This window comes from Carcharodon carcharias, chromosome 7, assembly GCF_017639515.1.
Source record: "Carcharodon carcharias isolate sCarCar2 chromosome 7, sCarCar2.pri, whole genome shotgun sequence".
NCBI classification, from domain to species: domain Eukaryota; kingdom Metazoa; phylum Chordata; class Chondrichthyes; order Lamniformes; family Lamnidae; genus Carcharodon; species Carcharodon carcharias.
In genome coordinates, this window is record NC_054473.1 from 41945390 (window position 1) to 42017478 (window position 72089).

Below are 72089 nucleotides of genomic sequence, written 5' to 3' on the forward strand. Positions count from 1 at the left end.
ACTCCAGTTGAGGCTGAACCAGTGTTTTATGCAGGGTTAACATAACTTCCTTGCTTTTGTACTCTATGCCCCTATTGACAAAACCCAGGATGCTGTATGCTTTATTAACCATGCTCTCTACCTGTCCTGCCATGTTCAATAATTCATGCACACATACAACCAGCTCCCTCTGCTTCTGCACCCCTTTAGAATTGTACCCTTTATTCTATATTGTCTTTCTCTGTTTTCCCTACCAAAATAAGTCACTTCACACTTCCCCTGCCTGGAAACACATCTGCCACTTGTCTGCCCATTCTGCCAATCCATCTACATCCTTTTCAAGTTCCACGCTATCCTTCTCATGGTTCACAATACCAAGTTTTGTAGCATCTTCAAATTTTGAAATTGTGCCCTGTAAATCAAGATCAAGGTGGTACAGCACCCACCAAATACCCTTGAAAATCCATGTACACTCCACCAATAGCACCATCCTATCAACCTTTCTCCCAACTCATCAAAAAAACCTAAGCAAGTCAGTTAAACATAACCTGCCCATTCAAATCCATGTCACCGTCCCCATCAACCTGCACTCACCCAAGTGACAACCAACCTTGTCCTGAACCATGGCCTCCAAAAGCCTCCCCACCACTGAGGCTAGACTGACTTGTCCATAGCCACTCAGCCCATCCCCATATCCAGTCCTGAATAACGGTGCAACACCTGCAACTCTCCAGTTCTCCGGCACCCCACTGAGTCCAAAGAAGATGGGAAAACAATGACCAGTGCCTCCACAGACTCCATCCTCATTTCCCCCAGCATTCCAGGGGGCATCCCATCTGGAAGTGGACATTAGCCTAATATACCTTGTTATGAAACCTAAAGTTACCTTAATATTGAGCACGGAGGTCAGGAATTCCAAGTCCTGGCAAACCTTGGATTTGCCATGCATGGGCAGACTGGGAGGGGGCTGCACATGCGCAATTCAGCAGGCCTACATCTTTACGTTCTTTGGGCCGAAAACAGGCCCAGTGCGCCTGCACTTAAAGGGAGAGGAATAAAAATCCGCAAAAACTTGGGTCATGTGATTGGGTGCAGAGGGCCATTGCTGGCAAATTGCCAAGGCAGGGGACATGGAGAGGTCCCACAAAGGGGACAATGGACAGGGAGAGATCCCAAAGGGAGAGGGAACAGGGAGAGGTCCCAAAAGGAAGGACCAGGTAGGGGACAGAGACTGGTGACAGAAACAGGTCCCAATTAAGTTTAGGAAAAAGAGAGGAGCAGAGAAACAGACTTTAAGTGGAAAAGGCAGCTGAAGGTTGGTGACTTGGTGCTGCAGGCCATAGGGGCAAATGAGCCCATTTGGAGCAGCAGTGTTCTGCTTGGTGTGGCCAAATATCTGAAATTGTGCTTGTGAGTTGATGCTTGGGTGCATACTCGGGAATCCAGGGTAATGGAATGTTGGGAGATGAGATGGAAACCCTGTGAGGTGGGCCGTTGTTGAAGGTGTCCGAGTTGGAATGATGTTTGGAGAGAATTCCAAAATGAGATCTTCAAAGATGAAGACTGGAATCCCTCATGAGAGAGACAGAGTTTCAGTGAGATTGGTTGACTTTGTGTTACTGATGTCTGGGTGGGGTTGTTGAAAAATCAATGGAATCTGTTTTGGTCGCAACTGTCATTTATTGTGCGTGATGTGTTTGACCACAGTTTGCTTGTTAGTTCAAATGTACCTCACATTAACCTTGAATGTTAGAGTATAAGATAGATTCTGCAAATTGTTTTATCTTTCTGATGTAGTAAAGTTTATTCTCGTTTTCTCAAACCCATGGCATCTTGTGGCTTTCTTCACTGAGCAAGCACCTTAAATCTCAAACTTTGTCTACTTTAAACAAAATGTTATTGGCCCTAAACCGGATCTTACCAACAACATGGGGGTCTGGCTAAGGATTATAACATAAATTGGGGGCTTGTCCAGGATTTTGAATACACAGCCAAATAAGAGTGCTGGTACTTGCTGAGGCTAAGGTTGATAAGATTTCTATGGTGAATTTTACTATACTGATTGAAAAGCAGAAGGGCCTTATCAATTGCTATGACTTTTCTTGAGAGGGAAGTTTCATCCTTGAGTGATTTGCAAAAATTAACCAAGGCTAGGTCAATCGCATTAGCTGAAGAGTTTGGGTTAGAATTAAAAGCAGGGGCTAAGAAAGCAGACATAACTGAGACAATAGCAGAGCATCTGGGATTGGAAGAAGGGGAAGCTAATCCAGGTAGCAATTTGATTGAGTTGGAGAGAGTTCAGTTGAATTGGCTAGAATTCATTTGCAAATGAAACAACTTGAAATAGGAAAATAAATTTAAATGAGAAAGCTCAAATTGGAAAAAGATGAAAAAGAGAAAGAAAGAGCGAAATAAATGGGAATGTGAAAGCTTGAGCTCAAATTTCAAAAAGAGAAAGAAATCAGACCTCATGAGCTGGCCAGGGAACAGCTTAGGTTATAGGGTGATAGAGTGTCTAATAGTTCAGATGAGGAAGCGAGTCCCATTCCAAGTTTTGATATAACAAAAATCTTTGCCTATTGCCTAAATTCATGGAAGACAAAGTTGAAAGATAGTTCATCTAGCTTGAAAAGGTGGCTACAATGCTAAAGTGGTCAAAAGGCACTTGGGCTCTTATTTTGCAGTGTTTTGATCAAGGAGGCTACGGATGTGTATTCTAACCTTTCAGAAAAACAATCTTCAGATTATGAGTATGTTAAAACTGTGGTAAGTAATGGTTTCGAGCTTGTCCCTGAAGCATATCAGTTGAAACTTTGGACTTTAAAGAGAAGACCGAATGAAATGTTTGTGGAATTTGCTAGGGAGAAAGGAATGTTGTGGGATCAGTGGTTTTGATCCCCAAAGTTAGAATAAAATTTTGAGAATGTAAGGGACCTAATGTTACTAGAAGAATTTCAAAATGGCATCCCAATAGCTATTAGGTCACACCTGAAAGACCCAAGATTTCTAAGGTATAGGAAGCAGTAGTTCTGGCTGATAGGTATGATTATATCACAAGCAGTTAGGTGGAAACAGATTTCCATTTGCCAACCCAGAGGGAAGCTGAAGGAACAGGAAAGAGTTTAGCTTTATGGAGAAGTCAGAGCTGCTCCAATCAAGAAAAGTGGTAATGTGGAGGATGAAAATGATGTTGAGAAACCTGTATGCTTTTATTGCCATAAGACAGAGATCTTAAAGCCCATTGTTGGAAGCTGAATGGTAAATTAGTGGCTGTAATAGGAACACTTAAGGAGTCTTTAGGAAGGGCTGTACTAAAAAGGAAATGGTTGTTAAAACCATATAAATAGTACAAGTGAAATGGGTTCCCTCAGAACCTACTAGAAAGGGGAATATGGATTAGGTAAGGCAGGCTACCAGAGGTTTTAGAGATATTGGCTCAAAGGGAGAAGTGTTCCCTTACTCCTCCAACAAAACAAGTAAACAAATTAATATTTTGAGTAACACTGCAGATGCAGATCAATCATTGATGATGGCTAATGTTACAATTTATGTTCCAGATGGTTTGATAAAGGAAAAAGTATTAATGAGATTTATTAACATGTTCCCTTGTGTAAATACAATTTAGGAAGTGACTTAGTAAAAAGTATTGTTATTTTGGCAATTGTTCCTAGTTTACCTATTGACCGGGTGGATTTTACACTGGATAATGATTTGCTCAATGTTGATGGTTACATGACAGTGTTGCATCAGGTCCTTGATCAGGCTGATCTTACCTAATTCCTAAAAATTACTGTGATTAAACACGAGAAGCTTATTGCCGATAACAAACAATTAAAGGAAAATCTGATTAGCATAGTGAACCAACTTTCCCACACAAAAAATGATTTTGTTAATGAAAAACAAGAACTGATGAGAACACTTGAGCGTCACTCACAGGAAAAGGAATTGCTGATGAATCAGAACAGTTGGTTGAATGCAGAATTAAAAATCAAAACTGATGAACTGTTGGCACTTCACCATGAAAAGTGCAATTGGATTCTTGAACTCTGATACAATCTGGAGAGCAAAAAGAATGAAATGGACAGTATGGAAGAGCAGATCCAGACTTTGAAATTAGATAAGAAAAATTTTAAACAGACTGGAGGATCTAACGAGTGAATTGGAGAAGTCTAAGGAGCAGTCAGTTGCCATGGAAGAAAGATTTCAAAATGAACTGAATGCCCACGTGAAATTGTTAATCTTGTATAAAGGTTCCGCAAATAACTTTGAAACAAAGACAACTGAACTCATCAAAGTAGCTGCTGAGCTGAATGAAAAGATTAATAGGCTTGAAAAAGAATTGAAAAATTAGAGAGTAAGCGAATACTTGGACATAATTGTAAACGAATTGGACTTGAAGGTTCCACTTTTCAAGCGTCACCGGGAACAGTATGAACTTGTGCAGGAGACTGTTGAATATCTCTTGGATAAACTAGAAAATCACTTGAGTAAAGAGAAGAGAACTGCTCAGTGCAAGTTTATTCACCTGTGTTGATCAAAACAATAAACTGGGAAAGACTGTTATGGAGGAAGTGATTGAAGAAGATAATTTTAGAGCTAGTTGTCAGTTAAACATACATGGCTTCTACGGCAAACTTAAAGGACCCATTGAAGGCATGTTTCCATTAACAGAAGAGAAGACAGTGAGAAAAACCCATGTTCTTCTGTATTAAAGTTGGGAAACCCATGCAAAAGTTATTTGTAGTATATAGCATGACTAATTGGCATCTGCATGTGAAGGTGGAAGACCGCCAGAATATGGCTTTGCAGTCGCATCAGGAAAGTTGAAAACCCTGGTACAAAATAGAGATACAAGCTGGTTAAGATGTTTCTAAAGAAACCTTCAGGGCGGGCTCAGTGGAGCTGAGAAGCCTACCGCCACCCGTGATCGGGGTCGGACTGCGATTTCATGCTGGTAGACCAATTAAGGCCTACCCAGCGTGAAACGTGAGCGGCAGTGCTCAGCGCTGCCTATGCAGGTGGGGGGAGGCGAGCGGGGCTAGTGCAAACTTCGCACATGCGCATGGGTGCATGCTTCATAATCTCCCTGAGGCACAGAGCTGCCTCAGGGAGATGAAGAGATATAAAACAAAATAATGAAGAAAATAAAAATGTAATGAAATATGTCCCCTCATGCGATTCTGTCACATGAGCAGGGAATGTTTTCAAGTTTAAAATTTTTATTTTATTTTTATTTGCTTCAGGACACCTCATTCCGCCCATGAATGAGGTTTCCTAAAAAGTGCAAAGACCGCTTGATCTTTTTGCCTGCCCGCCAACTGTTAGGCCTTAACAGGCCTTTTAATTGTTGGCAGGTGCGCTGCTGATTCTGGCGCGTGCCCACTGAACAAAATATCTGCACGTTGACATCAGGATGCTTGCCCGATGTCAGCGCGCATCATTTTATGCTCAAGTGGGTTGGGCGCGCGCCTGCCCGCTGAGCTAAAAATTTTACCCTTAATGTATCTTCACTACCTTTGGTTGACCATGCAAAGTCTATGGCCAAAACCCATCTTATTGTTGGTGTTCTATTCAGAATCTAAAAAAAGGGTGTAGGAGAAAAGGCAGGTTCCGGTTTATGATAATTCTATGATGCTTCAATCCTGCTAATGCTTTTTCTTTGGTTAAACCTTTGTAAATTTATAAGTGTAGTTGTGCAACAAAATGAAAAGGGTTATCTGTATTGTATGTAAAAAGCTATTTGTTGGAAGTTTATGAAGTTAAGTGTTTGTGAAGAAAGTGTAAGGCCATTGTAAAGAAACCTTCACAGTCATGAATTTTCCTTCTTACCTTAGTGTTGAGCACAGAGGTCGGGAACTCCAAGTCCCGACAAACCTCAGGTTTCCTGCACTTGTGCTGTCTGGGAGCAGGCTGCACATGCGCAATTCAGCAGATCTGCATCTTTAAGTTCTTCAGGCCCAGGACAGACTCAGTATGCCTCCGCATTAAGAGAGAGGGGGAGAAAAGGTGCGAAAACCTGGGTCAGGTGATGGGCTGCGAAGTGAAGTGCCATTGTCAGCAAGTGTCCTAGGCAGGGGACAGGGAGAGGTCCCAAAGGGAGAAGGGACAGGGAGAAGTCCCAAAAAGGAGAAGGGACAGGGAGAGGTCCCAAAAAGGGGATAGGGGACAGGGAGAGGTCCCGTAAGGCAGTCCCAGTTAGGGGACAGAGACAAGGGACAAAAACAGATCCCAATTAAATTTGGGAAAAAGAAAGGAGCAGAGAAACAGGCTCCAAACAGGAAAAGGCTGCAGGAGGCCGACTTTAAGTGGAAAAGGCAGCCAGATGTTGGTAACTGTATGCTGCAGGCCATTGCAGCATACAGTTTGGAGCACCAGTGTTCTGCTCAGCATGGTCAAAAATCTGAAGTTGTGCTTGTGAGCTGCTGCTTAGGAGCATACTCAGGAATCCAGGGGAATGGAATCTTGGGAGACAAGGTTGAAACCCTGCGAGGTGGGCCTTTGTTGATGCTGTTTGAGTTGGAGCAACTTTTGGTGAGGATTCCAAGGCGAGATCTTCGAAGGTAAAGACTGGAATCCCTCGTGAGAGAGAAAGTTTCAGTGAGATTATTGACTCACAGTGTTACTGACATCTGGGTGAGTTGTTGAAAATCTGTGGAATTTGTTTTGGTTCCATCTGTCATTTATTTAGCAGTGTGGTATGTTCAATTACAATTTACTTGTTAATTCACATGTACCTCATATTAACCCTGAATGTTAGAATATAAGACAGATATTGTAAGTTGTTTTATCTTTCTGACTTGGAAAATAAAGCTTAATTTTGTTTGTTCAAAACCCATGGAATCTTGTGGCTTTCTTCGCTGAGCAAGTGTCTTATAACTTAAACTTTGCCTGTTTTAAACAAAATGTTATTGGTCCCTAATCGGATCTTACCAACAACATGGGGGTCTGACTAAGGATCATAACAACCTAAAGCTTTAACAAATCCTGATGACATAATACTAATGTTGGATTTGTTGTTCAGTTGAAGTGCAGCACATTACCTTGGACAGAAAAGATAATTCTCCGATTAGCATAATAGTGCAGGAGTGTTCATTACTTCCTCATCTTCAGTTCTCTGCCTGACGACAGGTCCAACCCACACCATCACAACCTCCACCACTGGTAGGGAAAGGAGGCAGGTCCCAAATCCACCCCAACCAGAACAAGGATTGAAGCCTCTGCCATTGGCACCAATCTGATCCACACTGGCCAACCAGCCACGAGCACAACATGAGGTGTCATCTGACATCAAACTCTTGTAAGAGGAGGGTAGTTGGTTCATTCAATTGGGCTACTGGCAAATCCCAGAATAGAGAAGTATATGGAGCTCATGTCTTCCAGTTTCTGGGAATGTAGAAATCTAGACAGTCAGATTTGAAACAAAGAACTTTAAGTTATTGTGCTGAGATCCCAATCTTGATACTAAAATGTAGGACGTTAATTTTTGCAGTTAGAAGTTACCTGAAAAGAGAAAATAAAAAGACTTGCATTTCTATAGCACCTTCCACAACCTCAGGATGTCTCAAAATACAGAAAATAAGCTCAACTAGCCAGCCCACAGAGGGGAGGCAGCACACAGCTTATTATTTTTCAAGGAGAGATGTGTGATTAAGTAAAGGAATTGGAATTTGCTGCTATCTTGACCCCGGGTGTTAAAGTCAGTGTCCACAGTGTCACATCGCTCCTGCACTCTGTTCTCTGTGCCATAGAAGTGCTGAGGCACAGCTCCACAAGGGAGTGGCCTTGTATCCATGGTTGATGCTCCTGTTGTTCTCTCTCAAGGTGACAGTATATCTGCTTCCCACCACCTACTCAGGGTCCTTGTCAGTGCCAAATAGACAGCTGGCCCAGACTGCCCCTTTTTATACTGAGAGGTTGCTGTTAAGACCCAGAGCGACTTGATGTTGCCCACCACTGTAAAGGTCTCAAGGGTCCTCAGTTGAAGCTCAGAAATCTTCTACCTTGCAAGCTATAGCCCCTGGGCATACACTAGGGGCATTCAAATAGGCGCCTGAATACATGAGACAGGCAATTAAGCATTTGTGCAAGAGTGATGCATAATCAGACAGTAATATTGGCCAGGATTCTGTCAGGCCAGTGGGGGTCTTGCCCAATGGTCAGAGAAATGGTAGGGAACTGTCAGTTCTATGGCAGAGGCCCAATAGAATCAAGTGCCCATTGTTGGGCCTTCCCTGTGATTGAGCTCACCAATCAGAGGCCAGCAGCAGCTCATTGATGCCAGTGCCAGTGGGATTGGAGGTAGCTTGCGCCAATGCACCCACCAGAGGCCCAGGATCATCATTGGACCCCTGGCTAAAAATGAATAAAGGTGTGATGGGGATCATGGGGTGGAGCTCATGGGATGGGGGAACAGATGGTCAGATACAAGGGCAGAGTGTTGGTTTCAGTGGCCCCCTCCCTTTCCAATGCTCCGTCCTTCGATCAGGCAAAGAGGGATGCGCCCTCCTCTGGGAGACCATTGACAAACCCGACTGTGTTTGCTGGGTGGCCTTTCGAGGGTCTGGGAAAACTGTGCGGCTCCCATTTAATCACTGAGCCAACACTAAACTGAAGTGGGCTCAGGGATAATGGGTATCAGTTGGCTCATTAATGAGCCTGACTGGCACCCCACTGGCAGCAGCTGGGAATCCCCGTCAGCCCCATCTATCCTCTGGCTTAGTGGAGGTTTTGCAACCCCAAGGCTGACGCAGAACCTCAGGGGTGCTGGCTGCCATGTTTCTCACCGTGAAAGGCTGCATTAAGTCCAGCCCATTATATCAACTTGTTGGAGTAAAGGTTTATGGTTTGAGTTTGGTGTTGGTGTTAATATTTGTGGAAGAGCAAAGTCAGGACCTGTGAAGCTGCATTGATGGAAGGCAATCAGAAGGTGCTTGTGAGAACAGTAGCTAATAGAATGATGACACTGGTGGAATAGGAGGATGAATAGAACAGAATATTAAATGGTAATATTTCAAAAGCAGTAGGTCCTTGTTTCTTGAAAAATTATTTATTTCTATACAGGTCTCTTAAGGAACTATTTAATTGGTTGCATTTCACACACTAAGAACTCTAACACTACCTTACTTTAGTAGGATTATGCCTAATTATACAGCTGGTTCCCTATTGGAATATAACATACTTTAAGTAAAATTTTAAAATACTTTTTTTATTGAGTGTACATTACTATAAATGACAAAACTGCTTCTTTAACAAGACACAAATAATAAAAAAATGTCTATGTCAATGTTGTCATTTGTATACCACTGGACTGACACATGACCATCTGGAAATATTGTCTTTCACACCCAGTCACAATATTTCAGACAATTGCTTTATCATCAAATCACATCACTCAATGCCACTTCTATTCCAGGAATGCCTACCTTGAAGATGTTCTGTTATTCTCTCCAATGGGATTTGTGCTTGTCTCTTTTACCTTTCAATTACCCATCAGTTAAACCATCTCCCCATTGAATTTACATGATTTCCTTAGTTCACTTCACAAGTTATTCTCCACCAAAACTCGCTCACTCACCATCGCTATCCTCACTGATGGCCACTGGCTCCTTTCCTCCACTTGTTGAATTCAAAACTCCCACTTCCATTTACAAATTTGTCTCACCCTACAGGCACATCTCCATAAATAATTGAGTATCTTCACTGACATTGATATTTTAGGGAAGCCCCAAGTATCAAACCTGAGAAGGAGAATTAGTAAAAGAAATATAGTTAGGAGAACTTCAAACATACTGAATGCTATAATGTGGGTAAGTTTAGCTTATGCTGTATTTCTAACCTCACTCCACAGTTAAATTTCTCAGTTGAGTGGGAGCCCAAGGTGAAACCCATAAGGATTTAAAAAGTGATTTGACTACCCTTTTTATTTTATTGGTTGCTTTTGCTGAGCATTCAGTATTGATTGGTTGATTCATTATTAGCTGTTTTGAAATGGATGTTTATTTGCCCACTTAAGGTAGTGAGATTCCACATCTGTTTGATTGTGATTTGTTGTTGCTGTTTGAAGAATATGAAGATTGAATTAATCAACTGCAAATATAATGCATAATGAATGGTAATTGCAACAGCCAAATTGATACCTGAAGTGTGATGCATATAGGTCTGTGCTAGAAATGACTCTCCTTCTGATGTGTTGAGCTTCTAGGAATTGCAGCTAATGTTGGGGCTTCCCTAAATATTCCATCAAATGTCAGATGCATATAATTAGATTTAGTAAAGGTTTGAAAATAGACACAGATGTCAAAACACAACTGTGAAAGTTTTAAACCTGCAGTCCCCTGAGGCAAGTTTAGACTAGAATGACAAAATATTTAATATTCATAAACTTCAAATCTGGAAGTCTGGATTTTGATCTTCTCTGAAATGGTTCGAGCCCATTTTCTTAGATTTGAATAATATTGTGTACCTAATGACATACACAACTTGCCATCATGTGCCTATTTTGATGAGAACAGGATAAGTTTTTACTGAAAATTGGCAGAATGCCATTGGAGGAAGCCTACAATTGTACATTTCACCTTATCTCAGAACACAAACCAGAAAAATGTTAGTAAAGCTGAAAATACCAATGTGGTGATGGAGGAGCCTATTATTTCCAGAAGTCCACATCAACCTCTGTCTTAAACGGCTGCTGTGATTGGCTGCCTTGTGCTCATACATCTAATTTCAAAAGTTGGGAGCTATTGCTGATACAAGGGTCCCATATATATGACTTTATATCTTAATGAAATTGAGTGTCAGCTTGTTGAAATGATACCACTCTCATCTCTAAATCATAAGTCTATGGCATCAAGCTTTATTACAGGTCTTGAGCATAGAATCAAAGCTGGCATTTCAGTGTGGGACTGAGGGGTGGTCTGAATGATCAAGTAAGATTATAAACTAAGGCTGCCTGTCTGTTCAAATGGATGTCAAAGGTTGTATGGCACGAGAGAATAGATGAGTTTTCTCTGTGTCCAGACCAATGCTGCAACAACACCATTAAACTAGATAATCTTGGCATTTATATTGTTGTTTGTGAAACATTGGTGAGTGCAAATTGCCTGCTCTGTTTGTGCACATTAGCTGCAAAATGCTTTGAAATGACTCAAGCACATGACAGGTACTGTACAAGTTGAAGTTGGTTTGTCATTTATCCTTAATATGGTCTCTCTTAAGCAATTACTGAAAGTTCTTCATTTGAAACTGTCTGAAGCTTTTAATGTGTCAGTTGAAAAGTTTATACACATGATTGGCAGGAAGAGTGGCACTCATCCAAAGTATCTGTGCAGAAGAGTAGGTGAACACATTCACCAAGTGCCTGCAGTTGCACTGGTAAAAATATATCCTATAAATCTCTCTTTCCTGCTGAATCATTCTGACCATAGCACTGTGAGGTGCAGTAGGTTCTGGGAATCTTTGGAACTGTAATACTAATTATGTCTTTTTTGGGAACTGTAATACTAATTATGTCTTTTTCGGATACTGTCATCAACCTTACCGTTGCAACTGAAGTATCTGCTTCAGAGTTATTGGGTAAATCATCCTCCCCTCCAAATAAAAACTGCCTTCCATGCAGGGCATGACAGGGCAGAAAATAACAACAAGGCAAAGGAAATTTAATCAACCAAATATTCCATGTTGTCCCTCACTGGGGCCAGCATTAGTCTCTGGATAGAAACATGCTTACCTGGTGCTAGCAATAGAAAATCATAAGCTGGGTTGTAACTTTATCATCCATAGCAAAATCCAGGCCAAAGTCATATTGGCTCTTTGAAGCACTTATAGGAGAATTTCCACTATCTGAGGAGCAATAGTGAATTGAAGACTTGTAATAGTTCATAAATTAATCATTAATCAGAAGTAATGTCAATAGGTACAAACTGATTATAGCCTTTTACACTGTTAAAGGACTGCCATAGCTCCAGAAAAAAAGTTATCCTCCAGATAACTGTGCTAAGACAATTAAATGGTGAGTTATAAAGCTGAGCTCTAATTGTCAGGTTTATGAACATTAGTTAAATCCCATGGTTAGATTAGTATTGAACTCACATTGTGAGCATTTTAAAATTTAAGTTCTCCCCATTTTCCTTCTATATTGTGTTCTTCAGCTTGCCTGTCATCACATACTGCAGCTGTTTCACGGTAATTCAGATAGTTTTATTTCTTTTTTGTGTCAGTGGTAGCTGTCAGCATGCACTGATGCCACAGATACAGAATGTTCACATAAGCAGACTAATACTTTACGACATTGACAAATGAGTGGTATGAGTGAGACAGTTCTGGAGACACATAGGAAATATGTTCACGTTTATAAAAGAGAAAAGACAAGTTGATGTTTTGGGTGTAATCATTAATCAAAACTGAAATACGAAGGCTTCCACCTGAAATATGAATGAGTCTTCTAACGCAGATGGCCCTGCTTTAATGTGTCCAGCTTTTTGTGTGTTTCTTTCAGGTTCCTGGCATTTGTAGTTTTCTTTTCTAATTGGAGGGCATTAATGAGCTTTTTCTTATGTGGCAATTTACCAGGATGCAGGACAATACTGTGCAGTAGGCTATATTTTAGTTTTAATCAACCATAAGAAGAGTTTAATAATTATTATTCTGGGTGCAATTAAAAAGTACAGTACATTCCTCCCAAAGATGGACTGATTTGTATGATCAATATTAATTATTTCAACCCCCCCATCTTGATACTTGAACTCATTACAAGCTTATTGACTGCATATAAATACACTCTTACTCAAAATTATAGCCCAGAGGTTACATTATTTGCAGTTCATTGTCCTGAGGTGATAATTTCCCCACAGCAAATCATGCTAATAAGGCTGCAGAGCAAATAACCATAACACCTGAACAAAATCATGTTCTCAGTGCTATTATCTGACTTTGTGGTGCACTTGTAATTTACTGTGTTGTTACCGTGGACATAGGTTTCTCTGAAATACTGCATTGTGGCAGAATTCCTTTGACATTCTATCAGTCAGTTATTGCATCGTGTCTCACCCACACAGAAATTTCAACACTAAAGGAAGCTTTATCACTCATTGTGCCTTTGCCAGCACTTGCTCCACATCAAAGCCACCTACTGGGATCCTATTTCTCTGCACCTTTAATATTTCTCCAATTCCTTCTTAAATATTGCATTTTAACTTCAATAACTATTGGTGGTAATGTATTCCATGCTCTAAGACATATGAAAAGTCTGTTACTAATCTCCCTGTTTTCCTTCTGGTACGAATCCCAAATTTATGCCATCCTGTTGCCTGTTCATTTACCAGTCAAAATATTCTTGCAATATCTCTTCTCTGAAACCCTGTCAAAATTTTGAACCCATCTCCTGTTTCTCCTGTTACATTCTCTGATTCAGTGAATACAGCATGCTCCTGCTTTAATAAAAACAAAAAACTGCGGATGCTGGAAATCCAAAACAAAAACAGAATTACCTGGAAAAACTCAGCAGGTCTGGCAGCATCGGCGGAGAAGAAAAGAGTTGAGGACTCGAAACGTCAACTCTTTTCTTCTCCGCCGATGCTGCCAGACCTGCTGAGTTTTTCCAGGTAATTCTGTTTTTGCTCCTGCTTTAAGTTGCCCCGCTGAAAGTTATTTCGTTTTAAAGTCATGCAGCTTTTAGGGTCGGAATTCCTTATTTACGTGTTCAGTTCTGATTTTACATTGTTTTGCATCGTTGTCATTGCTCCATGATGTGTGTAATTTCCTTGTTACGTGATGCCACAACCGTTTCACATTGGTATTTTGCATTGGTTTGATGTCGGGTCCCAATCGGTGCCGTTCTAACTCGAATGTGAGGTGTTCGATTGCACTTGAAGGGTTCGTGATTTTTCTTTCAAAAACTCTGAAACAAACTTTGCCAAGAAGAATATCCAAACAAACAGGGTTTTTTTTGAAAGGAAGAAGTTGAAGCCTGAGCTGTTCATTTCTGTGAAGAAAATTTCTTGACTCTGTAAGGTGATACTAATTTTGAGGCCCCAGGTATGCCTCATGTATGTGGAGCTTTATATCAGGTGAGGCAGAGAGGCCATTTTAAAGTGTTGAGGGAGAGGAATAGCATTCACTACACGACACAGGTAAAACTGCTTTCCTTGTCTCGGGGCTTGTTTGGTTGAAAAATACACGGTGCAGTACTTACTGTTCAGGAGCTTGATTCTGCAACTTTCTGAGTAATTTTGGTGCACAAGTCTGGCCCTTGTTCAACTCTGCAGCAGGTGAGGCAGAGGCCATTTTAAAGCCAATGAGAGAGTCCAGCTAATCAATCAAAGCCACCTCCACTGAAACACTTAAGGGATGCCCTCAAAGCATCCCTAAAGAGATCAAACATCCCCACTGACTCATGGTGACTGACCAAAATGGGAGAACGTTCATTCAGGAAAGCACTGGACATACAGAGACTTGGTTGGGAACATGCAGAGGTGAAGCCAAGGTTGTGGGGAGAATGCAAAATCCTCCAAACAACTCATCTAATTGACCCTCCAAGCAATACCTGCCCAACATGTGGCAGAACCAGCAGATCACGCATTGGGCTTATCAGCCATCTCAGAATCCATTGAACCAGAGTGGAAGCAAGTCATCCTCAATCCCAAGGGACTGCCTAACACTCACCAGAGTGAGTGCTATCTAATTTGAATTTATACAGTATTTCTTTTATATTTAGAGATTTATTTAATTTGCAAGCTATTTCAGCAAGGAATGCACATGTACAGGATAGTATTTCATCTGGGTGAGAAATGTCCAAAAGAACCTAACTTAAGTTTTAACATCGGGAACTTATGATTCACTTACAGTTGTTTCACTTAAAGTCATGATTTTCAGGAATACAACTACAATTTTCAGTGCGGACTTATTGTACAGTCTAGTTTTCAAAGTCTTCCATTCTATTCAATTTATCCTGTACTTTATCCCATGGCCAGGATTTTACGGCCTCACCATGGATTGTCTCCCCTCAGCAGATGCCATTTAAATCTTTATTCAGGTTGGCAGGACTGTAATATCCTGCTGGAAGGGAGGGGCCATAAAATCCTGGCCCATGATTCCAATTCTATAATGTTGACTGTAATAATATCAGAATACTGGAATGTTTGTTGCATTATATTCAAACTACATGGCTCTGAGGCTAATTGATTTTATTACCTGAAGAGGAAAATCATTTGTTCTTTATTTTATTATCTATTTGGTGAAATCAATTTTATTGCTGTCATTAAAGCATGAAATTCCTCATCTCAATTAATCTGTTTAGCCTTCAATGAATTTCAGTTGCTTCATATGAAGAATGGAAAGAATGTGTGCATTTATTCCAGTAAGATTCTGGCCAGTTCATTCAGATTTGAGTTTCGGTATTTCCGTTCAATTTCTGTATTTCTCAAGTTCAAGACTTTAGATAATAACAATTTAATTCCAATCTGAAAAGGTAAGATAAATATTTACTGGATACAGCAAAGGCTCTGGGCTATGACAACATCCTGGTTGTAGTGCTGAAGACTTGGCTGCAGAACTAGATGTGCCCTCAGGCAAGCTGTTCCAGTATAGCTACAACACTGGCATCTACCCGACAACATGGAAAATTGCCTAGGTATGTTGTATCCACAAAAAGCAGGAGAAATACAGTCTAGCCAATTAACACTTTATCTGCCTGTTCTTAATCTTCAGTATATTGATGGACGGTATTGTTGACAGTGCTATCAAGGGACATAATCTTTCAGTCTTCAGAGGATTTGAAAGTGGCAAATTTGACACCCTTGCTCAAGTAAGGGTGTAAGGACATTCCTAATAACTACAGGTCGATCAATTTAACATCAATACGCAGGGCGGGGATGGGGGTCGTGGTGGGTGGGGAGGGGGAGTGCAGGCAAGGCAATGTAGACTTAATGACGCAGGCCTATAGAGTTCAGGAAAGAGGGATCTTGCGGTCCATATGCTTTGAAGGTGGCAGGATCTATTGAGAGAGTAGTTAGCAAAATATAAGTGATTTTGGGATACATAAGTAAAGGTATTCAGTACAAAAGCAGGGAAGTTATGCTGAATCTTTCATTGGCTGCCTCTCAATTCAAGGACTGATATCTACTCTGGGTCGCGAGTTTCTGTTATGGGTCTTCATGTGACTGAACAGGCCAATTCTTGCTCCACAGATCATTAAGCACACGAGGCAAGACGTACGATGAGGTAGTGGGATCTGGAGTGGTAGATTTGATTCCTTTTCACTCCTTCTCTGCCACCACTCTGCGTTATCATTGAGAGGTTGTGAGTCAAAGTGTGACACAGCTTGATTGACAAGTTGTCACCATTTTGAATGATTGGTAGCAAGTTCCTTCCAGTCATTAATGTCAACTCTGCTGTGCTTCAAGGGGAGCTTCAGAGTGTCTTTGAAGCAGTTTGTTTGTCCTTCCCTGGAAAGCTGGCAATTTGACAATTGAGGAAACAAGACCTGGCAGGGAAGTTGATTTTCAACCATCCAGATATAGTGTCCAGCCCATTGAGGTTGATTTTGCATGAGTTATACCTGAAAGCTTGTGGAGCTGGCTACAAGAAGGACATGAGCATTTGTTCAACAATTCTCTCATTGAATCTGGAGGCTTTTTCGCCATCCGGACACAGTGTCCAGTCCATCAAAGTGTTGTTGCCCACTCTACACCAGGTTTGCAAGTCACTCTCGATCTCTTCAATTCTGCATACAGGAAATTTGGTCTGTTGCCTAAACAAAATTCATGTATCATCCCACACCTGGTCAGCCAAATATTCCACCTCTCATTTATTTTGATGGAGACAGTCTGGAATATGTTGAGCATTTCCCATACCTTGGTAGCCAGCTCTCTCAAAAGGCTACCATTGACAAAGAGATCCAACACTGGATCAGCTCTGCCAGCTCAGCCCTCTACAAACAATGGCAGTGACTGTTTGACAACAAAGACCTCCACAAGTCAACAAAACTAGTGTACTGTTGTAGGGTGGCCATGTTATATTATTAATGATAGAGTTGACCTACAGACGCTTCTTGGGTGGAAACATTAAGTTTATTTACAATATGCTTAGCAGCAACTACATTTGTGCTTTCAACTCCAACTCTAACTCTACACTGACTGCTGAGGTAACCTGCACTACTCTCCTATTGGTTACCACAGATCATATGATCTTGCCTAACAAGTATTATTCTTAAAGGTACATTGCACACTATATAAAACCATAATTACCACATTCCTCCCCCTTTAACTCAGCTATACATTTTATATTTACAAGTACATATTTTTCAAAAGAATATAATATTTACATTGGGTAAGGGATTTATAAGTTCAGTATTTCAGGTGGTTTCCTGGTGTGTCACAGCTCCACATCTTCAGATTCTATGTCAGGAGCCTCCTTTTCTGGAGTTGCCTGAAGTGCTTTAGCGGGCACTTGCAGCTCTGTATCCTCAACTCTTACAGGAAAATCAGACATGTCAGCCCTGGGTTGAGTATCCTCAACAGGGAACGCAGGCTTGATCATGATCACTGGTGGAACCAAATCTCTCAGTGATTTGTCTCTCTCTTCCTTAAATGGTCCACATGTTTACAGATGATCTGGTCTTCCACCTCCACGTCACTGCACTTATTTCACCCAGTAACCACTTTGGTCCTTCCCCGGAATTTTTCACGTATACTGTCTCTCTCACAGTAAATTTCCTCTTGCGACTATGCCAGTCGTGTCTAGTTTTCTGGCTTCCCTTACTCCCTTCCACCTTCCCCTCTAAATTCAGCATTATTAAGCTCAACCTCGTCCTGAGATGGCGTTTCAACAATAACTCCACAGGTGTGGCAAATGTTGTTGTATGAGGGGTAGTCCTGTAATAAAAAAAGAAGCATGCTAGCTTGGTTGCCAAGGAATCACCAGTTAGCTTTTTCATGCCTGCCTTGAATGTTTGAACCGCCCTTTGGCCAGTCCATTTGAGGAAGAGTGGCATGATGCAGTTTTCACATGAATGATACCGCTGAAAATTATAAACTGTTGAAACTCAGCACTCCAAAATGCTGTGCCATTATTGGAAATGACTACTCTGGTGGTCTGTGAATGGCAAAACTCTGACGTAATTTCTCAATTGTAGTGGCCGACGTTGGTGACTTCACCTCATATACATCCAACCATTTTGAATGGGCATCAACAATGAGCAGAAACATTGTTTCCAGGAAAGGTCCAACATAGTCAATGTGTAACTGCATCTAGGGTCTACCTGGCCACTCCCATGGGTGTAACGGAGCTGTCACTGGCAACTTTTGCAGTTGCTGACATTGCACATTGTGTTTTACTAAACTCTCTACTTCACTATCCATCCCAGGTCACCATAGATAGCTGCGTGCTATGGTCTTCATTCGGGAAATTCCTGGATGGGCACTGTGTTCCCTTTGGAGGAACCATCACTTGTGCGGCCCACAATAAATGCCATCCTGCCTGGTTATTTTATGTCTTCTGTTGAAGAACGGTTTCATTTCATTAGATATGGGCTCCTGTGACCAACTATGTAGCGCTGGTTCTCATACTTGAGATAGGACTGGGTTCCGACTTGTCCAGCCTCTGATCTGTCCAGCACATACCAGCGAGGAGTCTAAGAAATTTAACAGTAAAACAAGTTCCTGTGGAACTGGAAAGTGCTCATCATTTTCTTGTAAAGGCAGACAACTACGGGCAACGGTGTTTGTGATCTGATTACCAGACCTCTGTACGGAAGTGTATTCGTATGCTGCTAGAATTAAGGCCCATCATTGTATTCTGCTGTGTCTATGGGTGATAGAGCCTTGTCCTCACTAAATAATCCTAGCAATGGTTTGTGGTCTGAAACAATTGTAAAATGGCGGCCATGTACGTTCTGATGAAATCCTTTGACACCAAGGATGATGGACAGGCCTTCTTTTTCTATCTGCAAGTATCCCTTTTCCAGTGTGGTGAACGTTCTTGGTGTGTAACATATTGGCTGTTCTGGGCCATCATCCATCCGATGAGAGAGCACTGCTTCTGCTCCATTGGGAGATGCATCACATGTCAGCCCCAATTTTTCGTCTGGTCATAATGCACTAATAGATTGGACAAGTGCAACAATTGTTTTACCTTTATGAAAGCTTCTTTCTGGTGTGCCTCCCAAGACCAACGTTGGTCCTTTTTGAGTAGAGAATACAGGGGGGCCAGCACTGTAGACAAATTAGGTAAGAACTGCCCATAATAGTTGATCATTCTTAGGAATGATTTGAGCTCTGAGATGTTCTTTGACGCAAGCGCCTCTCTTATGGCTCTCACTTTCTCCTCAAATGGATGGAGGCCCTGTGAATCTACCCAGTGACCCAAATAAATTACCTTCCTCGCCTGGAACGTGCACTTTTTTTTCCAGCACAGGCTTTAATCTAGGCCTTCTTTTTGACTTCACTGTTGGCCAGACTTCTCTCAGATGCAGGCTCAACTTATTTGAGCTCCGTGGATGAGTCTCCCAAAATTTCATTATCTGTCTGCTTCTTGGAAAATTCTGTGACTTTTGCTTCCAAAGCCTCTTTGGCTTCATTTAGCTGATTCTTCAGCTTTTCCATCTCTTTTTTGTACATGTTTGCTGCCTCCTGGAAAATTGAACATTGTTATGTCTTCTCTGCCAACTCATTCTTCAGTTTATTCAGAGAAGTGCTGATTTCTTCCTGTTTCTCATCATATTTTTCCAGAGGTACAAACTTTGACCTGAGGGGATCTTGTAGTGTGTGAAGGTCTTTCAACAGGTTTTCTTTTTCCCTGCGAAGGTTGGTCACCTTGTCTCGAACTTTGTCATCAAGCAGAGTCTCTTCGAGTTTCTTCTGCTGTTCTTCCAGATTTTGGCCTAAGATAGCCTGCATTTCTTCAGGTTGTTGAGTCCTTACACACTCCTTTTTTAGAACAGGAACACTTCCAGCTTCCTTTTGGGATCTCAGTGGCCAATCAAGATCGAGTTCCCTTAGCCAATTTCGCTCCAGGAGGCTTGGTCCTCTGCTTCTCAATACTAACATTGATAGCTTTGCCAATTCGCTTCCATAATGGACAGTGACTCTGCTTATGCCTTTAACTTGAATGTCTTCACCTGTATATGTTTTTAACTTGGCGGCTGTTTCTTCCAAACTTAATTGAAGTTCATCATTATCCAAATATCTGAAGGTATGTTCCCCAATTACTGTAGTGGAAGCTCCTGTGTCCACTTCCATTCTAACAGGTTTGCCATTTACTTTCACCGTGACAAAAATTGGTTCTGTCTTTCCAGCTTTCAGATTAAACAATGAGTAAATGTCTGAATTTGTTGTTTCAGGCTCTTCTACATTGTAGATTTCATTGGGCTTCTTCTTCTGTTTACAAGCCTGCTTGAATGTTTCCTTACATTGCCTCATCATATGTCCATTTCTATAATAATAGCAGCATTCTATTTTTTAAACTGCCAATCGCTAAAAGACTGATTTTAATTGAGGTGGAAACAATTATTCTTCAATTTCCCTGCTAAATTATTTTTCTTTATTCTTCAGGTAGCGGGGGCCATTTCCCGCTTCTTGGTGGAGTCACTCTTTTGCGTACCTTTTTCGGTTAAGGTTTCCCATCCGATGTGGAGGACGGCACCATTTTGTACACCCTGCATTGCTCTTGAATCTGTTGCTGTGTTTTCCATGGCCAGCACGATCTTTAGTGCTTTCTTGAAATCCAGATTCACTTCGAACAATAATCTTTTCTGAATAGTGTCCTCTTTCGTACTACACACTAAACCATCTCTGAGCATGTCATTCAGAGTCGTACTGAACTCACAACATTCCATTAACTACTTCAACTTTGCCACATAGCATGCAATTGTCTCACCTGGGGCTCTATTTCACGAATTAAACCTGAACCTCTGCATCGTGACTGAGTGTTGAAAATGACCCTTCACGAGATCTGCCAATTTGTCGAAAATTTTCGAATCTAGGGCACTGGTTGCATCAAACTTTGAATCAGGCTGTAGGTTTTTGCTCCCACAAGTACTCAAGAGGATCATTCACCTCTTCTCTTCCCCCATAATCTCACTTGCTTGAAAAAAAAAGTGAGATATTCTATGTGTTGTGACCAATCGTCTGTGGCTGGTTCAAAAAGATCAATTCTCCCAAACTATGGCATTTTGAGAGGGCTTAATTTCTTCAATTCTAATGGATCTTGTTACTTACAATCACTGGGTGAGGTACAGTGCGGATTTCTTTTTAACCTGATTTCCCATCCTCATTGCCAGTTTGTTGTAGGGTGGCTGAGTTGTGCTATTAATGATAGAGTTGAGCTGCAGGCCCTTCTACATATGTGCTTTCAACTTCAACTCTAACTCTACACTGACTGCTGAGATAGCCCGTGCTACTTTCCTATTGGTTACTACAGATTATGTGATCTTGCGTAACAAGTATTGTTCTATAAGGTACATTGCACACTAAATAAAACCATAATTACTACATATACAGAGTAGCTGTTGTCATCCCACTCCTGTACTTCAGTGAGACCTGGACTGTGTATCAGCGACACATCGGAGCACTAGAAAAATTCTAGCAGCAATGCCTCCACTGTCGGATTCAATGGGAGGACCATAAAAACAAATGCTGGTGTTCTTCTTGAAGCCAGCTCCACAAGCATTTAGGCAAAACTCCTGCAGCTTTGCTGAATCTTTACAAAGCTCTGGTTAGGCTACACCTAGATTTACATTCAGTTGCAGAAGAGATTTACTAGAATGATTCCGGAATGAGTGATTTTCGCAACTAGGTTAGGTTGGAGAAGTGAGGTTGCTCTCCTTAGAGAAAGGTGGTTGAGGGGGGATCTGATAGAGGTGTTAATACTTTTACAGATTTAGTTAAACTGGACAAAGGATAGCTTTTTCCATTAGCTGATGGTACAAGGATCAGAGGTCACGGATTTAAGGTTTTGGTCAAGGGATTCAGTAGGGTATGTGAGGAAGAAGCTGTCTGCCTACAAGGGTGGTAGAAATGGGGACAATTACTGATTTTAAAAGGAAATTGGATAGGCACTTGATGGAAATTAACTTGCAGGACTAGAGGGATAGAACACGGTAATGCAACTCACAGAATAGCTCAAAAGAGAGCCAGCATGGATTTGATGGGCTGAGTGGTCTTCTTCTGTGCCATAATGACTCTATGGGCAGAATTTTGCCCTCGTCGGGCAGGCGCAACGGGCGGGCCCAGGATTGGTCGCAAAAATCTGACTGCGGCCCACGATTGGGTCTCGACATGGATTTCACACTGGCTGCCCAATTAACAGCCAGCCAGCATGAAACACACGCTGCAGCACTCAGCGCTGCTGGGGTGCGGGCGGCAGGAGCGTGGGCGCTGATGTTTGCGCATGCGTGCAGGTGTGCGCATTAAAAGCTCCCTGAGGCACTGAGTTGTCTCAGGGAGCTGAAGATTGTTATCAATATAAATAAAGAATTTTGAAATAATGAAAACATGTTCCTTCATGTGACTCTGACACATGAGCAGGGACATGTAAAATATGAGTGCCAAAAGTTTTTATTTCTTTTTAATCACTCAACGAAACCTCATCCCACCCGTGGATGAGGTTTCGCCAAAAATGCAAAGGCCGCTTGGCTTTTTCGCCCACCCACTGACCAACCTGTGACTCTGACAAAGTCTGGTCCATGTGCCTCCAGACCCACAGAGATATTAATAACGTCCTCTGAAATGATCCACAAGCCACTCAGGTGATGCCACCATCTTCTCAAAGGCAATTAGGAATAAGCTAATAAATTATGGCTTTGCCAGTGATTCCGACATCCAGGTAATTAATAAATAAAATGCAACCCCAATTCCAGAAGTCATATACCTTCCCTTCCCTTTGTTACCGACCACCACGCTACACTGCCTGTTTGGTTGCAATGCAAAAATAAAAGCCACCACAAAATAAACATTCCAAACCACATGTGCAAATTAAATTACATAATATTGCTTACAAAATTCAACTAATCACCCTTGTGCAATTCCTTAGCGCTTATCTTCCATATGCCTTTGCTTGTTCTAGTGTTCCTATGCAGTGCTACTACAATGGCTGCAGCTGACTCTCAGTGGAGGAAACTGTGGATGACCTTGGAGGATGACCTTCAGCAGCTTTAGACCTAGAAGGCCCAGCTGTGGCTGCATGATCTCAGTATGGGTGGCAGCAGTCTGGGCTGGCTGGTTGACAGGCAACATCAAAGATGCTGGTGGAGTGGCAAGGATGGGAGAATGAATGCTGTCTTTCTGAGAGAGAACAGCAGGATGTGCTCCACCCCCCTGCGGCTGCATCTTAGCAATCTTAGTAATCTGTTGGAGAACAGAGGCTGGGAAAGCCTGCAAGCCCCTTTGAACACTGGCATCCATAGCCATAATGGCAGCTGTCTTAACTCGCATGACAGCTTAAAAATATAAGAAAAAGAACCAGCAGTAGACTATGTGGCCCCTTGAGCCTTCTCCACCAATCAATATGAACATGGTTGATCTATATTCTGTGGAGCCCCTTCAGAATCTTTTATGTTTCTATAAAATCATCTCTCATTCTTCTAAACTCCAGAGAACATAGGCCCAATTTTCTTAGCCTTTCTTTGCAGGACAACTCCCTCATCCCAGGAGCCACTCTGGTGAACCTTCACTGTACTGCCTCCAAGACAAGTATTTCCTTCCTTAGATATATAAACCAAAACTGCAAAGAGTATTCCAGCTGTAGCCTCACCAAAGCTCCATACAATTTTAGTGAGGCTTCCTTATTCTTGTACCCCGATTTCCTTGCAATAAGGCCAACAAACTATTTGTCTTCCTAATTGCTTGTTGTACATGCATGCTAATTTTCTGTGTCCCTCATGCAATTACACACAAGTTTCTTTGAACATCAACATTTACAAGCTTCCTGCCTTTTAAAAAATATGCTACTTTTCTATTATTACCACTAAATTGAATACCCTCACACTTACCCATATTTGACTCCATCTGCCAACTTGTTGTTCACTCAATTAACCTATCGATGTCTCTTTGCAGACTCTTTGTGTCCTCCGTGCATCTTGCATTCCCACCTACATTTTTATTAGCAGCAAACTCAGATCCATCACTCTTGATCTCTTAGAGTCAAAGAGTCATAGAGTTCTACAGAGCAGAAAAAGGCCCTTCGGCCCATCGAGTCTGCACCAGTCAAACAAGTACCTAACTATTCTAATCCCATTTTCCTGCACTAGGCCCATAGCCTTCTATGCCATGGCATCGCAAGTGCACATCCAAATACTTCTTAAATGCTATGAGGGATTCTGCCTCTACCACCCTTTTAGGCAGTGAGTTCCAGATTTCCAACACCCTGTGGGTGAAAAAATTCTTCCTCACATCCTCTCTAAACCTCCTGCCCCTTATTTTAAATTTATGCCCCCTGGTTATTGATCCCTCCACCAGGACGAAAAGTTCCTTCCTGTCAACCCTATCAATGCCCCTCATAATTTTATACACCTCAATCATGTCCCCCTCAATCCTCTCTGCTCCAGGGAAAATAACCCCAGTCTATCCAATTTCTCCTCATAACTAAAACTCTCCAGCCCAGGCAACATCCTGGTAAATCTCCTCTTCACTCCCTCTAGTGCAATCACATCCTTCCTATAATGCGGATTCCAGAACTGCACGCAATACTCTAGGTGTGGCCTAACCAGCATTTTATACAGTTCCAGCGAAACCTCCCTGCTCTTATATTCTATGCCTTGGCTAATAAAGGCAAGTATCCCAGATGCCTTCTTAACCACTTTATCTACCTGTTCCGCTACCTTAAGGGACAAGTGGATATGCACACCAAGGTCCCTCTGATCCTCGGTACTTCCCAGGGTCCTACCATTCATCATGTATTTTCGTGCCTTGTTTGATCTGCCCAAGTGCATCACCTCACACTTATCTGGATTAAATTCCATTTGCCACTGATCAGCTCATTTGACCAGCCAGTCTACATCCTATAATCCAAGGCTATCCTCCTCAATATTTACCACCCCACCAATTTTCATGTCATCTGCAAACTTACTGATCAATCCTCCTATATCAAGTCTAAATCGTTTATATATACCACAAACAGCAAGAGACCCAACACCGATCCCTGTGGAACCCCACTGGACACAGGCATCCAGTCACAAAAACACCCCTCAACCATCACCCTCTGCTTCCTGCCACTCAGCCAATTCTGGATCCAATTTGCCAAATTGCCTTGCATCCCATGGGCTCTTACCTTCATTATCAGTCTCCCATGTGGGACCTTATCAAGAGCTTTGCTGAAGTCCAAGTAGACTAGGTCAAATGCATTGCCTTCATTTACACACCTGGTCACCTCTTCGAAAAATTCAATCAAATTGGTCAGACATGATCTCCCCTTAACAAAACTTTTCTGACTGTCCTTGATTAATCCCTGCCTCTCCAAGTGTACATTAATTCTGTCCCTCAGAATTGCTTCCCCACCATTGGGGTTAGACTGACTGTCCTGTAGTTTCCTGGTTTATCCCTTCCTCCCTTCTTGAATAACGGTACCACATTGGCTGTCCTCCAATCCTCTGGCACCTCTCCTGTGGCCAGAGAGGCATTGAAAATTATTGCCAGCGTTCCTCCTATCTCCTCCCTTGCCTCACTCAACAGCCTGGGATATGTTTCATCTGGGCCTAGGGATTTATCTAATTTTAAGCCTGCCAGGCCACTTAGAACCTCCTCGCTTTCTATGCTAATTTATTTAATTATATCACAGTCTTTCTGCCTGATTTCCATACCCACGTCATCCCTCTCACTTGTGAACACCAACACAAAGTATTCATTTAGAACCCTACCTACGTCTTCCGGCTCCACGCACAAATTACCACTATAGTCCTTAATGGGCTCTACTCTTTGCCTAATTATCCTTTTACTCTTAATGCACTTGTAAAATAACTTTGGATTTCCCTTTATTTTACCTGCCAATGTTTTTTCATGCTCCTTTTTGCTCTCCTAATTTCCTTTTTAGGTTCCCCTCTACACATTCTATACTCCGCTATTGCTTCCACTGTTTTGAACCCTCGATATCTGCCATAAGCCTCCCTTTTTCTCTTTACCCAATCCTGTATATCCCTCGACATCCAGGGTTCCCTGGATTTGTTGGTCCCACCCTTTATCTTCAATGGAATATGTTGGCCCTGTAGTCTCCATATTCCCTTCTTGAATGAGTCTCACTGCCCTGACGCAGGTTTACCTAAATGTAGCTGCTTCCAGGTCCACTCTGGCCAAATCATATCTGATCTTATTAAAATTGGCCTTCTCCAATTTAGAACTCTGATTTCTGGCTCATCCTTATCCTTTTCCATAACAACCTTGAACCTAATGGAGTTATGATCACTATCTGCAAAATGCTCCCCCATACTCCCCTCTACCACTTGCCTGGCTTCATTCCCTAAAATTAAGTCCAAGACCGCCCCGCCCCCTCTCTTGTAGGACCTTCTACGTACTGGCTTAAAAAGCTCTCCTGCATGCATTTTAAGAATTCCGCTCCCTCTAAACCTATCACATTATGACTAACCCAGTTAATGTTGGGGAAGTTGAAATCCCCCACTATTACTACCCTATTATTTTTACACTTCTCTGAAATTTGCCTACACATCTGCTCTTCTATTTCTCTGATTGTTTGGGGGCCTACAGTACACTCCCAGCAATGTGATTGCTCCTTTTTTGTTTTTCAGTTCTACCCATATGGCTTCATTTGAGAAGCCTTCTAAGATGTCATCCCTCCTTACTGCTATAATTGATTCCTTGATCAATATTGTGATACCCCTTCCTCTTTTACCTCCTTCCCTGTTTCGCCTGAAGACCCTATATCCTGGAACAGTGAGTTGCCAATCCTGCCCCTCTCTCAACCATGTCTCTGTGACAGCAATGACATTATACTTCCATGTGTTAATTTGTGCCCTCAACTCATCTGCCTTTTTCGTCAGACTCCTTGCATTAAAATAAATACTACCCAACCTTGCCAAACTCCCTTGTGCCTTAACTGGCCTATAATTTCTATGCCTTCCAGACGGACTTGCTCTCTCTTCTAATTTTGGCTGTGCATCCCCCCACTGCTGAAACTCCTCTCAGGATCCCACCCCCCTGCCAAGTTAGTTTAAACCCTCCCCAACAGCGCTAGCAAACCTCCCCGCAAGATTGTTGATCCCATTCCGGTTCAGGTGCAATCTGTCCACCTTGTACAGGTCCCACCACCCCCAGAAACATTCCCAATGTCCCAGAAATCTAAAGACCTCCCTCCTGCACCATCTCTCCAGTCACGCAATCATCTGGACTAACCTCCTATTTCTATACTCACTAGCGTGTGGCACTAGAAGTAATCTAGAGTTTGCTACCTTTGAGGTCCTGTTTTTTAATCTGCTTCCTAGCTCCCTAAATTCTGCTTGCAGGACCACATCCCTCTTTCTACCTATGTAGTTGGTACCAATATGTACCACAATCTTTGTCTGTTTGCTCTCCCCCTTTAGAATGGCCTGCAGCTGTTCAGTGGCATCCTTGACCCTGGCAATAGGGAGGCAACATACCATCCTGGAGTCATGACTACGGCCGCAGAAACGCCTGTCTATTCCCCTTACTATTGAGTCTCCTACGGCTATTGCTCTTCCCCTCTTTTTACTCCCCTGTTGTGCAGCTGAGCCACTCACAGTGCCATGAACGTGGCTGCACTCCCCAGAGGAACCGTCAGTCTCACTGTTTTCCAACACAGAAAAATAGTTCTCCAGAGAGATGCACTCTGGAGATTTCCTGACTACTTGCCTGCTACCTTTCTTCTGACTGATGGTCACCCATTCCCTCTCGGTCTGCACTTTCATAAGCCGTGGGATGACCACGTCTAAAAATGTGCTATGCACAAAACTCTCAGCCTCGCAGATGCACCTCAGTGCCTCCAACTGCCACTCAATCTCCGAAACTCAAGTAGCTGCAGCTGGTGGCACTTCCTGCACACGTGGTTGGTCAGAGCGCAAGGAGCATCTGGGATTTCCCACATGTTGCAGGCAGTACATAACACGCTGAGCTGCCCTGCCATGCTTCTAGTTGGAAAAAAACCTTACTTTAAGTTAAATACATTAAAAAATGCTACATTATTTAAGTACTTTAAATAAAAACTAGAACCCTTATCTTTCCTTAGCTTAATCTACTTTAAACTGGAGAAAAACCTGGAGAAAAACACTTACCCAATACTCACCAATGAGCTCTCACCTTTGTGCTGATATCAGTTTTTGAAGCTTCCCCGCACTCACGCTGGTTCTGATCTCTCCGCCACTCTCTAGCGCTGTCTTGTGATGTCACCCTTGTTATTTTCAACAAGAACTGACTGCAGGGCACTCTTCCCAGACTGCTTCACCGCGATGCTGATTGCAGGACACTCTTCCCATTCTTATACGTCATTTATATAGATTGCAAATAACTGAGGCCCCAGCACCGATCCTTGCTGCACACCACTAGTTACTGTCTACCAACTTAAAAATGCCCCATTTATCCCTACTCTCTGCTTCCTGTCCTTTAACTAGTCCTTCTTAATATATTATCTCCAGATCTATAAGCCTTTATCTTGCCTATTAACCTTTTTTGTGACGCCTTGTTGAATGCTTTTTGAAAATCCAATTATACTACATCTACTGGTTCCCCTTTATCTACCCTGCTAGTTACACCCTCAAAATAACCAACAAATTTATCAATTGCAATTTCCCTTTTGTAAAACCATGTCAATTTTATCTGGTCATGCTATGATTTTCTAAGTGTATCAATAAGGCTTCCATAATATTAGATTCCAGAATTTTCCCTACAACTGTCAGGCTAAGTAGCCTATGGTTCTCTATTTTCTCTCTCCCGCCTTTCTTGAATAGTGGAGTTACATTTGCTAACTTCCAATCTGACACAACCATTTGAGAATCTAGGGAATGTTGGAAAACCATAACGAGCACATCCACTACCTCTGCAGCTACCTCTTTTGGAACCCTTGGACCTGGGGATTTATTGGCCTTTATTCCCTTACGTTTCTCCAATACATTTTCTCTGCTGTAATTAATTACCTTAAGTTTCTCACTCTTATTAGCTTCTTGGTTACCCTCTATTTTTGATATGTAATTTGTGTCTTCTACTGTGAAGTCAGGCAAAATATTTTTTCTCTGCCATTTCCTAATTCCTCATGAAAATTTTCCCTGTCTCTGCCTCAATGGGACCAATATTTACTTCAGCTACTTTCCCTTTTTATATACATGCAAAAGCTCTTACAATATGTTTCTATATTTACAGAATCACAGAATCTTTACAGTGCAGAAACAGGACATTTGGCCCATCGAGTCTGCACTGGCTCACTGAAAGAGCAATCTACCTAATCCCTCTCCCCTGCCTTCTCCCTGTAACCTTGCACATACTTTCTTTTCAGATAGCAATCCAATTCCCCTCTGAATACCTCGAATGAACCTGCCTCCACCACCCTTTCAGGAAGTTTGTTCGAGACTCCAACCACACTCTGAGTGAAAACATTTTTCCTCACATCACTTCTACTCCTTTTGCCCATTATTTTGAATCTATTCCCTCTAGTTTTTGATGTATTCTTGAGAACAAACAGTTTCTTAGTATTTACCCTGTCCACACCCCTCAGGATCTTGAATACCTCTATCAAGTCTCCTCTCAGCCTTCTTTTCTCCAAGGAAAACAGATCCAACCTCTCTCATCTATCTTCATAGCTACAGTTGTTCATCCCTGGAATCAGTCTTGTGAATCTCCTCTGTACTCGCTCCAATGCCTACACATCCTTCCTCAATTATGGTGCCGAGAACTGGATGCTGTACTCCAGGTGAGGCCTAACTAGTACAAGTTTAACATGACCTCCTTACTCTTGTACTCAATGCCCCTATTAGTAAAATCTAGGATACCATATTGTAGTAATCTGAGATATAATATATCTTTAAAATTGTATTGTAATATAAGGTCACATGATCTTATTGTCCATTAGCAGATTAGCGCGGGCTACCTCTATCTGGGAGAGTCGTGAGTTAGTCACTGATGAGTGAGGACAGAGTTTTATGTTGTGAACACACAAGTATGGTTGTAGAGTTTAGCTTGTAGATACACAGCATGTGTTTATTCTAACAATGACCTCCTGATATTCTCTGTCTCTGTACCGACTCGGTCACTCTGAACAAAGCGTGCAGCCCGGATCGTTTAGCCCAACAAACTAAGGGCACTGGATCCATCAAAGTTCAAGAAATCAAAGAAAAAAATGACGTAATTAGTGAGAAAAAAAAAGGAAACCAGAAGAACCGAAATTGGGCTGTACCTCGCACGGTAGTTGTAAGTTAAAGAAAATTTCCTCCTGGTTGATGAATTAATTCCCTAAGAGGTGCCGCAATTTGGAGGAGTAGACCCATTTGATCCAACCTCGTTCGACTGGTCTCACTATGTTGAACACCTCGCGTTCTTCTTCCAGGTGCACAACATTGCGGGGGAGGAGAAGAGGTGCGCGATCCTTCTGTCCACATGTGGGAATAAGACATACGGATTAGTTTGAAATCTGTTGGTGCCCAGTGCTCCAGACTCCAAAAGTTTTATGACTTAATTAGCCACGTAAAGAATCATTACCAGCCCAAGCCATCAGTGACTATACAAGGGTTTAAATTCAAATCAAGAATTAGAGCTGCAGGGGAGGCAGTTGCTTCTTATGTGGTGAGTCTGAAGCAATTAATGGAATACTGCGAGTTCAGTACTTCCATTACTGATATGCTTAGTGATCGGTTGGTGTGCGGTATAAATGGAAATGCGATATAGAGGAGATTGTTGGCTGAAATAAATCTATATTTTCTGAAGGTGTTGAAAATCGCCCATGCAATGGGGTGCAGTGCGAGACTCCAAAGTCATTTGAGGAGCGCAAAATGGCGCTGTCCTCTATGCTGGGCGGGGGTCTTCAACCAAAGAGCATGAAAGTTGTTCCGAAGCGGGAAGCAGACATTGCTAGCAGACAAATTAAAAAGGAAAACTCTGCAGCCAAAAACGTGGCATCATAGCAACAGTGATGGAAGGAGACAGCCCTGTTATGAAATACAATTTAAAAAGATCGAATGTCTCTTCTGCCATTGATGTGGATACCTCATGAGAAATTGTAAAGATAGAAACGGGCAGACTATCAGACAAAGGCAAAAACCCAATGAGATAAATAGCGTTGAAAATCCTGAAGTAATAGATGCTGATATAATTATATCACTATATAATTTAAAAGGTAGGAGGAACAGAGTCTATCTATGTAACCATGAGAGTGAATGAGAAGCCCATCAGAATGGAGGCAGAAACTGGTGCAGCAATTATGGTGTTCGGAGAGCATACTTTACAATACCTGAATCATGGAGAATGTAAGCTGAATTTAGAGGAAACTGTTGAAAACTTAAAGACTTACACAGGGGAAAACATATAAGTCAAGGGAATATGTAAAGTCACAGTAAACTATGAAGGTCAAACAGTGAGATTACCCTTGATGGTAATAGCAGGCGAGGGACGTAGTCTCCTCAGATGAAACTGGCAGAAAGAAATTAAATTGGAATTAAATGAGAACTAATGGGCTTTCAGAGCTTGTGCAGAAATATGCCTCCATTTTCAAGGTAGAACTTGGAAAAATTGAAAGGCTACAAGCAAAAATTCATGTAGATACAGAGGCAACGCCAAGATTCATGAAGGCGAGACCAGTACCCTATGCAATGCGGTATAAGATAGATACTGAACTGGACAGTTTAGAAAAACTGGGAGTGATACAACCAGTACAATTTTCAGAGTGGGCAGCTCCAATTCTACCTGTTCTCAAACCTGACCGAAGCATTCAAACATATGGGGACTATAAATTAACAGTCAATAAAGTGGCAAAATTGGATAGACACCCTATACCTAAAATTGAAGATTTATACACAAAATTGGCAGGTGGAATGGCTTACACAAAGTTAGATTTGAGTCATGCCTACCAGCAATTGGGATTAGAGCAGGCATCCTGAAAGTTTGTCACCATAAATACACAAGGGATTGTATCAATACATCCATTTACCATTTGGCATATCTTCTGCTTGTGCCACATTCCAAAGAACCATGGAAAGTTTGTTACAGGGGTTGCCCTATGTTGAAGTTTATTTGGATGACGTTCTCATGACTGGACTCACAGAAAAGGAACATTTGATGAACCTGGAGGAAGTTTTAAAACGTTTTTTGCAGGTAGGAGTGAGATTGAGAAAGGAAAACTGCACATTCCAGGCAAAAGAGGCAACTTACCCAGGTCACAAGGTCGATTCACAACATCTACATCCAATCAAAGAAAAAGTGAAAGCAATTAAAAGGAGCCCCAGAACCAAAGAATACATCCAAATTGAAATCATTTTTGGGGATGATTAACTACTATGGGCGTTTCTTGCCTAATTTATCGACAGAATTGGCACCATTACATTGTTCAAGAAAAATCAGAGATGGTCATGGCAAACACAGCAAGAAGAAACTTTGACAAAAGTGAAAAAGTTTTTACAGTCATCTACACTTCTAGTATATTATTGATCGAAAGAAAGAATTGATATAAACATGTGGTGCATCAGCTTATGGAGTAGGAGTGGTGCTTTCTCATTGAATGGATGATGGATCAGAACGACCTATAGGTTATGTGTTGAGAACACTTAGTACAGAAGAGAAAAAGTACTCACAAATTGAAAAAGACGGCCTAGCGATCATTTTCGGTGTTAAAAAGTTTCATCAATATGTGTAAGGTCTTCACTTTACTATCATAACGGACCACAAGCCATTATTAGGACTAATTGGTGAAGGCAAGGCTATACCCCCTATAGCCTCAGTAGGAGTACAAAGATGGACGTTGATCTTGGCAGCGTATGAATATACTTTTATTCATAGACCTGGAAGTCGAATTACAAATGCAGATACACGCAGGTAAAAGATGAGGATATTCCAATTCCTCAGGAATATGTCTCGTTATTGAACTTTCTGGACTCAACACCGATATGTGCAAGACAAATTAAAGATTGCATGAGCTGAGATGCAGTCTTATCCAAAGTGAGAAATCAAGTTCTTTCTGATTGGTCAAAAACACAAGAATCTGATTAAATGAAACCGTATTTCCAGAGAAGATAAGAGATAACCAGCCAAGAAGGTATTTTATTATGGGGAAAAGATTGAATGTTTCTTCTGCCATTGATGTGGATAACTCATGAGAAATTGTAAAGATAGAATTGGGCAGACTATCAGACAGACTATCAGATTATGGGGAGCTTGTGTAATTGCTCCTCTAAAAGGACGAACACCATTGTTACCTGAATTTCACAGTGTACATCCTGGAATTTCCAAAATGAAGGCAATAGGACGTAGCTATATGTGGTGGCCTGGAATGGATGGAGAAATAGAAAACTTGAAAAGTTGTATGGAGTGTCAACAAGTACAAAAATTACCTGCAACTGCCCCATTACACCTCTGGGAATGGCCGGAAAGACCATGGTACATGTGCACATTGATTATGTGGGACATTTATATGGGAACAATGTTTTTCCTTATCGTAGACGCACATTCAAAATGGATGGATATATATGAAGTAAGGTCACCCATATCTTCACAACAATAGGCAAGCTATGACAAAGTTTTGCTAAAGTGCTGGTATCAAATAACGGAACAGTATTCACAAGTGCTGAATTTAACCGATTTACAAGCCTCAATGGAATTGTTCATGTGAAAACATCTCCATGCCATCCTTCTTCAAATGGGCTTGCCAAGAGAGCGGTTCAGACATTCAAATCTGGTATAAAGAAATTGTCTGGAGATTCAATAGCAACTAAATTAACACGAGTTATATTCCACTATCGAACCCCTCATTCAACAACAAGTGTCACACCTGCTGAACTGTTAATAAAGCCCTGTCTCTGATTGAGACTGAGTCTAATAATGTCAAACCTGGGGGGGTTGGGGGGAAGGCAGAAAGAAGGCAGGAAGATCAGAAAATGGGACATGATTGTCACAGCCGGAGAGAACATTTAATGTAGAAGAGAAGATATTTTTGAAAAATTTTAGAGAAGGGCCAGCATGGTTATTCAGTGAAATAAGTGCTGTAATGGGATTTCTTTCCTACCATGTGAAAGTTGAAGATCGAATAATAAGACGACTTGTGGATCACATACAAAGTGGAGAAGCCAAATATCCAGAAGTGATTCCACCAGTGCTCGAGACTGAATCCACATTTCCTGTTGAAAAGACTCAACAAAGTATTTGAAGCGCCAACTGTACCTGAAAGAGTCGAAGAAACAAATTTGCTGGTACCTGTTGTAGAGCCTGATGCTCAGACAACTTCAGTAAGGGGACTCCAAAGCAAACTTCAGAAGCTGTAAAGCTGAGATGTTCTATACACATAAGGAAACTCCCAGAGAGACTGACTTTGTAAATAATTGAACTTTGTAAATAACTTGATGTATTGAAAAATTGTAAAATGTATTTTTCAGTAAAGGGGGAGGATGTAGTAATCTGAGATGTAATATACCTTTAAGATGAGTACTGTAATACAAGTATATGATCAATACATGATCGTATTGTCCAATAGCAGAGTAGCGCAGGCTACCCCCATGTGGGAGAGTCTTGAATTAGTCACTGATGAGTGAAGACAGAGTTTACCTTGTGAGCACACAAGTATAGTTGTAGAGTTTAGTTTGTAAATAAACAGCATGGGTGGGATTTTACCATTGGCGAGCAGGAGCGGGGCCCACTAGCTGACGCATAAAATGATGCAGGATGACGTCAGGTGGAACTCCCGACGTCACCCCGCCCATTTAAATTTCCAGGAAGACGGGGGTGCAGCAAAATCAGCTGTGGGCCCGCCGACCTGTCAATGGCCACTTGAGGCTATTGACAGGATCAATTAAGCAATTAAAGGACCTTCCCATCCAACCTTAAAGTTGTTGGGCAGGCCAGGAGCCCCGGCGGCAAATAGATAAAACATGAAACCTCATCCAGCGGCGGGATGAGGTTTCATGTAGAATTTTAAATATTTTAATAAAGTTGTTCTGTAAATTATGAACATGTCCCAACTCATGTGACATTGTCACATGAGGGAACATGTAAGGGATTTTTTTTTTCCATTTTTAATATTGTTGAAAGTCGAGGCGATCTCTCTGAAGCAGCATTTGCCTCAGGGGGATGAGTGCGCTCTTTCGTGCACATGCACGAAAGAGCGCACTCTCGATTTTAGGGCTTCTCCCCCGCCCGCACAGGGAGGGCATAGTGCTTCCCTGCGGACGTCACGCTGGGCGGGCCTTAGTTGGCCCACCCTCACAAAATGGCAGTGCGGCCCTGATTGCCGGCGGTGATCGACTCCACACCCGCCCGCGATTAGGTCAGCTCCCCCCGTCTGACGACCAGAAAATTCAGCCCCATGTGTTTATTCTAACAATAATCTCCTGATATTCTCTGTCTCTGTATCGACTCGGTCACCCCGAATAAAGCATACAACCTGGATCCTTTAGCCCCAACAAGCTAAGGGCACTGGATCCAACACATATGCTTTATTAACTGCTCTCTCAACATGCCCTGCCACCTTCAATGACTTATGTACATATACACCAAGGTCCCTTTGTTCCTGCACCTCCTTTAGTGGCTCTCCCTTTATTTTATACTGTCTTGCCATATTCTTCCTGCTAAAGTGGATCACCTCACATTTCTCTGCATTGAATTTCATCTGCCATTTGTCTGCCCAATCAACCAATATGTCTATGTCCTTTTGAAATTCAAGACTGTCCTCATCACAGTTGACAATGCTTCCAATCTTCGTATCATCCACAAATTTTGAAATCGTGCCCTGCACACCACAGCCTAGGTCATTAGTATATATCAAGAAGAGCAAGGGTCCCAAAACTGACCCCTGGGGAACTACAGACCTTCCTCCAATCTGATAAACAACCATTTATCACTACTCTCTGTTTCCTGTCACTCCGCCAATTTCTTCTCCAAGTGCCCACTTTCCCTTTTACTCCAGGAGCAAGAATTTTGCTCACAAGTCTGTTGTGTGGCATCGTATCAAATGCCTTTTGAAAATCCAAATACCACATTAACAGCATTGCTCTTATTAACCTTCTCTGTCACCTCCTCAAAAAACTCGAGCAAGTTAGATAACCATGACTTTCCCTTAATGAATCCATGCTGGCTTTCCTTAATTACCCCGCACCTGTCTAAGTGACTATTGATTTTTTTCCCGAACTATATTTTCCAGAAGTTTCTCTACCACTGAAGTCAAACTGACTGGTCTGGAGTTACCAGCTTTATCCTTGCACCGCTTTTTGAACAAGGGTGTAACATTTGCAATTCTCCAGTCCTCTGGCACCATCCCTGTGTCTAAGAAAAACTGGAAGATCATCACCAGTGCCTCTGAAATTTGCACTCTCAGGTCTCTCAGTATCCCTGGATGCATCTCATCCATTCCTGGTACCTTATCAATTCCAAGTAAAGATAGCCTTTCTAATACCTCCCCCTTCTCAATTGTAAATTCCTCAAGTGTACCAGTTACTTCCTCTCACACCTCAGCCTGGGTAGCATTCTCTTCCTTTGTAAAGACAGATGCAAAGTATTTGTTTAATACCTCTGCTACTTCTCTTTTTTATTCCTAATCCACTCTACCCTTTCTTTTACCACCCTTTTATTATTTACATGCTTATAGAAGACCTTAGGATTCCCTTTTATATTAGCTGCCAGTCTTGTTTCATGCTTTCTCCTTGCTTTTCTTATTAGTTTTTCACTTCCCCTCTGATCCTTCTATATTCAGCCTAATTCTCCATTGTATTTTCTACCTGACATCTATCATATGCATTCTTCTTCCACTAAGTTTTAGTTAAAGGCTGAAAAATCCCCAGGACCTGATAATCTACATCCCAGAGTACTAAAGGAAGTGGCCCTGGAAATACTGGATGCATTGGTGGTCACCTTCCAAAATTTTATAGACTCTGGAGCAGTTCCTACAGATGGAGGGTGGCAATTGTAACCCCGCTACTTAAAAAAGGGAGAGGAAAAACAGAGAATTACAGACCAGTTAGCCTAACAGTGGTGATAACCGAACACTTGGAAAGCTTTAACAGGATTAGATATAGTCAGCATGGGCTTATGAAAGGGAAATCAGGTTTAACTAATCTACTGGAGTTTTTTGAGGATATAACTAGTACAATAGATTAAGGAGAACCATTGGATGTGGTGTATTTGGATTTCAAGAAGGCTTTTGATTAGGTCCCACATAAGAGGCTAGTGAGAAAAATTGAAGCACCTGAGATTCGGGGTAATGTACTGATTGAGAATTGGTTGACAGACCGGAAACAGAGAGTGGGAATAACTGGGTCTTTTTCCGAGTGGCAGGCAGTGACTAGTTGTGTACCGCAAGGATCAGTGCTTGGGCCCCAGCTATTCACGATATATATATAAATGACCTGGATGAGGGAACCAAATGCAATATTTCCAAGTTTTCCGATGACACAAAACTGGGTGGGGTTGATTTGAGGAGGATGCATGGAGGCTTCAGGGCAATTTAAACAAGTTGTGTGTGTGGGCAAACACAAGGCAGATGCAGTATAACATGGATAAATGTGAAGTTATACGCTTTGGTGTGAAAAACAGTAAGACAGAGTATTATTTAAATGGTGATACAATGTGTATATAATGTGGATGTACAAAGGGATCTGGGTGTTCTTGTACACCAGTCAATGAAAGTAAACAGATAGGTGCAGCAAACAATTAGGAAGGCAAATAGTATATTGGCCTTCATTGCAAGAGGATTTGAGTTCAGAAGTAGGGATGTATTACTGCAGTTATACAGCAAGTGAGACCACACCTGGAGTATTGCGTGCAGTTTTGGTCTCCCTATCTAAGAAAGGATGTATTTGCCATAGAGGGTTCACTAGGCTGATATTGGGGATGGCAGGACTGTGGTATAAGGAGAAATTGGTTTGACTGGGCCTGTATTCACTAGAGTTTGGAAAAATGAGAGGGGATCTGATTGAAACATATAAAATTCTAACAGGGCTAGACAGACTGGATGCAGGGAGGATGTTTCCCCTGGTTGGGGAGTCTAGAACCAGGGGCCACAGTCTCAGGATAAGGGGCAGGCCATTTAGGACTGAGAAGAGGAAAAATATCTTCATTCAGAGGGTGGTCAACCTGTGGAATTGTCTTCCACAGAAGGCTGTGGAGGCCGGGTCACTGAGTATATTCAAGAAGGAAATTGATAATTTTTTGCAAATTAGGGTCATTAAGGGGTATGGAGAGAAAACAGAAATATGGCGTTGAGATAGAGGTTCAGCCATGATCACATTGAAGGCAGAGCAGGCTCAAAGGGCTGAATGGCCTACTCCTGCTCCTAGTTTCTATGTTTCATCTTCACCTCTATTGCTTGTCATCCAGGCTGTTCTAGAATTATTTGTCCTACCTTTCCCCTTCCAGGGAATATATCTTGACATTGCTTGCAATACTATCTCTTTGAAGATAGCCCATTGTTCAGCCACTGTCTTTTCCGCCAACGTATGATTCCAACTCACTCGACTCAGATGTATTCTCATCCCATCGAAGTTGGCTTTCTCCCAATTAATTATTCCTGCTCTGGCTTGCTCCTTTGTCCTTCCCCATGACTAACCTAAACCTTACGATACAATGGTATCTTCAATACTGTCCCCACTGATATTTGATCCAGTTGGGCCAACTCATTCCCCAGAACAAGATCCAACATTGCCTGCCCTCTCATTGGACCGGAACATACTGCTGTAGAAAATTATCTTGAACACACTCTGGGAACTCTTGCCCTTCTTGTACCTTTGCACTATTCCTTTCCCACTCTATATTTGGATAATTGAAGCCCCCATTATAGCTACTATAATTCTTGCAACTCTCTGTAATTTCTTTGCAAATTTGTTTCTCCACATCCCTTCCCCCAGTCTATGTACTATACCGATCAATGTTATTGTACCTTTTTCATTCCTTACCTCTAGCCAGATAGATTCCATCTATGACTACTCTGGAACATCCTCTCTCTCCAGTACTGTAATACCATCTTTAATTGATACTGCCACTACCCCCCCCAAATTTTATACCTTTCCTGTCTCTCCTAAACACCTTGTACCCAGGAATATTTAACACTCAGATTAAAGCAAAATACTGCGGATGCTGGAAATCTGGAACAAAAATAAAAATACCTGGAAAAACTCAGCAGGTCTGACAGCATCTGCGGAGAGGGACACAGTTAACGTTTTGAGTCCGTATGACTCTTCATCAGAACTAAGACATATAGAAATGAGATGAAATATAAGCTGGTGGAGGGGGGTGGGATAGGTAGAGCTCGATAGGGGACCAGTGATAGGTGGAGGCCTTGAAGAAGTATTGCTCTTCTCTCCGACAGGATTTCTGCCTGTCTCTTTTGCCCTGTTCCTTCTTGACCTCCACTGGCCCCCTATCGAGCTCTACCTGTCCCACCCTCGTCTACCAGCCTATATTTCATCTCATTTCTATGTATCTTAGTTCTGATGAAGAGTCATATGGACTTGAAACGTCGACTGTGTCCCTCTCCGCAGATGCTGTCAGACCTGCTGAGTTTTTCCAGGTATTTATATTTAACGCCCAGTCCTGTCCTTCTTTGAGTCAGGTCTCTGTTATAGCAATAATATCATAGTTCCATTTGTCAACCAGTGCCTGCACTCATCAGTCTTATTAGCCACAATCCATGCTTTTGCTTACATGCACATTAATCCTGATTTAGGCTTTTTAACTTTCCCCCTTGCTCTGACCCCATGTAACGACTTATTATAGCCTACTCTACTTCTATCAAACTCACCAAGTATTCTATTAATTGTGATACTACTCTTTGATACATCCTCCTTATCAGTTAATACTTCTCTACTTCCCACTGCCAGATTTCTCCTCTCCTCTCTGAATTTCCCCTCAAGTTCCCATCCCCCTGCCAATCTAGTTTAAACACTACCCAATAGCACTAGCAAGCTTCCCTGCAAGGACATTAGTACTAGTCTTGTTAAGGCGTAAACTATCCTTCTTGCACAGGTCCCACCTGCCCCAGAAGCAGCCCCAATGCCTCAGAAATCTAAAGCCCTCTCTCTTATTCCATTTCTCCAGCCATGTATTGAGCTGTTCAATCTTCCTATTCTTATGCTCACTAGCACTTGACACTGGAAGTAATCCTGAGATTACTGTTCTTGAGGTTCTGGTTTTCAATTTCCTTCTAACTCCCTAAAAATCTGCTTTCAGGACCTCGTCCCTTTTCCTGCCTATGTCATTGGTCCTAATGTAGGCCACGACCTCTGGCTGCTTGCCCTCCCCAAAAAGGATGAACTGAAGCCGCTCTGTGACATCCTTCACCCTAGCGCTAGGGAGGCAACATACCATCCTGGAGTCATGTCTACGGCCGTAGAAAGGCCTAGCTGCTCCTCTAACTATAGAATCCTCTCCACTATAGTACCTAGTCTCTTCCTCCTTCTCTCTTGTGCAACTGAGCCACCCGTGGTGTCACGACCTTGGCTCTTGCTACAGCCCTCTGAGGAACTATCTCATTCACCAGTATTCAAAATGGAAAAATGGTTAGAGAGTGAGATAGCCTCGGGGGATTCCTGCATTACCTGCCTGTTTATCTTAGATATTCTGGTGGACGCCCATTCCCTCTCTGCCTGTGTACTTCTTAGCTGCAATGTAACCACCTCTCTAAATGTGCTATCCATGTAATCCTCAGACTTGTGGTTGCACCACAGTGACTCTAGCTGCCGCTCAAGTTCTGCAACATGGAGCTCAGGTTTCTGCAGCTGGTGACATTTCCTGCAGATGTAGTCATTGAGGGCACTTTGTGCCTGCATGACTTCCCACATCCTGCAAGATGCACATTCCACATGGCCGAGCTGCACTGACATATCTTAAACTTTATATAGTGTTTACTCACCAATCATCTCCTACTCCCTCTCTTGCACTCTTTATGAAGTCTCGCTGCTCTCTCCCTCTCGCGCTCTGTATGAAGTCTCCCAGCTAGTTTACTCCCATTTTCTAATTTTTCCCCTTTTTATAAACTTTTTGGTCAATGTTTGCTGGTTTCTTAAACACTATAAATCCTCAGGCTTACTACTATTCTTTTTAACATTTTAAGCCTCTTCTTTTAATTTAATACTACCCTTAGCTTCTCTAGTGAGCCCTGGATGGATAGTTCTAGCTGAGCTGTTTTTGTGCTTTTGTTGAACATTTTGATTTTCTTTTTAAATTTTCGTGCTCCTTATTACCATACCCAATCAACTTAAGCCAGCTCTCCTTTCATACCCATGTAATTTTTTTTATTTAAGTTAAAGATTCTTGTTTTGGATTGGAGTATGTTGCTTTCAAAGTTAGTATGGAATTTAATTTTAATTGATCACCTTTTCCTAGAGATTACTAATTAAACCTGCTTTGTTGCACAAGGTTTAAGATACCTTTACCCCTAATTGCATCCACCACATATTGTTCCAGAAAACTGTCACGAAAGCATCCTACAAACTCACCTTCCAGACTACCTTTGCCAATTTGATTTGTCCAATCCATAGGAAGATTAAAGTCCCTGAAGATTATTTACATTGCTTTCATTATAAGTGCTGATTATTTCTTGCTTAATGTTATTTCCAATCTGTTTTGAGATCTATAAACTACTCCCACCAGTGTTTTCTGTTCCTTGTTATTCCTAATTTTGACAGTGGTGCAGTAGTTTTGTCACTGGATTAATAAACCAGAGACCCAGGGGAATGCTCTGGGGACCTGGGTTTGAATCCCACCCAGCAGATGGTGGAATTTGGAATTGATAAAAAAATCTGGAATTAAAAGCCTAATGATGATCATGAAACTATTGTTAATTGTCGTAAGAACCCATTTGGTTCACTAGTGGAAATCTGCTGTCCTCACCTGGCTTGGCCTACATGTGACTTCAGATCCACAGTAATGTGGTTGACTCTGAAATGGCCTAGCAAGCCAGTCAGTTGTATCAAATCACTCGGATGGACCACCCGGCATTGACCTGGGCACCAAAAACAACAACGGCAAACCCAGCCATGTCACCCCTGCAAAGTCCCCCTTACTAACATCTGGGGGACTTGTGCCAAAATTGGGAGAGCTGTCTCATGGATTAGTCAAGCGACAGACTGACATAATCATATGGAATCAGACTTGACAGATCATGTCCCAGACTCTACCATCACCATCCCTGGATATGTCTTGTTCCACCGGCAGGATGGACCCACCAGTGTTGGAGGCACAGTGGTATACATTCGATAGGGAGATGTCTGGAAGTCCTCAACATTGACTCCGGACCCCATGAAGTCTTATGGCATCAGGTCAAACATGAGCAAGGAAATCTCCTGCTAATTACCATGTACCATCACCCCACAGCTGATGAATCAGTGCTCCTCCATATTGAACACCACTTGGAGGAAGCACTGATGGTGGAAGGTTGTAGAATGTACTTCAATGACCATCGCCAAGAGTGGCTCAGTAGCACCACCACAGACGATCTGGCCGAGTCCTAAAGGACATTGCTGCTAGACTGGGTCCGCAACAGGTGGTGAGGGAACCAACAAGAAGGAACAATATACTCAACCTCATCTTCATCAACATGACAATATCGGTGGGAGTGACCACTGCACTGTCCTTATGGAGATGAAGTCTCATCTTCACATTGAGGATACCCTCCATCATGTTGTGTGGCACTACCACTGTGCTAAATGGGACAGATTTCGAACAGATCTAGCAATTTAAGGTTAGGCATCCATGAGGTGCTGTGGGCCATCAGCAGCAGCAGAATTGTACTCAACCACAACCTGTAACCTCATGGCCCAGCATATCCCCCACTCTACAATCATCACCAAGCCAGGGGATCAACCCTGGTTCAATGAAGAATGCAGGAGGGCATGACAGGAGGAAAACCAGTTATACCTAACAATGAGGTGTCAACCTTGTGAAGCTACATCACAGGACTACTTGTGTGTCAAACAGCATAAGTAGCAAGTGATAGACAGAGCTAAGTGATTCCACAACCAATGGACCAAATCTAAGTTCTGAAGTCCTGCCACATCAAGTCATGAATGGTGATGGATAAGTAAACTCACTGGAGGAAGAGGCTTCACAAATATCTCCATCCTCAATGATGGAGGAGCCCAGGATATCAGTGCAAAAGATAAGGCTGAAGCATTCACAACAATCTTCAGCCAGAAGTGCTGAGTGGATGATCCATCTTAGCCTCCTCCGGAGGGCACCAGCAACATATGCGCCAGTCTTTAGCCAATTCGATTCACTCCACACGATATCAAGAAATGGCTGAAGGCACTGGATACTGCAAAGGCTATGAACCCTGACATTATTCCGGCAATAGTACTGAAGACTTGTGCTCCAGAACTTGCCATGCCACTAGCCAAGCTCTTCCAGTACAGCTACAACACTGGCATCTAACCGGCTATGTGGAAAATTTTGTACACAAAAAGCTAGACAAATCCAACCTGGCTAATTACTGCCCCATCAGTCTACTCTCAAATGATGGAAGGAGTCATCAACAGTGCTTTCAAGCGGCACTTGTTTAGCAATAACCTGTTCACTGACGCTCAGTTTGTGCTCCGCCAGAGTCACTCAGCTTCTGACCTCATTACAGCTTTGGTTCAAACATGGAAAAAAGAGCTGAACTCCAGAAGTGAGGTGAGAGTGACTGCCCTTGACATCAAGCCAGCATTTGACCGAGTGTGGCAGCAAGGAGCCTGAGCAAAACTGGAGTCAGTGGGAATCACGGGAAAAATTCTCCCCTGGCTGGAGTCATACCTAGAACAAAGGAAGATGGTTGTGGTTGTTGGAGGTCAATTTTCTCAGTTGCAGGACATCACTGCAGGAGTTCCTCAGGGTAATGTCCTAGGCCGAACCATCATCAGCTGCTTCATCAATGACCTTCCTTCCATCATAAGGTCAGAAGTGGGGACGTTCGCTGATGTTTGCACAACCTTCAACACCATTCACGACTCCTCAGATACTGAAGCAGTCCACGTCCAAATGCAGCAAGATCTGGACAATATCTAGGCTTGGGCTGACAAGTGGCAAGTAATATTTGCACCACACAAGTGCCAGGTAATGACCATCTCTAACAAGAGAGAATCTAAACCTCGCCCCTTGACATTCAATAAATTACCATCGTTGAATCCCCCACTATCAACATCCTGGATTACCATTGACCAGTAACTGGACTGGTCTAGCCATATAAATACTGTGGCTACAAGAGCAGGTCAGAGGCTAGGAATCCTGTGGTGAGTAACTCACCTCCTGACTCCCCAAAGCCTGTCCACCATCTACAAGGCACAAGTTGGGAATGTGATGAAATACTCTCCACTTGACTGGATGAGTACAATTCCCACAGTGCTCAAGAAGATTGATACCATCCAGGACAAAGCAGCCTGCTTGACTGGCAGCTCTTCCACAAACATTCACTCCCTCCACCACCAACGAACAGTTGCAGCCATGTGTACCATTTACAAAGTGCACTGCATAAACTCACCAACGCTCTTTAGGCAGCACCTACCAAACCCATGACTGCTATCATCTAGAAGGACAAGGGCAGCAGACATATGGGAGCACCACCACCTGGAAGTTACCCTCCAAGCCACTAACCATCCTGACTTGAAAATATATTGCATTCCTACACTGTCGCTGGGTAAAAATCCTGGAACTCCCTCCTTAACAGCACTGCGGTTATACCTAGACCACAGTGTTGATCACAGTTTCAGCAACAGGCACCCAATAATGGTTAGCACCATCTCCTCCAAGGGTGTTAGGGTGTGCCTCCATGTCCCATTGGTTATTTTCTCCTGCCTCTGGCTTTGTGCCAACTTGACCTGCAAGAGAGAGAGGGGGAAGTGTGTCAGTGAGTGTCATGCAATTTCTGAGGCTTGCAGCAGTGCTACATGTGTGAAGGTGAGGGAAAGCTTATGAATGTTTGGTATGAGCCCTGTGTGATGGCTCATGTGTTTTTGAGGAAGACCCTATATTTTATGTTGGGGTGATGGTCCCTTTAAGAACTAGGTTTCTCTAGGAGATGATTTCTGGTGATGCGCCTTGCTGCCTGTAACAGATCATGTGACCAACTTGCCTGGGAGATTAACAATAGAAAAAGGGTCAATAAGAAGTTAATCCCAGAGGTCAATAGATTTTGGGCATGGCTCTGGTCTCAAGCAGGGTTTTACTTTTTTTTAGTTTAAAACAAGCATGCTGCAGGAAGCACCTCTTTTAGACAATTTCAATTGAAACTCTGTGTGCTGGCTAAAAGAGTTGGAAACCTCTTGTCAACTGAAGGACTCTTAACAGTGAGTTGGACTTCTGGGATTGTCAAGCTAAGAAGAAAGAGAAAGAGTGTGTTTTAGATATAAAACTCCAGAGTTAACTAATATTAGTGTCAGAAGAGTTTTGACCTGAGGTGGCTATGCTTAAGATGCTAGCAATGCCAGTGATGGCTGTGTTGAACTGGGAGTCCGCAACTGTGGGACAGTTGGAGGAGGTTTGAATGGACAACCTTGTTGGAAGCAAGCAGAAGGCCCAACAAATCTCAGCCCTAATATAAATTTTTGAAACAGTATTCAGACCAAGTAGTTAATCTTCCAATTTCTGATAACTACCTGACTTGTGTTATTGGGGGTATAAGCTGAATGGGTATAGAAAGAAAGCTGAGTTAAGAAGTTTAGTTTAAAAAAAGCATCTGTGTTCATTGTGCCATTAATATCTTTAATATAACTGATTACTTAAGATAGAGAAAAGTTATTAGTATTCGTGTTCTTTGGTTTTTATAGAATTTTTTTGGTTTAAACCATGAATCTTGTGGCTGCATTCTTTCAGTAAATACCTACATTTTTGGATTAAAAATGAATAAACATTTTACTGGTCTTTACCAAGAACATAACACCTGATTGATAAAGATTGTTGATAGGTGGGTGATGAAGTTGTGGTGATTTGAACAGTGGCTGATGATAATGGTACAGTTGGTTGAACATGAGATTTGAAGATGGAAGTCCTTACATTGAGTACTCATTGAACTCCTGCGACATTGCATCCGACACTGCATCCAGTTCCTTGAGGCTTGACTCATAGTCATCTGTTCCTATTGCCTTTTGACCATGTGTCTGGAGTACTTTTTTGGACCCTGCAAATACAGGACATCTCTCCTCCATTCTACCTCCTCCACCAGGATCTCCAGCTCAGTGTCCGAAAGCCTTGGAGCCTGCTCTCCATCCTGCTCTGCCATTTCTCCATTTTTTCCCAAGTCAGATTTTTTCCAGCACCTTTTCTAGGAACAATGAATTTTCCTTTTAAGAGGTTCAGGTTAGCTTGAAACAGTGCAGGTTACATTTAAGTGGTGCTAGCCACTCTTAATATTGGACATGCTAACACGTCTAGCCAATAAACACTGTGGTTAATGCTGGCTTGAAAGTTGGCCTGCTGTGCATTATAATTAAGGGGGGTGGATTACCTACACATTGTGATCCCTGCACCTATACCTGGGTTATGAATTTAGTGGCCACAGTTTGAACCAGGAAGTGTCAGTTAGAAATAGGAAATTCAATGCCAAATTCCGTACAGAAAGTAAAATAAAAATGTGGAATGAAAGTTGGGCTTAAAAGAGACATAAAGGAGAAAAAAAATGTAAAATAAAAATTAACTTTTTCTTCCCATCTCCAACTATAATTAAAATCTGAAGGAACGTAACTCCATATCTGTGCAAATTAATTTTCCGTGCCTGAGAGGTATTTGGCACTGATTAAGAATTAGCATGCTGCTAAAAATTCACTTACACTAGTATGGAAAAATCCTAACATTTCCTGACACAATTATTAGATATCTATCATCCAAGTAGAGCAACTTCACACCTTTCCTTGCATTACAATCTAGCCTCTTGGTGAAGTACTGATTTAGTGACGCCTGTAGAGGAGAATTGCCACACAGACAGTAACTTCAACAGCGGTTATGTATGTACAATTGCCGAAAGTTGCTATCCAAGTTACTCTTTAACAGTGAGCACCCATTACTATTTTAACCACAAAATCCGGGCTGATGTTTCATCTTCAACCTCAGAGGCATCCTTCCTTCTCAGTCAGTGTTCCCCAACATTCCTCTTCTGTCCTGATGGAGCCCAATTCTGCAGGTGTTAATGACCCTCTTGTTCTTAACTGCGATACCACCTCTACTCAACCCATAACTATGCTCCAACACTCGGAGCTCAAGTAGCTGCAGCTGGTGGCACTTGCTGTACACGTGATTGGTCAGAGCGCAAGCAGCGTCTAGGGCTTCCCACATGTTGCGGGCGGTACATAACACGGGACTGAGCTGCCTCTAGTTGAGAAAAAGCCCCTTACTTTAAGTTAAATACAGTAAAAAAGTTAAGTTATTTATATACTTGGACTTCAGCAAGGCTTTTGATAAGGTCCCATATGGGAGACTGATAACGAAGGTAAGAGTCCATGGGATCCAAGGTAATTTGGCAAATTGGATCCGGAATTGGCTGAATGGCAGGAAGCAGAGGGTGATGGTTGAAGGGTGCTTTTGTGACTGGATGCCTGTGTCCAATGGGGTTCCACAGGGATCAGTGTTGGTCCCTTGCTGTTTGTGGTATATATAAATGATTTAGACTTGAATGTAGGAGGGTTGATCAGTAAGTTCGCGGATGACACAAAAATTGGTAGGGTGGTAAATAGTGAGGAGGGTAGCCTTAGATTACAGGGGGATATAGACGGGCTGGTCAGATGGGCTGATCAGTGGCAAATGGAATTTAATCCTGATAAGTATGAGGTGATACACTTGGGCAGGACAAACAAGGCATGGGAATACATGATGAATGGTAGGACCCTGGGAAGTACTGAGGATCAGAGGGACCTTGGTGTGCATGTCCACCGGTCCCTTAAGGTAGCAGGGTAGGTAGATAAGGTGGTTAAGAAGGCATATGGGATACTTTCCTTTATTAGCTGAGGCATAGAATATAAGAGCAGGGAGGTTATGCTGGAACTGTATAAAATGCTGGTAAGGCCACAGCTAGGTTATTGCGTGCAGTTCTGGAATCCACATTATAGGAAGGATGTGATTGCACTAGAGAGAGTGCAGAGGAGATTTACCAGGATGTTGCCTGGGCTGGAGAGTTTTAGTTATGAGGAAAGATTGGATAGTCTGGGGTTATTTTCCCTGGAGCAGAGGAGATTGAGGGGGGACATGATTGAGGTCTATAAAATTATGAGGGGCACAGATAGGGTAGACAGGAAGGAACTTTTCGTCCTGGTGGAGGGATCAATAACCAGGGGGCATAGATTTAAGGGAAGGGGCAGGAGGTTTAGTGGGGATGTGAGGAAGAATGTTTTCACCCAGAGGGTGCTTGCAATCTGGAACTCATTGCCTGAAAGGGTGGTAGAGGCAGAAACCCTCAAACATTTAAGATGTATTTGGATGTGCGCTTGCGATGCCATGGCATACAAGGCTATGGGTCTAGTGCTGGAAAATGGGATTAGAATAGTTAGGTACTTGTTTGACCAGTGCAGAGTCGATGGGCTGAAGGGCCTTTTCCAGTGCTGTAGACCTCTGTGACTCTAAACGCTAGTACAACAAGCATTGCACAATCTCTCAGGGACTTTGGAGCATAAGAACATAGTTCCATGGTGGTGTAGTGGTATTGTCACTGGACTGGTACTCCAAAGGGGACCTGGGTTTGAATCCCACCATGGCAGATGGTGACATTTGAAATCAATAAAAAATGTGGAATTAAAAGTCAAATGATGACCATGAAACTGTTGTCGATTGTCATAATAACCTATCTGGTTCACTAATGTCCCTTAGGGAAGGAAATCTGCTGTACTTACCTGGTCTGGGCTACATGTGACTTCAGACCCACAGCAATGTGGCTGACTCTTAAATCCCCTCTGAAATGGCCTAGCAAGCCACTTGATTCTCAAAGCCAATTAGGAATGGGCAATAAATGCTGGCCCAGCCAGCGACACCCATATCCCACGAATGAATGCAAAAAAAACAGCACAAGCAGGCCACATGGTCCATCAAACCTCCTCTGCCATTCAATAAGATCACGGCTGAACTTCCACATCAACTCCCATCAAACCTCCTCTGCCATTCAATAAGATCACGGCTGAACTTCCACATCAACTCCCATCAAACCTCCTCTGCCATTCAATAAGATCACGGCTGAACTTCCACATCAACTCCACTGTCTCGCCCCGTTCCCATATGCCTTGATTTTCTTAGTGTTCAAAAATTTATTGACCTCGGTCTGAAATATACTCATCGACTAAACATTCACAACCCTCTGGAATAGAATAATTCCAAAAATTCACAATGCTCCAAGTGAAGAAGTTTCTCCTCCACTCAGTTCGAAGTGACTGACTCCTTATTCTGAGACAATGATCTCATGCTTCACAGGTAGATGCTGAGAGGCTGTTATCCTCAAAGGTTCTTTCAGAGTCTCTGTGGGTGTGCCTGGGAGCAGCTGGGAAATGGACCGCCGTCCACGATTGGCCCCCGACTGCCATTTCATGCTGGCTGGCCAATTAATGGCCAACCAGCGTGAAAGGCGCGCTGAGAAGCTCAGCGCTGCCGGGATGGGTGCAGGAGGAGGGCTGGTCTGTGCAGGCACTGGGGGAGCACACATGAAAGCTCCCTGAAGGCACAGAGCTGAAGAATTTTAAACCAATGAATAAAGTTTTAAAAATTCCAGAAAAAATGTCCACCTAGCAGACTCACTGACCTTAACATGTATATTTGAAAAATCCTGCCCAACATTTTTTAAATTCAATTACGGAAATTTCATCCCACCCGTAGATGAGGTTTCCTCAAAAATCCAAAGGCCGCCTGACTTATTTGCCCGTCCACCCAATCGTAATGTTGGAGGGGCAGCAAAAAATACAGCTTAGTTAATTGATTAATGGGGCTTAATAGGCCTAATTGTCAGCGGGCTCTTGTGCACGCCCACTGGCCAAAATATCACGTGAGTGCACGATGATATCGGGATGCTTGCCCGAGGTCATTGCGTGCTGTTTCACGCTTCAGCGTGTTGGGTGTGTGCCTGCATGCCAAGCGGAAAATCCTGCCCTATGTTCCAATGAGATTGCTTCTCATGCTGTTAACTGCAGAGAATCTAGGCCCATTCTATTGCATCTCTGCTCTTAGGGCAGCCCTCTCATCCCATGGAATTAATCTAGTGAACCTTTGTTACACCCCCTCCAAGTCAAGTATATTCTTCCTTAGATAATGAGATCAAAGTTGTATACAATGCTCCAGATGTGGTCTCATCAAAGCCCCTTGCAATTAAGGCTTTGCCTTGCTTATAGCGTGCTGTACCAGCATTTTAACTTTCTATGATTCATTATCAAGGATTCTCTGAATACCAACATTTACTAGTCTCGCTTCTTAAATATTCTATTTCTCAATTTTTCTGACCAAAGTGGATAATTTCACACTTCCCACATTATACTCTTTCTGCCACATTCTTGCCCAAATCATTTAACCAATCTGTATCCTCTTTACATCCTCCTCACAACTTACTTTCCCAGTTAGCTTTGTAATGTCAGTAAACGTGGATATAGTACACTTGGCTCCCTCATCTAAGACATTGATATAGATAGCAAATAACTGAAGCCCAAACCCTGATCCTTGCAGCACTACATGAGTTACACCATGCCATCCCAAAAATGACTTGCTTATTCCTGCTCTCTGTTTTTTGCCTGTTAACTAATCCTCAATCCATGCTAATCAATCGATATTATTATCCACAATCCGATGAGCTCTAAACTTGTGTAACAACTTCCTCCATAGCGCCTTATCAAATGCCCCTTAAAAATCCAAATATACTATAACCACTGGCTCCCCTTTATCTAACCTGCTGGTTATAATAAAAAGTGAGATTTTCCAAACATGATTTTCCAATTATAAAACTGTATTGACTATGTCTAATCATAGAGATTTTTCTAATGTTTTGTTACCATGTCCTTAATAGTACCTTGCAGCATTTTCCTTACTATGTCAACAGAGATTTCACTCCAAGACATTGATATTATTAGAATTTTGCCTATTGAACTATGCATTGATGGGATTCTAGTCCTAAAGATATTTTTAAAATTTATTCATGGGATCTGTGTGTCGCTGGAAAAGCCAGCATTTATTTCCCATCCCTAACTGGCCTTAAGAAGATGATGATGAGCTGCCTTCTTGAACACAAATGAGTGCCTTGCTGGGCCACTTCAGAAGGCAGTTTAGAGTCAGCCACATTGCTGTGGGTCTGGAGTCATTTATAAGCCAGACCAGGTAAGGACAGCAGATTTCCTTCCTTAAAGTACATCAGTGAACCAGATAGGTTATTGTAACAATCCAGTAGTTACATGGACACCATTTTTGATACTAGCTTTTCCTTCCAGGTTTATTTAGCTAACTGAATTTAAATTCCTCAGCCGCCATTGTGGAATTTTAACTCATGTCTCTGGGTCAATATTTCTGGCTTCTGCAGTACTAGTCCCGTAACATAATCGCTGTGGGCTGGATTTTTGAAGAGTCAGGAGGACTCTGTGGGCCTTTAAAAATGGCAGCCAGGACTCAGATGCATAAGTCCCACAACCATTTTTGACAAATGGCAGAGAGAACGGGCTGGGCTGTGATTCACACAGAACGTAAAACCCAACTCAGCAAGGCCATTTGAACTTAGTGCTGAGTTCAAACAGACTCCATTATGGCTGTTGCTAGGGGCTTAGCCTGTAGTTTGTCAGTCACAAATAGATAAAGTGGAAGTAAATGCTCTTGAAGGGCAGATAAACTCTCTTTAAGTGTCATGATCTGAAGTTTTTTTATAAAGCACCCGCTCTTTAAACATGAAAAGAAACAGGCTTGAGCTGTCAGTGAGTGTTTGAAAAAAGGGTCAGTTAAACCACTTTGATTGACAGGCCACCAGGTGTAGGTTAGAAAAAATCTTACTATCTGGTCATGCAATTTCAATAGAGGTCATTGTTTACATTTCCCCGAGAGCTAATGTTATATTATAATGAATGATTGGCTGAATTTCAAAAGCTACCTTCACCTCAATGGGATTTCTGAATTCACAGTTTGATCGACAGTTTAAAGAGGCTATTAAAGGATTAGCTGTCTTTGATTTGGGGCCTGAAAGAGGAGATTTTAAAGTTTTGAATATGTCTAATGAATGGGAGCTTTTTCACTATCAAGTGTGTATCAGTGAGCAGTGCATTAAATTGTAGAAGTTTTTTTAAAATCTACTCTTGTCTCCTAATGTCTGCCCACGGTGGATACTGGATGCGTGGCTATGGAGGTGGTGGGGATATGAGGAGGCATGGGTGGTGTGTGAGGGCATGAATTGGCATGGAGGTGGCATGGAGGATATGAGGGGGCAGGCATGTGAGAGGCAATGAGGGGTCATCAAGGGGGTGAAGGGGTCTGAGGGGTGAGGATCCAACAGCATCTCAAACAACTGAGATGAAGTCTGAGAGAACCAAGGCAAGCCTTCTAACCAGTCTATCTTGGCACTCGCCTGCCCCCGTGGCCATCTAGGACCTGCTTCCAGGGTCATTGGGCCTGATTTAATCTTACCCAACCTTCCCAGAGTGAAAATTGGGTTTAATGGGGCCCTTAAACTGAGGTGGATTTGCTGAGTTGGGAAGTTTCCTGACTTCAGTGGCCCTATGTTACTGGAAACCCCTGATTACACGTAATGTAGGTTGGTTGATTCATTCCTCTAGTAACTGCTGTTGCTTGGCAAGTTTAGTGGCACAGCGATTACTCAAAAGTTCAGGAACATTTTGGGCTAGAATAGAACCCTCACAACCTTGAACCTATTGACAGTCCTATAAATGATGACCATTCTATATTCCCACATCAATAGTTTGATCGTTTGCAAAATTAACCTCTAAAAGATGCTGGAACTGATCACATTATGTCTACACTATCAGGAGGAGCTCTTCGACAGCTTTTGATGCCTTCCATGTAAATCCATGAAATTAATAGAAGACTTGCCAAATAAATATTCACCAAACATCAAGGCCAGACTATTGCCCACTCAATGAAGTTGGCATAGACATGCCAGATGAATTCTAATTATTTAACTTACTTGGACATCTTCATTTTACTAATTAACCTCCATTGAAAAAGATGCCTACTATCCAATCCATAAACTATGACATAGTCCATCATATTGTTATGCAGCGATAAATGAAACCTAATCATATAACGCTTATGTATTCTGTTTGTTTATGTTTGAACACAGGGGTATATCAATTTTCAAAGTTCATTATTGCATCTCCACATCATATATTAATCTATTGCTTGTTTTGAATAGTGTGGATGGCAAAGTTCTGGGTCTTTCGTTTAAATTACATTCCAATATAATCTTATTTAACTATTTATATACCATCTTACTAGTCTATCAACGTAACTAACCTATTGTCATTGCAATCTCATCATACTTTAAATGAGAGAACAACATTTTTATATTACGTGAAATTGGTAACAAGTTCCCTTTTAGTAACAGTGGAAAAAGTATTAATTGCCTGTGCCATCAAGAAAGGGTTAACTTGTCAGGTGTGCTTTTTGTTCAGTATTTATATTTGTCATTTTTTGAGGCAATTAAATCAAAGTCTACAGTAATACTCTTTAGTGATGGTCCTTTGAGCATACTTTTAAACCTATTATTCACTTTGTCAGAATGAATGAAGGATGAAGCTGCCGGTGAGGTGGAGGAGGCAGGGTGGAGCTGCCAGTGAGGTGGAGGGGGCAGAGTAATGATAGGGCAGAATGGTGATCTGCAACCGGAGTTACAGGAAAACATTGGAGAAAAATAAACACTTCACATTTTGCCTTCAATTAAAAATCAGAAGATGCATCACTCATGAAAACATGTATGAGATTGATCTCATGCACTAATTTAATAACCTGGGGTGATTAATTAATGAGTCAGAAGTAATATTACAACAACATCTTAGGATTGTGTGCTAACATACTTGTTCAAATGATTCATTCTGTACCAGTGAAATTACATTGAACATTAAACATTTTTAGACTTCTACTGTGGGACAATAGGATAACAAAATGCATGTTACATGTTACTGTGGGAAGAGCAAAAGTACAGCAAATGCCTGCAAGTACAGCAAACCAAGGACAGAGTGTTTGCTATAAATATTCACATTGCTTAACAAAGTAAATTCTCAGATTAGCATTAGTCTGTTCTTGGACTGAAACATAAGCAATTGGGCCTTGCATCGAAAGACCTAATTATGCTTGAAATTCAGATGCAGCTCTTATTACAGTAACACCACTGATTAAGATCACGTTCAAATTCCTTTCCTTTGCACAATAACATTGATGGGAAAGATGAAATAACAAACCAGACACAGGTTTATGTGCCTTCCATGGGAAGAGCAGAGAATAGACAACTAAAATTTATCCATCTTATTCATTTATAAAGCTTCATCTTCAATTCAATGTTGGGAAATTGCTGATTTACTCAGGATGTGAAAGTGGGTATTTAATTAGTTATGAATGTAATTATTCCAGCATCATTTATAAATACAGATTTAGATTGAATACACGGATCTGGTAAATCAATGCATGATAAATCCTGAAAGTAACTTATTAATACAGAAACATAAGTTTCCCTAATACAGAACCACATTTCAGAGCAAAGCCTGTGGAACTCAAATATCAGTTACAACACCTCAAGGGGAATTCAATGTATAGAAATAAATATAAACAATTGGTGAGGTGGAGGGAGCAGGGTGGAGCTGCTGGTGAGGTGGAGGGAGCAGGGTGGAGCTGCTGGTGAGGTGCAGGATAGAGCTGCTGGTGAGGTGGAGGGAGCAGGGTGGAGCTGCTGGTGAGGTGGAGGGAGCAGGGTGGAGCTGCTGGTGAGGTGGAGGGAGCAGGCTGGAGCTGCTGGTGAGGTGGAGGATAGAGCTGCCGGTGAGGTGGAAGGAGCAGGCTGGAGCTGCTGGTGAGGTGGAGGATAGAGCTGCCGGTGAGGTGGAAGGAGCAGGCTGGAGCTGCTGGTGAGGTGGAGGGAGCAGGGTGGAGCTGCTGGTGAGGTGGAGGGAGCAGGGTGGAGCTGCTGGTGAGGTGGAAGGAGCAGGCTGGAGCTGCTGGTGAGGTGAAGGGAGCAGGGTGGAGCTGCTGGTGAGGTAGAGGAGGCAGGGTGGAGCTGCTGGTGAGGTAGAGGGAGCAGGGTGGAGCTGCTGGTGAGGTAGAGGGGGCAGGGTGGAGCTGCTGGTGAGGTAGAGGGGGCAGGGTGGAGCTGCTGGTGAGGTGGAGGGGGCAGGGTGGAGCTGCTGGTGAGGTAGAGGGGGCAGGGTGGAGCTGCTGGTGAGGTGGAGGGGGCAGGGTGGAGCTGCTGGTGAGGGAGAGGAGGCAGGGTGGAGCTGCTGGTGAGGTGGAGGGAACAGGGTGGAGCTGCTGGTGAGGTAGAGGGAGCAGGGTGGAGCTGCTGGTGAGGTAGAGGGAGCAGGGTGGAGCTGCTGGTGAGGTGGAGGGAACAGGGTGGAGCTGCTGGTGAGGTGGAGGGGGCAGGGTGGAGCTGCTGGTGAGGTAGAGGAGGCAGGGTGGAGCTGCTGGTGAGGTGGACGAAGCAGGCTGGAACTGCCAGTGAGGTGGAGGGGGGCAGGATAGAGCTGCTGGTGAGGTGGAGGGGGCAGGATAGAGCTGCTGGTGAGGTGGAGGGGACAGGGTAGAGCTGCCGGTGAGGTGGAGGGGGCAGGGTAGAGCTGCCGGTGAGGTGGAGGGAGCAGGGTGGAGCTGCTGGTGAGGTGCAGGATAGAGCTGCTGGTGAGGTGGAGGGAGCAGGGTGGAGCTGCTGGTGAGGTGGAGGGAGCAGGGTGGAGCTGCTGGTGAGGTGGAGGGAGCAGGCTGGAGCTGCTGGTGAGGTGGAGGATAGAGCTGCCGGTGAGGTGGAAGGAGCAGGCTGGAGCTGCTGGTGAGGTGGAGGATAGAGCTGCCGGTGAGGTGGAAGGAGCAGGCTGGAGCTGCTGGTGAGGTGGAGGGAGCAGGGTGGAGCTGCTGGTGAGGTGGAGGGAGCAGGGTGGAGCTGCTGGTGAGGTGGAAGGAGCAGGCTGGAGCTGCTGGTGAGGTGAAGGGAGCAGGGTGGAGCTGCTGGTGAGGTAGAGGAGGCAGGGTGGAGCTGCTGGTGAGGTAGAGGGAGCAGGGTGGAGCTGCTGGTGAGGTAGAGGGGGCAGGGTGGAGCTGCTGGTGAGGTAGAGGGGGCAGGGTGGAGCTGCTGGTGAGGTGGAGGGGGCAGGGTGGAGCTGCTGGTGAGGTAGAGGGGGCAGGGTGGAGCTGCTGGTGAGGTGGAGGGGGCAGGGTGGAGCTGCTGGTGAGGGAGAGGAGGCAGGGTGGAGCTGCTGGTGAGGTGGAGGGAACAGGGTGGAGCTGCTGGTGAGGTAGAGGGAGCAGGGTGGAGCTGCTGGTGAGGTAGAGGGAGCAGGGTGGAGCTGCTGGTGAGGTGGAGGGAACAGGGTGGAGCTGCTGGTGAGGTGGAGGGGGCAGGGTGGAGCTGCTGGTGAGGTAGAGGAGGCAGGGTGGAGCTGCTGGTGAGGTGGACGAAGCAGGCTGGAACTGCCAGTGAGGTGGAGGGGGGCAGGATAGAGCTGCTGGTGAGGTGGAGGGGGCAGGATAGAGCTGCTGGTGAGGTGGAGGGGACAGGGTAGAGCTGCCGGTGAGGTGGAGGGGGCAGGGTAGAGCTGCTGGTGAGGTGGAGTGAGCAGGGTGGAACTGCTGGTGAGGTGGAGGTAGCAGGGTAGAGCTGCTGGTGAGGTGGAGGGAGCAGTGTGGAACTGCTGGTGAGGTGGAGGGAGCAGGGTGGAGCTGCTGGTGAGGTGGAGGGAACAGGGTAGAGCTGCTGGTGAGGTGGAGGGAACAGGGTAGAGCTGCTGGTGAGGTGGAGGGAACAGGGTAGAGCTGCTGGTGAGGTGGAGGAGGCAGGATGAAGCTGCCGGTGAGGTGGAGGCGGCAGAGTAATGATGGGGCAGATGGTGATCTGCAACTGAGTTACAGGAAAACATTGGAGAAAAATGAACACTTCACATTTTACCTTCAATTAGAAATCAGAAGATGCATCACTCATGAAAACATTTATGAGATTGATCTCATGCACTAATTTAATAACCTGGGGTCATTAATTAATGAGTCAGAAGCAATATTACAACAATATCTTAGAATTGTGTGCTAACATACTTCTTCAAATGATTCATTCTGTACCAGTGAAATTACATTGAACATTAAACATTTTTAAACTTCTACTGTGGAACAATAGCTTAACAAAATGCTGTAGTGAGCAAAAATATCAACAGTTCCATGGCACAGATGTTCCTCAATTGTTAAATTCTTATTTCAAGATAAAAAAATACTTTCAGTGTTGTCTTTAATTTTCCCCTCTATTCTATTGTGCAGTAGTCTCACTGGATTTGTGAATTTCAGTAAAATGATGGATAAGTAGGAGGAAGCTAAAAGCAGCAATGCAGTCATGGGGTTTGGATTACCTCAAAGCACAGAAACAAATCTTGAGTAATATACACACATCATCTGACCTCTGATTCTATTACTTCCTTTAACTCCCTCCTGGCTGTCCAATTAACTTTAAGTTTAAATCCCATTTTGCATTCCAGTTGAAGGTTTTCAGTGCCCAGTCCTGCACTGGAGTTGAGAAACAGGCCATGCCTTTGTTTCCCACTAAGTTACTGATTTTGTCCTTTCAGTATAGGGAGGACCAAGCAGAAACTGTGGGCTTGCCTCAGTAAATAAATAAACAGAGAGAATCAAGCTGCCTGACTTTTATGCACCTCTCAGCAGCCAGCTTCACAGGAGGCTTGTGAACATCTGTCATTTTGTGACAAGGACTAATATGACTCAGGAAATTCTCAAAGGCTCACTTGCTTTAGTGGTGCCTTGGAAAACATTTAAAAACTGTCCTAAGTTATCTCAATGACGACATGTTATAAATAATTGTGAACTGAACAATTGCTCGTCTCATCCCCTGCCTGGAAGAATGACTGCTTTAATTTGCAATAAAGATATAATATAGAAGGTGATCATTTGGCCCTCGTGTCTGTGCCGGCTCTTTGAAAGAGCTGTCTAATTATTCTTTCCTCTGCTCTTTCCCCAGAGCACATTTTCCTTTCTGGATTTATTCAGTAGCAGATAAAGATTCCAAGGAATTAATAATTGGGCTATTTTGGACTAATTCGCAAAATACCAGAATTCTGAGCCTCTATTTTATTGAAGGCGAGGGGCAAGTGAATAGCCAGTGGGCAAGAGGCATGCTCAACTCTGTTCACTGAGGTCATTCTCAGGCCTCATTTAACCAAGTTAGGTCTAGCTTTCACTTGGATCCAGCATCCATTATATGGTGACAGTGAGCCAGAGCAGGCAAATATGGCAGGAGGCCCTTTCCAGGGGCCCACAGGAATGATTCCCAGCAAAGAAAGTTTGGGGAGTGGGGTTCTGGAGGCAATGGCAAGGCAGGAGGGAAGCACAGGGCAAGGGATGCCCTAGGTTCCCTTATTGGGCAGGGAGAGTCGCTGGTGCCCCTAATTAGGTTGGCAACAAGTGCTGAAGATGCGTATGACTGCATCCTCCCAAGACCCAGGAGTTAAAAAAGTGGCTGGGGTGAGTGTGCCATTGAGCTGTAGGGCAGAACTCTGTCTTCATTTCAACATCCTTGTTGGGCATGAGTGAGATGGGAGGGGGTTAATTTGCCAAATTGAATTAGACCTAAACTCAATTTTGGACTTGAGGGCAGCTCCACCCTGCCCATTACTCTGCCCCCTACATTAAAAAGACAACATACACACACAACACGGTACATTTATATTGCATCGTTAACATAGAGAAAGGTCACAAAGTGCTTCACGGAGGTACAGTTAGAAAGAGAACAAAAACATCTACTGGGCCAGTGCTTCAATGAGCATTTGGTATTTGTGGAGGAAGCTGAAATAACAGCGTGCATTTCAATTTATATTAAAAAAGTGAATATATTTGATAAATACTTGTGATCATCAAAAGGAGGAATATCAATATTGCTAATAAAACATCAATTTTCCTGTCCGTCCCAAGTGTCAGCATCAAACATTCACAAATCAGGGACAGAATGGCACATGTGCGGAGCAAAGCTTCTGTTACGAGTCATAACAAGTCTTGTAATCTTAGACTCAAACTGATGCCTCAGTTTCTCATAACCACCACTGAAGTATCTCTGAATTAGGACACCAATTTGGCAAGCTACAGTTGGTTTCACACTGTGGAACCATGCCCACTAGTAACTGGAATAAAACTGTCCAAACTCATTTCACTTAGGATGCTCTAAAGCTGGCTGAGAAAGAAAACTTCTATACATAGTTTTGGGCATGATTTAAACCAAAATCTCAGAGAAAAGGCAATGTTTTGTTTGCCAGCAACGAATCTACAGTGCTTTTGTCTTTTAAAAATCATATATGGTGGTCTTAGAGAAGCATGTCCAGGTTCCAGCAATTTGGCAATGTTGGAACCTCAGTACATTTTTATATACTGGCCAGTCAACCATGGAATTGCTCACAGTGAGTCTGGGAATGTGCTGAATTCATAACTATAGGAGTGTTGGAACATGAATGTGCATCAATTTCTCCTTGTGGTAGCAGATCCCACATTCTAACCATACGGGTAAAGAAATTTCCCCTGAATTTCGTATTAGAGTTATTAGTGATTATCTTACATTTATGGTGTCTAGTTCTGTTTCCGCCCACAAGTGTAAGCATCATTGCTACTTGTACCCTATCAAATCCTTTCATAATCTTAAAGACCTCCATTAGGTCACTCCTCAGCCTTCTGTTTTCTAGAGGTAAGAGCCCCAGACGGTTCAATCTTTCCTGATGAGTATTACCTCGCAAGAAGATCAAATGTTCATTCTTTTGTGTGCTGAATTCACCAATCTCAGCTTGGGTGGTGACAGGGCCACTGGAACTGGTCCAGGGAAGTGAAAACAGCAAGGGTGCCCATTCCTAATTATTATCTAATGACTTTTGAGGGAAAGTTGACCTCACCAAACTTGGATGCCATGTTCCATGCCCTTGCAAGATTCACCATTAACAATTAAACATGAAGAACAGCCACTCAGAAAAGGCATCAAAGACCATTTAGCATCCTTCCGATTATTTGCAGCATGAGACAAAGAAGGTAGCAGGAATGTTTTTCTGCCAGTTTTCCCTTTCCCTGAAGGCATTAATTCCTTGCTGGGTATGGTGTCACATGCACAAACCGTATGCGTGTGTCGTCCTCGGGTATTTCAACCTGTGCTCAGCCAGCAACAGAACTCCGGTCACTGGAATGTGATCAGAAGTAGAACCTTGGTCAACTTTGTCCACCCTGTGGTCAACTATAACATCCTTATTACTAGTCCAATGGACAGCAACTATCTCAGCAAGATCTTCCTGCCCTTATCGTACAGCTACTCACTGTCTTGAGCAATGACAACATTGTGGGAGGCTCTTCTGTAGCGATACATATGCTGGTAAAATCAGAGTTGCAAGTACAGGTCCAATGTTAGATTATTAATATTCTAATCAAAGGTTTTTGATACCCACAATCTTTACCATTTCATATTACCATACATTGAACCGTACCGAATCTATTACATTGAACAAAACCAGGGAATAAGAAAAAGTATGAGGAAATAAATAGATCAGGAAAAAAATTAACATTTTGATTGGTAAACATAAATAAAATCTGTACTTTGTATTCCTTTAAATAATGTAATTTAAACAGAATGCATTTAAAGCAATGCAAGTCCATAACTTATTTCTCTTTTTTCAGACATAATCAGTTTTATACATGTCAGTTCTTCTTAGCAGCTGACACTTAACTTTAATACAGGCAATTATTCTCATGCAGCATATAAAATATGGGACTAAGCAATTAATGTTTTATGAGCTGCCAACAGTTCTGACCCCTCTTTTCATCATGCTGACTGTTAAATTAAGATGAAGAACAAAAGACTCTGTACCTTTTTGCCATGAGCTGCTCCCATGCTGATGATTCTCCTCACTCCTCTTCAGGATCTGCTGCAGTTCCCCCTGAACAATCCTTTCCTGTCTGGACTCCCTGTGCTGTTCTCTTTCTGCAAGAGGAGCTGCCTGCACAATATGCGAGGAGGCACAGACTGCAGCAGGCAGGCAGGAGATGTGAAAACACGCAGCTCTGGCACCTTGACAACACTGGTTTCTTCCACAGAACCAGGGCTTTACTAATTCAGCACAATGGCAAAGACTTGGGAAGGAGAAGCCAAAAAAGTATTTAAGAGTCTGACCAATTTACGAAATAAATTAATTAAAAAAAATCACTGCAAATACAATACTGTTCAGCACAAATATTTCTCTCTGAAGTCTATAGTAAGCTGTAATGTGTGCCCTGTGAAGCTTTAGTACTGAATAAAGATTACATTAATTGCTCATGACACAATGTGATGATGCACAGAGCACATGGATGGCTTCACATAGAATGTGACAGCCCTGCAATGCCTCGCTATTAAACACAGAAGGTGCTCCTGCTAAATGAGGGCCTGGGTCTTCCCACATATACATTTGGAGTTCTTCCCAGCCGTAATGCCAGCCATTTTAGTACTTCACATAGATTCATATATTCTGGTAAATTCTGTTGACCAACCGCTGGTAATGCGTCACAGCCAGTTTTTGAACTTCAGCTTAATACCCTCTTAGCCTCCAGTTGATCAACAATTTCGTTACAATTACGCTTACATGAGTGAATTGCAAAGTTGTCATTCCATTACGTGAAGCAGGCTTTTTGTTAAATGAGTTTGAATGTCTGAATTGCAAAATTTAAGGTGAACTAATAAGCAGGTCCAAAAATTACACAAATACAGATATCATTACGTATTTTAACCATTGGTTTGGAGAATCAAAACAAGTATAACATCTTGCAAGGATCCCTTGTTTGCGTTTCTCAAAACCAAGGCCTCATATTTTACACCAGATCAGCCAACAATTTCTTTTTCTGTCAGTCCCAATTTGATAAGGTCAACTCTCTCTTGCATTTATTTTTATCATTGCTGACTTTGTAAGTAAACTGTTCAAAACCAGCTAATATCAACATTTCTTACCATCAACTCCTTTTAATCATTGGATATCCTTTCAAGGACAAAAGAAGGTAATTTCTGGCCATTAGGTGCCCTTTCAAGACTGTTCTTTGTGAAGCAGACACATGATTTATGCTAGATCTTGCTCTCAATTTGATATTCTGAACAAAAATAAAGGGAGAAGGGGTGAAACATGTAAGTTTTCTCAAAAATCTTCTTCCCCAGAATATCCTCATGCTTGTTTATATTATCAGAGTGAAGATCAAAGCTTCATTCAATTTAGTTGTGATATGACAACTGTTCAGGATTTTTATATAAAAGTACAAGTTATCTTTTAGAACTACTCTGGTCCACTTAGAACATCACAAATGTATCTGGTCTAGGAGTCAACACCATTTTCAACTCTGCTGCTCAGGCATTGATCTGGGAAAGTGGATTGACCACCCATTGCAGAACCCACTTATTGAAATCAATGGGATGGAAATTGTATGTGTTTAACAATGGATGGACAATCTTGTATATATTACAAGGGAAAACTGAGCACGCTCAGCTGGGAGCCATGCTTGAACAAAGCTGAAGCAGGACATTGGGATATCCTGCTCCAGCACCAGTCCAAGTGTGGCTTTTCCCAGGAACACAGGAGAGCTTAAATTGCCAAATGATCTTACACAAAATGAAAATATTTGGAGACAAATATTACTTTGAAAGAAAAACTGATTCAGCAATCTTTCCTGCAGAGATAGCCAGATATTTATGAGGCTTTTCTCCTGATCATTTTACATAAGGAGGTCTCAACCTGTAAACTGTAATATTGCACTTTATTTTGATTTAGCCAGGCAACTGAATTGTTCCCTTTGAGTATTCACCTTAGATTATGAAAACAAACCCCGGCGCTGCTCCTCTCCAATTCCTCCATAGATAATATTCTACAACTCTATTAGTGGAAGTGGTAACAGAAAAGCTCCTGACTATGATGATTGGCCATTCACTGCAAGTTTCTGGTCAATGTGATGTAACTAACCAGATAATTGATTGCCCTTGGCATAATAAGGTAACCCAGCCTTTTTGAATTCTGTATAACTAACTTGCAAAACCAATTACTTCAGGAAACCAGAGGACAGGGAGAGAATCAGAGTAATAATAATCCCCAGGATGATTAGCTTGCATTTGCAATTCCTATTGGCCGGGCTCTGTGTAGTATTTGTAGATGTCTGGGAGCAGGTCAACTGCCCACTCCTGAGTTTAGTTAGTGGCAGGGGGAGGGGAGACAACTTCCCATGCCGATAATAGCTCAGACAAAGGATGATGGTCCCAAATTCAATCTTGGCCTATGGTAATTTGGTTAGTTTCTGCCAGAGCAAAGCTGATGGTTTTATTATTGTCCTCAGTGTTCCAGTGTTGGTGAGTGGAAAACATAACTAGAGTTTCTGTTCCTCATCCCTAACAAATGGACATTGCTGAAAGGACAGGCTTATGAGTTTCAGATAAAAAACATCACATGGCTCAGATATGATGCCCTCTATGGTTGAACAGTTTGCTGGTTCTTACCATCAAGGCTCATATGCCTACAAGCTATTTGGATGTGATATAATGGAGTTGCTTGTACCCAATGAAACTGTGTGTTCCATGACTTAGTGTTTTCAGGAAATGAAATGAAGTGAGACACTATATTAGATTTCCAAGAAACATCTTTAAGGAAATGGTAACGTACCAGTAAATTTGTTTGAATTTCAACTTGATGGAAACCCTTGATGTAACCCCTGATGTGGCACCTAAAATGACAAGCCATTAAAGACTTTATAAAATGCAAGTGGACCACATTAATTACTGGATTTCCTGTACAGTTTAGTGTTGTAGTATGCCTTTAAGAGATAGCAGCATGATATCTCTAGAAGGGAAGTGTGTCATGTGATCCAGTTATGGTTTCACTTTTGCTTTTGAGCAGAACACACACATGCACAGCTCTGCTGCTGATTTCTTCAATCTTTCCACCTACAATAAATGTTCTCATGTGCCTGGTCTTAATAAATGAACCCACAACATGTTTACCCAACCCATTGATCTGAAGTGGATTGACCACCTATTGCAGAGCCCACTTATTGAAATCAATGGGATGGAACTGCTTATGAGTGGTGATGCCTTTATAGCATTGTAACAACACAACATAGTGCTCAGTGGTGGTCAAACAGCCCAGCATGATTAAGTACAGGTACAACATGGTGAACAGCCTTAGGTCATGCTACATAGCATCAGACAACCCTCGAAGTTCTGGTCAGACCACAATGGAGCCGCAATGTCAGGCAGTGTTGAAATCACAGGGTGGTGACTGTATTGAAAAGCTTTGAAGACCCAGTGCTGAGATAGGCTCAGATAAGGAGCTGGTAAGCAGATGGGTCCCTCGTGATGAGGTTACAGTGCTTAGCCTGTCAGTCTACTAAGTGGGACAGCAATTTGAGAGGACCAGCACCGGGCTAGCTCAATCAGGAAAGGCAAGTGACCAGGGTGTGGGCTGGATCAATAGTGAGCAAGGGAGAGTCAGACAAATAAAAAAAACAAACAAAGCCATCATAGAAATTGGGCCAGAGAAGGTTGCGATTATAATGGGTGGAGCTTTTGAAAAGCAAGTGAAAACAGCTACAGCGACATTCATTCCAAGTACTAATGGAGAAGGAAGACCAAAGGGATATTGTCAAAATGTCGACAAAATTCCCCTGTTGGAATTCGGATGCAGCTGACCAAATTCAAAATCTTTAAACAGCGTACAGAGTTATGGTTTCTTGATTCAGGTGTGTCTGAACCAGATAAGCAAGCCATAAAAATTCACCTAGCAATTGGGAATGAAGGTCTACACAGGCTGAACACGTCAGGATTAACAGCAGAAGAGCTAAAGGATCCCCAGGAGATATAGACTACATTGGAAGACAGGTTCACCATCAGGCTAAACTTCCGTATTCATCGACTAGAGCTCATGTCATTTCGACAACAGCCTACAGAATCCGTAGACCACTTCGTCAGCAGATGTGGAGAAAAGGATATGCACTGTGATTCTTTCAGATGCAGAGCTAGCAGACAGAATTGTTGAGTTGGTGAATGTATCCACTCCCATGGAAGCATTCCAGAAAGATATACACGAGGTGACAGTCAAACCAGAAAGTGACAATGATGTGCATGATGAGAAGAGTGGTGAACACATTTCACACCTTCAATCTCGTGGAAATCTGTCATACCATCCGAAGTGTTTGCCAAGATTCAAATTGTCTGTCCTAAGAAAGTTGGCAACTATTTATTATTGGCCAAGACTGACACAGGGACATGCGCAAACATACTACTTCTGCGGATTCTAAAAGATCATATATCCACAAGCCATGGCAAAACTTATTGCTGCGCAACTTTCAGCGTACAATGGTTCACTAATTCCATGTGAAGGATCCATAGTCCTGGAGTGCAAGTACAATCAATCATCCTGGGTGTCACAGATGTTCTACACCCTGGAGACTAAAGGCCCAGCGACTGTAGGTCTGCCAGCATGCGGTGACCTCGCACTAGTGACATCCATGGAATCAGTCAGACCTCACACAGCAGATCAACCTCAAAAACTACTCCCATCACCTCAGTTCATGACCTAACATCCAGAATGTTTCAACAAAATTGGCAGTTTCAAGGGAGCTGCAACGTTATGCTTGCAGGAGAATACAAGTCAGTCAATTGATCTGGTACATTTTGCACAATGCAAATGCTGGCAGCTAGAAGAAAAAACAGCAAAAGATTCTACACTACAGAAACTGGAAAATCACCACTGAAGGATTGCCTGATTCAATTCAGCATATCCACAAACACTTGAGATGATTTTAGTCTTACTGGGTTGAGCTAGACATCTCCGAGGGAGCCATTTCCAAAGGCAGACAGGTCATCATACCGGAATCTTTGAGACCTGATATTCTTCAACACCTTCATCACTCTTTGAATTTCAAGTTGAAACTCTTGATGTAACTTCTGGCACCTAAAATGACAAGAGATTGTAGACTTTATAAAGTACCAGTGGACTATGTTAATTAATGGATTTCTTGCACAGTTTAGTACATCAACATTTATTAATTTGCATATTCCTGGTTGCCAGGTAAACATGCCTAAAACAAACCTGAAGTGCTCTTACATTCCCATCTTTTAAAAAGCTAGTTTAGTGCTGGCAGTCTCATCAGCACAAAACATTCCTGTTCTTTGACCTGCAGAGGAGGTTTCCGGTTTATAACAGTGTAATACTAGGTAATGAAGGTATGGGTGTTAAGGTAATGATGATTCATTTGTGATGTGACCAAATGAAAGTAAATGTATAGAGAATTTATTGATAAAATATTATAGATACTAGACAAGAGCAAATACAAGACCAGAGAAGGCAGAGGCAAATAAAAAAACAAATGTTCACAACGAGGCCCAATTTCCAATTTCCAAGGTAAGTACTGTTCATTTTTACAAAACGGTGATGCCAAAATGGTTAACGTTCATGATTTGGGATTCAGGTATGTCAAAGATCAGTAGCCAGGTTTATAAGTTTAGAAAGGCTAAGTTCAAAAGAATTAAAACAGATTGGAGGAATGTGTCACCAACACTTGAAACACCATAGCATACAGGGCTACAGGCCAAGTGCTGGAAAATGGGATTAGAATAGAAAGGTGCTTGATGGCTGGCACAGACACAATGGGCCGAAGGGCCTGTTTCTGTGCTGTATAACTCTATGACTCTAACATTCCAGTAGAAGACAAATGGAATACCTTTAAAAGAATAATGCTGGACAAGCAAGACAAGGCCAAGGAGCGCAGATTAAACAAGTATGACCATAAATGGATTAACAAATTCTTTTGAAGGGAGATAAAGAGGGAAAATGACTGCTACAAACCCTGAAGAGAAAAAGGAGATCCCTGGGATGAATCTGGGCTCGTGCAGATACATGTCAAAAAAGATGGTCAGCAAGAGAAAGGTGCCAAGGGAAAAGACATGGGGCAGAATTTTCCATGTCCTTTGGCATCGGGTGTGCTTGGCAGCATGAGCAGACCATATGGCGAGAAGACCAGAAATTGTTTTCACAATGCTGTGAAACCAGTTTGCGATCGTCCGCTCAGTCCATCGATGGTGGGCTGCGTGTCCTGCCAGCAGACGTCAGGAGCCTCATTGTAATACATCTTCATATCATTATAAGGCCAGCCTGCTGGAATTGTCCCCTCCCCACTGCCGCGCCCCCCCACCAACCGCTGCACCCCCACCCCCCCCACCGCCGCCCCATCCCCTGCCACAAAACTGTGGGATTGCCCACCCATGTTGGCATGATTGCATGCCAATGTGTTTCACAGCAGCACATATAATGCACTTGGCGGGCTGCACTTTGAGGGAACAAGGTGAGTGCATAGAAACGTTGTATAGCAATCGCCCAGGTTGCTAGTTGGACTTCAAGGTTGAGGCGCATTGGGAGGGGTGAGGGGCTTCAAGGGCTGGCCTGTGGTTGAAGGTAGTGCACAAGCACACGTGGGGGGGTAGGTGGGGAGGGAAGCGGCCACACATTAAGGAAACCTTGTATAAAGTGACCATTCCTCTGCAGCTGAGACAGTTCAGACACAGCCTCATTGATATGATTGGAGTCGGGCCTCTAGCTTATCTGCTCACTCAAGCAATGCAGATGAAAGTGCCACCAAGTGCTTCAGAGGTTTTCACTCCTCGGGTACAGACTACAAACTCATGAGCATTTTGGTGGGCTGCAGAACAGTTGGATGATTGGGCACATTGTACAAATTCCTTGCTAAAGCTGGCCATGGACCAGTCACTGGTGGAGGCGCTCACAGCCCCTTGTAATGTCATCATCCCAGTTTGGACCAGTTCCCCCATGGTTCAAGCTAACAGTGAAGCCTTGTAGTGTGGGTTAGGAGAACGTCCAGGGAGCATGAGGCCGATCCAACGCTTTGGTCCGAAGGCTACACAAAGCACAGGGAAGAGGCACTGGACTGAGACACCTGCCTTTATCTTGTGCAGAAAGACACAAACATTGCTCATCAGAACAAGGAGCCATAGGCAGGGAGACATTCTTGAGAGTTTATTTACAATAGTGAACATTATCTACAAGTGATTAACACCCATGCCCAGGCTGTGCAACTACATCTTCTTAACAGAGCTTGGCCTACATAGCCAAGTGGTTATGGTACTGGGTTTGTAACCCTGAGATCGAGAGTTCAAATCTCACAATGGCAAACTATGGAACAATGTAACTTCATCTGAAACAGATGGAAACGGGTTTGTACTCGAAAGAGTTACATCTTCTTAACAGATCTTGGCCTACATAGCCAAGTGGTTATGGTACTGGGTTTGTAACCCCAAGATCAAGAGTTCAAATATCACAATGACAAACTATGAAACAATGTAACTTCATCTGAAACAGATGGAAATGGGTTTGTACTCTAAAGAGTTACATCTTCTTAACCTTCCTAACCTTGCTGCTACATCTTGGTGTTCCCTGGACATCCACAGCAGAGGTTTGTTCTGGGCTTGATTTGAGGACCTGGGCTGTAGACTCCGTTGGCTGTTTCCCAGATGTGACTGTGGAAGCAAGGAGAGATAATAAGTGCATGGCAGTGGCCTGTGAAACAGGACACATCACTCACAGCATGGTCATCTGATGGATGTTGCTTATTTGGTAGAGCACCGCTGACTTCACTGTCAGCACAGGACCGGTCCAGATCCTCGTCTGCCAGCTGGATGGTTCTGTTTTCAAAGTCCATGAAGACCTTGATTTCAGGCATTCTTCCACCAGTCTGCAACCTCTCCCTGTTGCTGTGTGCCAGCTTGCCCTGCATGAATAGAGATGGAGAAAGTATAAGCAAGTCACCTGCCAGGCTAGATAACAAGGATGCCTAGCCTGTGTGGGTGGTGAATGGTCCCATGGATGGGACGAGGACAATGAAGGTGTGTATGAGAGTGATTCCCTTGAACTGGCAGTGAGTGAGGTCCCTGTGGATGTGTGATGGATATTTGAGTGTGCGAGTTGAGAGTTATGAGAAGAGTGACTTACCCTGGTGGAACGGAGATCATTCATCCTCTTTCTGCACTGGTTGGCTGTCCTCTTTTGCAGGGCGTCAATGCTGACCACCACTGCCACCGCCACCCAAGCTGGATTGGTGATGCCACTGCCCCTCCTCTGGACAGAGAAAGGTTAGAGGACATCATGGCAGACCTCCATGGTGTCCAAAAGGTGCTCGATGGATGCGTCACTAAACCGAGGGGTTGCAGTCATTTTGCCTTTCAGGGCTATCCCATCTTCTGTGCAGCAGTCGTGGGCTGGAAGCATTGAGAGGTGAGTGCATGGCTGCACTTTAAGTATGGTGCCTGGCGTGCTGAAGCGGTGAGGTGATGATATGGCAGGCGAATGAGAGCCTGCCCACTATCGAAATGGCCTGTTTCCCGGTAGTGCATAAGTAATGCCCTGGTTTGGGACGATATGGCATGAGAAGCCTCCATTGCGGCCGATGGGTAAAACATTGTTTTCCTCGCCTGACACTGCACTTAGTGCAAATCTGGGCGATTTTGCCCAGAGTCAAACAGGAACAACATATGGTAAAAACAATCTCAGTCTTACAATAGCAAGAGGACGGTCAGACAATAAGTGCAGATCCAAGAGATCCCCCATCATGAACATTGCTCACATCACTCACCTTACTCTCCTGATCATGCAATTTTGTATGTTCTCCACTTCCATGTCACTCCAACTTAATTTGTTGCTTATCTGCAGACTCAAGCCCACTGTATCTCATGCCCTGAGGGCCTGCTTAGGCCAAACTTGCTCTCCAACTTCTCCAAGCAAAATCTCACCATGACTGCTCACAGCTCAACAATATAGTACTTATAAAATTGCCTGCAAATCAAAACAACAATTGAACAAAACGTTCCAGCATATTTGATTTCGAAGATAACACTACAGGTCACTGTTATTCAACTGCTGTTCCCAATGCCCCAATATGCTTGGAGCTGTGGTGCTTCATTAGTGTTTGATCAATTTTTTTTTGAGATTTGTAAAATATTCAGTCCTTTCCATCTGGTATGTTAAATACCTTAATCAACATAGTATTATTTTAATGAAGAGAGGAGCCAACTTCACATATCATGTTCTGCTATTAACACATTCTGCTTTCTTACCGTTATGCCACTATCAGCACCTTCTTTACTCTATCACTACCATTAACACTCCCTTTGTCTTGTGTCCAATGACATCCTTGTCAATCTCTCCTTAGCTCCCATCTATCCCTGACCTTCTATTTTGCTCCACCTGATCCAGCCCCTCCATCATATTTCTACTTTTCTTTAGTTCTGAAGAAGAGTCATATGGACTCAAAACATTAACTCTGTTTCTCTCTCCACAGATATTGCCAGACCTGCTTTTCCAGCATTTTCTGTTTTAATTTCATGTATCAACCACTCTATATAGAAAAAATCATGCACTATTCACTCACCTCACTTCAGGCATACTAATGTATTCAGCTTTAGCTTTGCAATCACACTTCCAGTTAGTTTCTCTTATAGGCATATGATCAACACCTTTCAGCATTTTAAAAACATGGAATCTTTTTCTGCTCTCAACCTTTTCCCCCCACTTTTGAAAGCTAGTTCTAATTTAGTCATCCAATACTCATAGCAGCATTTCAGTCTTAGAATTATTTTCATTAATCATCACTGGCCATTTCCAAATGATAGTAATGATAGACCATGTTTTCTTCCTGATTATATTTAAAGTAAGAGCAGAATGAATATATGATTAAAGATCACTAATAACTTGTCTTTCTCAATAAACCATTTACGCAACATCGTTCTCTCTTGCTTTAGGTACCATGCCCTAAAAGGGCATTGGTGACCATGGACCTCCATGTTAATCTTACTTGAGGGGTGTGGGTCATCTTTGTTGGTGGTACATTCATCCAGTTTTTGAGGTCCTTTAAAAGATAATTTTTTGTCTATGTTGATCTCTTTTACCATCATCCTTTCCCATCAGGATCAGACTTTCTAATTCATGATTTCTTAAAACGTGCCGAAGAAATTCCAACTGTCTCTTTGATCTTGGGCTGCAGAGTTCTTTTGGTCTCAGATTTTACTAGCACCTCTTCATTTGTCATTTGACTTGTCCAAGATATCATCATTATTCGCCTCAAAAACCCATAATCCCGCAGCCTCAATTTTTCTCTGCTTTGCTTCACCAATCATCCAAAATGCGTTACTGTATATCAAAATTGGTGTGATGTAGCATTCTAGGATTCTCAGCTTTGTTTTCATGGTTAAGTTTAAGTTGATCATAAACTTTTTCATTTTTTTGAAATGCATCTTTGGCCATTCCAATCCTTCATCTTACTTGGTCGCACTTTCTGTCTGATGTTAACATACTTCCTAGGTAACAAAATTTGTCTGCCTGTTTGAACTTCTCATTCTTCGCTGGGAGCTTAAATTCTGTTAAGATTTTCTTTTTGGCCACTACCAGACATCTTGTTTTCTTACAATTTATGCTCAGCCCCTTCTTCTCACTTTAACTCATTATCTTTTGCAGTTTCTCTTCAGAGTTGGCAATAAGAAAGGTGACACTAGTGTATCTTATATTATTAAAACTATAACCTCCAACTAATAATCTAGGAAGGTCTTCAATCTCTCTAAAAAATATTTTCACTATGCAAACTGAATAAATCTGTAGAGAAAATACACCCCTGTCAGACCCCTCTTTTAATCCTCACAAAATTGCTGAGATCGTTCTCAACTCTTACGGCAGCAGTTTGTTCCCAATAAAGATTTATCACTCTAAGGTATTTGCCATCAAGGTCAGGAGACTCTAAAATACTCATTAGTTCTTCGTGTTTCACCTTATCGAATGCCTTACTATACTCAATAAAACACATGAATACATCCTAGAGATAGCATTTCTCATTCTTCTA